General features: G+C 35.6%; 3 protein-coding genes across 3 annotated transcripts; 1 reads left to right on the forward strand and 2 right to left on the reverse strand.

The window, feature by feature from the left end:
- Positions 1–27,453: 27,453 nt before the first annotated feature.
- On the reverse strand, positions 27,454–31,426 carry LOC131643159 (uncharacterized). Its single transcript, XM_058913309.1, has 9 exons — positions 31,071–31,426; positions 30,841–30,941; positions 30,455–30,556; positions 29,163–29,267; positions 28,888–28,992; positions 28,570–28,708; positions 28,231–28,346; positions 28,088–28,144; positions 27,454–27,749 (listed from the first exon to the last, which is right to left on the reverse strand). Exons 1-9 carry the CDS (start codon positions 31,225–31,227, stop codon positions 27,666–27,668), a joined length of 966 nt encoding a protein of 321 aa, XP_058769292.1. The 5' UTR covers positions 31,228–31,426; the 3' UTR covers positions 27,454–27,665.
- Positions 31,427–52,130: 20,704 nt separating this feature from the next.
- On the forward strand, positions 52,131–52,605 carry LOC131643242 (uncharacterized). Its single transcript, XM_058913392.1, has 2 exons — positions 52,131–52,265; positions 52,360–52,605. The coding sequence occupies exons 1-2, from the start codon at positions 52,131–52,133 to the stop codon at positions 52,603–52,605; spliced, it is 381 nt and encodes a 126-aa protein (XP_058769375.1).
- Positions 52,606–53,089: 484 nt separating this feature from the next.
- Positions 53,090–55,523, reverse strand: LOC131643243 (uncharacterized). The gene is made up of 3 exons (XM_058913393.1): positions 54,492–55,523; positions 53,743–54,413; positions 53,090–53,645 (listed from the first exon to the last, which is right to left on the reverse strand). Exons 1-3 carry the CDS (start codon positions 55,521–55,523, stop codon positions 53,090–53,092), a joined length of 2,259 nt encoding a protein of 752 aa, XP_058769376.1.
- Positions 55,524–72,089: the final 16,566 nt, after the last annotated feature.

The raw sequence follows: 72,089 nt of genomic DNA on the forward strand, positions 1-72,089 counted from the left end.
GCAATTGCTGCTAGTGAGGGCGCAACTTTATGGGCTGCACCTAAAGCGAGGTTTGTAAGCTCTCTCGGGTTGGGATGTTAAGCCCATTCGAATCGCTAAGGGTGACACTGGATTTATTTATCCAACAATCTCCCCCTAGTGTCATCCGAGGGGATTCGAACCCATGACCATGCTCTGATACCACTTGTAGGATCAAGCGCTTACCACTGCGCTAAAAGCAATTGCTGTTAGTGAGGGCGCAACTTTATTTCCTTATATTATGAGCCCTCAGGGGCTGCACCTAAAGCAAGGTTTGTAAGCTCTCTCTAGGCGCCATGGTTGGGATGTTAAGCCCATTCGAATCCCTAAGGATGACTCTGGATTTATTTATCCAACAAAATACATACATAAAACCTAACTAGAAGAGAAAACACAAAGAGGAAGAGAAATGAACCGAAAATTTCAAATTTAAAGCAATATCAAATTAGAAAATTTCATTTATATTATCAAAATAACATATCAAAATAATATCAATTATATAATAACAACTGCCAAAATAAATGTTACAACAACACAAAAACATATATAAAATAAAAGTAGTTTTTAATCTTCCTGTCTTCCATGTTCATCAATTCATGGACTGGATGACAAGTTTTAGCCTCATTATTGTATTTGTTTAGTTCTTCCTGAAATATTAAAATAAATGGGATAAGATAAAATGTAACTTATAAAGAACTAAATAAGAACACCAATACTTATCATACAACAAAGAGAAATCCGCCAAATATAGCTTGATTTTTATCCTATAGACATAGTAGAAAGATGTTGAGGTGATAAGAATCGAAAAGAAAAATTTATATGCTCAGTACAACACAAATAAAACAAAAATTCTCACCGTTGTTGTGGTGAGATGAGTTAAAAATTCGTAACATGGCATGCATCCATAGATAAATTGCTTGTTTGACTACAAGGCATGATCAATACAGGTCAAGTAATATACATAAATAAAAAATCGATAGAGAGAAAGAGAGATTACATATAAGCTTCAAATGGATGGTTGGATGAATCCAATCGAAATGGACAAATGTCAAACTCAAGGAAAGCGAACCTGCTCGCGGAGTCTCTAATCTTGAGATACCTGACATCATTGTAAATCAACATACATAAATAAAAAATGGAAGGCATTGTAAATCAATGTAAAAACAAGCGGCATTATGACATCAGAGGTTTCAATAACCTTTACCAAATCATTGTAAAAAGGCCTATATGAACTATCAACTTAAAATCAAAACCCCCTTACTCTTACTCTCTGCAAATCAGAACCACACCAAATGATAGACACATATCTTCTTAGACCAACTTTGATTTCTTTGAGAGTTATTATACCACTTTTATCTGTATCCATAGCCTGAAACATTTCTCTTAAAAAAACAATTCCTCCTGAAATAGACATAAGAAATACCAGTAGTTTGGAAATAAAAGAAACAAAACCTAAATCCCAAAAACAAAACAAACACAAAAATCAAAACAAACACAATCAACAAATGATGCCATGGGCATTAAAATGAATAAACCCTAAATCCCCAATTTAAAACAAACATATTACCTTCATTGAGTTTCTTTGCACATGATATAAGTGAGAAAAATGATTTTACGATTATGAGATTCAACAGAAGACTCATAACAACCACCATAAGTTTCACTTGCTGATGACTGTACCAAGGTAGACAAAAAAATTCTAACTCGTGTGAGGAGATGCAACGGAAGGTTAAAGGACATGCGAATCTTATCTTATATATTAAAGTCGTTAAGTTTCTTAATAATTTTTTGCGTCTTATATAGAATACGGATCCTCGACAGCCTCTTTCTATGCCTATATCTCTACAGCAAACATGCGAGCCATATGATAAATCTAATGGTTAATATTCTATTTATAATTTTTCTTAAAAGCAACACTAGTAATTTAGGAATAATCAAAAGTTGTTGCACCTAAACCTCAACCTTCGGCAGGCCGTCATCATCTCATCTAAGCAATTTTAGGACGATCCACTTGGAAAATTCCAGCAACACACCGGCAACCCATTCTCATTCCCGAAACACACCGACATCTCATTCTCACCCTAAAAATCATAGCAATGTCTTTTACTTTTGCAGCCATCTCCGACACTGGAATTGAACCTAATCAACTCATCCTCTGTGGGAGGGGTTACACCATCTTCAATGAATGATGTTGGTTGGAGTCTTAACTTAAATAAGTTTTTACATTAGATACTATCAAATGCAAATACTACATCAGTAGCTATGAAATGGAATAGCTTAACCAATTCTTCATCACTTCCATATCTACTCAGTAAAATATGGAGACCTTTCGTTGGCTATCGAGTTAAGGAAGATAGAAACTGCTATATGGTCCAAAATAATTCCATTTAAGCCAAACCTAGGGGAGAAAGATATGTCTATTGGATAGTGTTTTTTTTTAATTTCATTTTAATAGCTAGTGATTGATCTCAGCTCTTATAGCTTCATGTATCTTACAACACTGTTGTCGATGAGTTATGTATTATCAAATATTATCGCTCTTATTTATTATTAATATCATCATAAATGTAAAACATAAATATAAGATATTGAGTTTACAAATAATGTGACTGTTAGATTAATCCTATGGCTCATATGTTTGCGGTAGAGACAGAAGCAGAGAAAGAGGCTGCCGAGGATCCGTATTCGACCGATCTCGTGTAATGTTCTTTACAAGATTGTTGCTAAGATGTTAGCTAATAGGTTGAAATTGGTATTGGATAAATGTGTTTCGGAGGAGCAGTCGGCTTTTGTTGAAGGGAGGTCCATTCTCGATAATGCTATGGTAGCTACGGAAATTTTGCATGTCTTGAAAAGGAAATCGAAAGGTAACAAGGCTACTTTAGCATTGAAAATTGATATTAGTAAAGCTTACGATCGAGTTGATTGGGGGTTTCTTAGAGGTATTCTTCTTCGCCTTGGCTTTGAGGAGAGATGGACCCATTGGGTGTTAATGTGTGTTACTTCGGTGCATTATTCTGTGCTTGTCAATTCAGATAGAGTTGGACCCATTATTCCAGGAAGAGGTTTGAGACAAGGAGACCCTCTGTCGCCCTATCTGTTCATCCTTGTTTCTGAAGGCCTCTCTGCTCTTATCAGGAGAGGTGTTTCTCGAGGAGATATCCATGGTGCTCAGATTTGCAGGGGGGCACCTAGTGTGTCCCACTTGCTTTTTGCTGACGATTGTTTTCTGTTTTGCAGGGCAAGTATAAGGGAGGTGACAAATCTCATGGGAATCCTTAACACGTATGCTGAAGCGACGGGTCAATTGATCAATCTTTCAAAATCTGAAGTGTTTTTCAGCAGTAATTTGAGTGTGCCAGCCCAAGATGATTTAGCGAAGGTGATGGGGGTGAGACGTGTGTTGGGTACAGGGAATTATTTGGGTTTACCTTCCATGATCGGTAGGAGCAAGAAGGCGGTGTTCTCGTTTATTAAGGATCGTATTTGGAAAAGAATTAATTCTTGGAGCGGTAGATCTTTATCTAAAGCGGGGAAAGAAGTTATGATTAAATCAGTGCTCCAGTCCATTCCCGCCTATATTATGAGTGTTTACTTGATCCCGGATGGGGTGGTGAACGATATCGAGAAAATGCTTAACTCGTTTTGGTGGGGGGGTGGTCGTAATAATAGAGGTATAAGGTGGATGGCTTGGGAGAGGTTAACTATGTTAGAACAAGATTTGTTCTGATCAATTATCTTAGTTTTGATGATAACAATAATATGAATTTTGCTTAAGATTATATGGTACTCTAATCCAATGCAATTTCCTTTTCAGGGAATATATAAAGAGTACGCATAATTCAGCGCTCAGAAGCTTTGTCTCAAAGGGTTCAGCATGCAACATCAGAACATGGTCTGGCAAGACATCAGAAGATGGTCGAAGCAGAATCAGAACATGGGTCTATGGAAGCATCAGAAGAACAAGAGAACAGAAGCACTGAAGTTCTGATGGTATCACGCTCAGAAGCACTTCAAGGTCAGAAGATCAGAAGATGCTTTGCACCAAGCTGTTTGACTCTGATGATATTCAAACGTTGTATTCACAAACATCAGATCAGAAGAAAGTACAAGTGGCAAGCTACGCTGACTGACAAAAGGAACGTTAAAAGCTACTAAAGGCTACGTCAGTAGACACAGCGTGAACAAGGCTCGAGGTAGTTGACAAAAGCGTATAACATTAAATGCGATGCTGTACGGAACACGCAAAGCATTAAATGCATTCAACGGTCATCTTCTCCAACGCCTATAAATATGAAGTTCTGATGAGAAGCAAGGTGAACGAATTCTACATCTATTCTGTGAATATCAACTTGCTGAAACGCTGTTCAAATCAAAACTCAGAATCTTCATCTTCATCAAAGCTCACTACATTGCTGTTGTAATATATTAGTGAGATTAAGCTTAAACGTTAAGAGAAATATCACAGTTTGTGATTATAGCTTTCAAGAAGCATTTGTAATACTCTTAGAATTGATTACATTAAGTTGTAAGGAACTAGAGTGATCGTGTGGATCAGAATACTCTAGGAAGTCTTAGAAGTGATCTAAGCAGGTTGTAACTAGAGTGATCGTATGGATCAGTATACTCTAGAAAAGTCTTAGAGGGTATCTAAGCAGTTGTTCCTGGAGTGATCAGTGTGTGATCAGAAGACTCTGGAAGACTTAGTTGCTAACTAAGTGGAAAACCATTGTAATCCGTGCGATTAGTGGATTAAATCCTCAGTTGAGGTAAATCATCTCTGCGGGGGTGGACTGGAGTAGTTTAGTTAACAACGAACCAGGATAAAAATAATTGTGCAATTTATTTTTATCTGTCAAGTTTTTAAAGCTACACTTATTCAAACCCCCCCTTTCTAAGTGTTTTTCTATCCTTCAATTGGCATCAGAGCGCCGGTTCTAAGGTGCAAGCACTTAACCGTGTTTAGAAAAGATTCAGGAAGAGAAAAACGCTTCAGTAAAAGATGGTTGATGAAAGTGAAAAGTCTACACCTGCATCTACATCTGGCTCTGCTGAGCAATACAACGGTAACAATGGTTATACTAGACCGCCGGTATTTGATGGTGAAAACTTTGAATACTGGAAAGATAAACTGGAAAGTTACTTTCTTGGTCTAGATGGTGATCTATGGGATCTTCTGATGGATGGTTACAAATATCCAGTAAATGCCAGAGGCGTAAAGCTGACGAGGCAAGAAATGAATGATGATCAGAAAAAGCTTTTCAGGAATCATCATAAATGCAGAACTGTTTTGCTGAATGCTATCTCTCATGCTGAGTATGAGAAGATATCTAACAGGGAAACGGCCTATGACATATATGAGTCCTTGAAAATGACTCATGAAGGAAATGCTCAAGTCAAGGAGACTAAAGCTCTAGCTTTAATCCAGAAGTATGAAGCCTTCAAGATGGAGGATGATGAAGACATTGAAAAGATGTTTTCAAGATTTCAAACTCTTACTGCTGGATTGAGAGTTCTTGACAAGGGATACACCAAGGCTGATCACGTAAAGAAGATCATCAGAAGCTTACCCAGAAGATGGGGCCCTATGGTGACTGCATTCAAGATTGCAAAGAATCTGAATGAAGTTTCTCTGGAAGAGCTTATCAGTGCCTTGAGAAGTCATGAAATAGAGCTGGACGCAAATGAGCCTCAAAAGAAAGGTAAGTCTATTGCATTAAAATCCAATATCAAGAAATGCACTAACGCTTTTCAGGCTAGAGAAGAAGATCCTGAAGAATCAGAATCTGAAGAAGAAGATGATCTGTCCTTGATCTCCAGAAGGCTAAATCAACTCTGGAAGACCAAGCAAAGGAAGTTCAGAGGCTTCAGAAGTTCAAAGAAATTTGAACGTGGAGAATCTTCTGATGACAGAAGATTTGACAAGAAGAAGGTCATGTGCTATGAATGCAATGAGCCTGGACACTTCAAGAATGAATGTCCAAATCTTCAGAAGGAAAATCCCAAGAAGAAGTTTCATAAGAAGAAAGGTCTTATGGCAACCTGGGATGAGTCAGAAGACGATTCAGACTCTGAAGATGAGCAGGATAACTGTGCGCTGATGGCGACAGAAGATGACGAATCAGAATCTACATCAGAATCAGATTCTGAAGAGGTATTTTCTGAACTTACTAGAGATGAGTTAGTTTCCGGTCTAACTGAACTTCTGGAACTCAAGTCTCAGATCAGTCTCAAATACAAAAAGCTGAAAAGCTATTTGAATTTGAAACAAAGAAACTTGAGTTGGAGAATTCTGAATTAAAAGAAAAACTTTTAAAATTATCCAATAATGTTGGATCTCCTTCTGATTCAGAAAACTCCACTCCTAGTCTAAACCATGTTCTGAAAGAATATGATTTAAGTTTCAGGAAGTTCTTATCTAGAAGTATTGGCAGAAGTCAGCTAGCTTCTATGATATATGCTGTGTCTGGAAACAAAAGAGTCGGCATTGGTTTTGAGGGTGAAACCCCATACAAACTTGAACCTGTTGATAAAATGAAATTCACATACAAGCCATTGTATGATCAGTTCAAGTATGGCCACTCCCATGATATTAGGCACACTTCACATGCTCAAAGTTTTCACATTGCACACACCAAAAAGCATGTGACACAACCTAGGAAATATCATGAAACTCACATTAAAAATTATCATGCTGTTCCTCCTATTGCTTACAATGTTAAACCCAAGTTCAATCAGAACTTGAGAAAATCTAACAAGAAAGGACCCAAAAAGATGTGGGTACCTAAGGATAAGATTATTCCTATTGCAGATATCCTTGACTGCAAAAAGGACAAAGCACAACATGTCATGGTACCTGGACTCTGGATGCTCACGACACATGACAGGAAGAAGGTCTATGTTCCAAGACCTGGTGCTTAAGTCTGGAGGAGAAGTCAAGTTTGGAGGAGATCAGAAGGGCAAGATAATTGGCTCTGGAACTATAAAGTCTGGTAACTCTCCTTCCATTTCTAATGTACTTCTTGTAGAAGGATTAACACATAACCTCTTATCTATCAGTCAATTGAGTGACAATGGTCATGATATAATCTTTAATCAAGAGTCTTGCAAGGCTGTAAATCAGAAGGATGGCTCAATCCTATTTACAGGCAAGAGGAAGAACAACATTTATAAGACAGATCTGCAAGATCTTATGAGTCAGAAGGTGACTTGTCTTATGTCTGTTTCTGAAGAGCAGTGGGTCTGGCACAGAAGATTAGGTCATGCTAGTTTGAGAAAGATTTCTCAGATTAACAAACTGAATCTTGTCAGAGGACTCCCTAATCTGAAATTCAAATCAGATGCTCTTTGTGAAGCATGTCAGAAGGGCAAGTTCTCCAAACCTGCATTCAAGTCCAAGAATGTTGTTTCTACCTCAAGGCCATTAGAACTCTTGCACATTGATCTGTTTGGCCCAGTCAAAACAGCATCTGTCAGAGGGAAGAAATATGGATTAGTCATCGTAGATGATTATAGCCGCTGGACATGGGTAAAATTCTTGAAACACAAGGATGAGACTCATTCAGTGTTCTTTGATTTCTGCATTCAGATTCAATCTGAAAAAGAGTGTAAAATCATAAAGGTTAGAAGTGATCATGGTGGTGAATTTGAGAACAGATCCTTTGAAGAATTCTTCAAAGAAAATGGTATTGCCCATGATTTCTCTTGTCCTAGAACTCCACAGCAAAATGGGGTTGTAGAACGAAAGAATAGGACTCTGCAAGAAATGGCCAGAACCATGATCAATGAAACCAATATGGCTAAGCATTTCTGGGCAGAAGCAATAAACACTGCATTCTATATTCAGAATAGAATCTCTATCAGACCTATTCTAAATAAGACTCCCTATGAATTGTGGAAGAATAGAAAGCCCAACATTTCATATTTCCATCCTTTTGGATGTGTATGCTTTATTCTGAACACTAAAGATCATCTTGGTAAGTTTGATTCCAAAGCACAAAAATGTTTCCTTCTTGGATATTCTGAACGCTCAAAAGGCTACAGAGTATATAATACTGAAACATTGATTGTAGAAGAATCAATCAATATCAGGTTTGATGATAAGCTTGGTTCTGAAAAACCAAAGCAGTTTGAAAATTTTGCAGATTGTGATATTGATATATCAGAAGTTGTTGAGCCAAGAAGCAACGCATCAGAAGCAGAGCTTCTCAGAAGCAAAGAATCTGAAGATCAAGTATCAGCTTCTCTGGAGAACCTAAGCATTTCTGAAGAACCATCTGTCAGAAGATCATCCAGACTCATCTCTGGTCATTCAGAAGATGTCATTCTTGGAAAGAAGGATGATCCAATCAGAACAAGAGCATTCCTTAAGAACAATGCAGACTGTCAATTAGGTCTTGTATCTTTGATCGAGCCAACTTCTGTTGATCATGCTCTAGAAGATCCAGACTGGATAATTGCTATGCAAGAAGAACTGAGTCAGTTTACAAGGAATGATGTTTGGGATCTTGTTCCTAGACCAGATGGATTCAATATAATCGGTACAAAATGGGTCTTCAGAAACAAGCTCAGTGAGAAAGGTGAAGTGGTAAGGAACAAAGCCAGACTGGTGGCTCAGGGTTATAGTCAGCAAGAAGGGATTGACTATACAGAAACCTTTGCACCAGTGGCCAGGTTAGAATCTATTCGTCTATTAATTTCATTTGCCACTCAACATAATATCACTCTCTATCAAATGGATGTTAAAAGTGCCTTCTTAAATGGTTATATAGATGAAGAAGTTTATGTCCATCAACCTCCTGGTTTTGAAGACTCTATGTCTCCTAATCATGTTTTTAAACTAAAGAAATCATTGTATGGATTGAAACAGGCTCCCAGAGCTTGGTATGAACGCTTAAGTTCTTTCCTTCTGGATAATGGTTTCACTAGAGGAAAAGTGGACACTACTCTCTTTTGTAAAACCTTTAAAAGGGATATTTTAATTTGTCAGATATATGTAGATGATATTATTTTTGGAACATCTAATGCTACACTTGGAAAGGAGTTTGCTGAGTCTATGCAGGCTGAGTTTGAAATGAGCATGATGGGAGAACTCAAGTATTTCCTTGGAATACAAATAAATCAAACATCAGAAGGAACGTATGTTCACCAAACCAAGTATGTGAAGGAACTTCTGAAGAAATTTAATCTTCTAGACTGCAAAGAAGCCAAAACTCCTATGCATCCAACATGCATCCTAGGTAAGGATGAGGTAAGTAAGAAGGTAGATCAGAAGTTATACAGAGGTATGATTGGATCTCTTCTATATTTGACTGCTTCTAGACCTGACATTCTGTTCAGTGTTTGTTTGTGTGCTAGATTCCAATCAGATCCTAGAGAATCTCATTTAACTGCTGTTAAGAGAATTCTAAGGTATCTGAAAGGTACTACTAATGTTGGCTTAGTTTACAGAAAATCTAAAGAATACAACTTAGTAGGATTCTGCGATGCTGACTATGCTGGAGACAGAATTGAAAGAAAGAGTACTTCAGGAAGTTGCCAATTTCTTGGAAGTCATTTGATCTCCTGGTATAGCAAGAAGCAAGCAACTATTGCTCTATCAACAACAGAAGCAGAATATGTCGCTGCTGCTGGTTGCAGTACACAGATGCTCTGGATGAAGAGTCAGTTAGAAGATTATCAGATATATGAGAGTAACATTCCTATATTCTGTGATAATACTTCTGCTATATGTTTATCTAAGAATCCTATTCTTCATTCAAAAGCTAAACATATTGAGATTAAACATCATTTCATAAGGGACTATGTTCAGAAGGGTGTTATATCTTTAAACTTTGTTGATACAGACCATCAATGGGCTGATATCTTTACAAAACCCCTGGCTGAAGATAGGTTTAAGTTCATTCTGAAGAACATCAGTATGGATTTATGCCCAGAATGAGAAGATGAGAAGTTCTCTTGTATGAGTATCTTCTGAAATGAAAGTGGATTTTCTTTTTAAATCAGAAGTTCTGATTGAAATCTTTTAGAAATTATGATTCGGTTATTACTAACGTTTCATTGTCTAAGTTGATTCAGAACCTCTTTTAAAGCAAAACAGCTGTAACGTTTTATCTCGGGATGGTAAACCTGTCGTTACTATTCATGGATAAGCGCGCGTGCAGTTGAGGGGACGTCTACTTAGGTAACTGTGCAAATCACGTCTTTTGTCATTATTATCTCTCCTCATGTCACGTAACATTAATTGCTTTTCATCATTAACTCTCTTTCAGTTTTCTTTTAAATACTCTTCAAACGTTTCTTTTCCCTCTTATATCTCTCTCTCTCTGTGCATTCCTCATCAAGTTTTTTTTCTCTCTCTCTTCCGTTTTCGTCTCTTGCTCAAACAAATTTAAAAAAAAAAAAAAAAATCCTAGCTCAAACCTAGCGTTCACCCTAAGCCTGTTGAAGATCTATGACTCAAAGGCGACAGATCTCTGCATATCTCGGGATGGCTCTCCTAATACCTCTCAAGTCAGACCTCTTCTTTGATGTTGTTATCAACTTTCACCCAAAGACAGAAGACTTTCTTGAGTTATGGGAGGAGGTTAAGAATGATATTCTTAACTTCTATGTTAAGGGAAAGCCCCGTTTGCAACATTAGCTCTCTGTCTGTGAACTGTCCCTCTCTTCCTCTTTGGTCACTTGGATCTCTCCTACAGTGGAGGTTCTAGTCTGGAAGACAAGAGTCCACAGGGATTCTTGATGGGTTGACACAGAGCGTGTCCTGCTAGGGTGCTGTTTTTAATTTTTGTAGTCATTTCCTCTTGGGATGACTTTTTATGTATTTGCTAGGAATGTTTCTCATTTTGTTAAACATAGGAACCTTTTGTAATATCTTTTGATTATCAATGAAAAGTTTCTCTGCTTTTACATTCCAGTGTTTTTATTTGTCGTTTTATTCATCTGAATCTTTTGAAATATTCTTTTTGATGTTATGACAAAAAGGGGGAGAAGATAAATGATAAATGATTTGATTAATCTATCAGTTTGCTGGGTAAATCTCCCACACATTTTCTAACAAGAACTGCAAGTTCTATATGGTTTAAGTGTTTTGCAGGTATAAAGAAGTAAAGAGAATCTTCAAAGCAAACACAAGAAGCAAAACCATGGAAACTGAAGCAAGCTGAGTGCTGTCAAGCTTCAGAAATCAGAAGCAAGAAAGAAGAATGAATCAGAAGCACTGATAATAGAATTTGATCCATATTTGTCTATTTGTTCTGACAAAATTCTATTTGCTCTGATACATTATTTTGGCCTATATGGCTCTGATACATATAATGTGTTCGAATATACATTTTATGTTCTAACTCGTTCATGCTGACTTTTGTCATTTAGTTTTTGTTCTGTAACATTTCAGGATGTAGAGATGCTCTGATGATGCTCTGGTACATTCAACAATGTTCTGATACAAATCTAGCATGAAGTAATGTTGGTAGAAATTCAAGCTCTGAAGCTATCCGAGGGAAGCAGAAATCAGAAGCTGTGAATGTTCTAAAGATCCAGAAAACTCAAGTTCTGAAGCTGTCCTAAATGGAAGCAGAAATCAGAAGCTGTGAATGTTCAGAAGATCAAAGAAATTCAAGTTCTGAAGCTGTCCTAGATGGAAGCAGAAATCAGAAGCTGTGAATGTTCAGAAGATCAAAGAAATTCAAGTTCTGAAGCTGTCCTAGATGGAAGCAGGAATCAGAAGCTGTGAGTGTTCTAGGGATCTAAGGAAATTCTAGTTCTGAAGCTGTCCTATGGAAGCAGAAGTCAGAAGCTATGAATTCTCTAAAGACAGAAGCTTATATGATCGTCTCTACCGAAATAATCAGGGAAGTCTTTTATTAAAGTTCTTCGAGTATTTATTTCAGGGGGAGATTATTTATCTCAGGGGGAGATTGTTAATCTCAGGGGGAGACATATTCATATGCTTATGCTATAGCTGTGTAATTTGTCTTTTGCCGTCTGTTCTTTCTGATCGCAAATTCATATCATTTATATATGTTTTTGTCATCATCAAAAAGGGGGAGATTGTTAGAACAAGATTTGTTCTGATCAATTATCTTAGTTTTGATGATAACAATAATATGAATTTTGCTTAAGATTATATGGTACTCTAATCCAATGCAATTTCCTTTTTAGGGAATATATAAAGAGTACGCATAATTCAGCGCTCAGAAGCTTTGTCTCAAAGGGTTCAGCATGCAACATCAGAACATGGTCTGGCAAGACATCAGAAGATGGTCGAAGCAGAATCAGAACATGGGTCTATGGAAGCATCAGAAGAACAAGAGAACAGAAGCACTGAAGTTCTGATGGTATCACGCTCACAAGCACTTCAAGGTCAGAAGATCAGAAGATGCTTTGCACCAAGCTGTTTGACTCTGATGATATTCAAACGTTGTATTCACAAACATCAGATCAGAAGAAAGTACAAGTGGCAAGCTACGCTGACTGACAAAAGGAACGTTAAAAGCTACTAAAGGCTACGTCAGTAGACACAGCGTGAACAAGGCTCGAGGTAGTTGACAAAAGCGTATAACATTAAATGCGATGCTGTACGGAACACGCAAAGCATTAAATGCATTCAACGGTCATCTTCTCCAACGCCTATAAATATGAAGTTCTGATGAGAAGCAAGGTGAACGAATTCTACATCTATTCTGTGAATATCAACTTGCTGAAACGCTGTTCAAATCAAAACTCAGAATCTTCATCTTCATCAAAGCTCACTACATTGCTGTTGTAATATATTAGTGAAATTAAGCTTAAACGTTAAGAGAAATATCACAGTTTGTGATTATAGCTTTCAAGAAGCATTTGTAATACTCTTAGAATTGATTACATTAAGTTGTAAGGAACTAGAGTGATCGTGTGGATCAGAATACTCTAGGAAGTCTTAGAAGTGATCTAAGCAGGTTGTAACTAGAGTGATCGTGTGGATCAGTATACTCTAGAAAAGTCTTAGAGGGTATCTAAGCAGTTGTTCCTGGAGTGATCAGTGTGTGATCAGAAGACTCTGGAAGACTTAGTTGCTGACTAAGTGGAAAACCATTGTAATCCGTGCGATTAGTGGATTAAATCCTCAGTTGAGGTAAATCATCTCTGCGGGGGTGGACTGGAGTAGTTTAGTTAACAACGAACCAGGATAAAAATAAATGTGCAATTTATTTTTATCTGTCAAGTTTTTAAAGCTACACTTATTCAAACCCCCCCTTTCTAAGTGTTTTTCTATCCTTCAAACTATGCGGAAGAGTGAAGGAGGTTTGGGATTTAGGGACTTCAAAGCCTTTAATATGGCTATGGTAGCAAAACAAGGTTGGAATATTATGACGAATCCTACTTCTCTTGTGGCTAGAATCTTCAAAGCAAGGTATTTTCCTCGCTCCTCTTTTTTTGATTCTAATCTTGGTCATAATCCGAGTTTTGTTTGGAGGAGTTTGTTCAAAGCTAAGGATGTTCTTAAGATTGGTAATAGGTGGAGTATAGGTGAAGGGAATAAAATTAAGGTTATGTTGGATCCTTGGGTGCGTGAGAAAGGAAGGTGGTGGGTTGGTGGCCCACAAACTCAAGAAGTGTATGAGATGTTTGTAAAAGATCTTTTGTTACCCAACGTCAAACAATGGGATGTAGGTAAGGTGTACTCTCTTTTTGATCATGCGGGGGCTGAATCCATTCTTAAAGTTCCTTTGGTGGAGGATGTTGTGGAAGATAGATTGGTTTGGCAAGAGGAGAAGAATGGTGAATATAGTGTGAAATCGGGGTACAATCTTTGGAAAGGAATGCAAAGCGGTACTATGCATCATGCTGTTGAGGGCAATTGGAAGAGTTTGTGGAACATTTCTGCGCCTCCTAGAGCTAAACATCTGTTATGGAGAATCTGTAGGGGTTGTCTCCCGACTCGTTCTAAGTTGCAACAACATCATGTTAATTGTTCATCGCTTTGTCCGTGGTGCGATTTAGAAGATGAAGATGATTGGCATGTCTTTTTCGGATGTGTTTCTACTTCCCATAGTTGGCGGGCAGCAGGTTTGTCTTCTTTAATCGACCCCCGGTTACATTCCTTCCATGATGCTAAGTCTTTGATTTTTGATGTCTGTGGCCGGGAGGATCGTAGGGAGGCGGGTAGATTTGCAGTTGTGCTTGAGGTCCTTTGGAGGAGTAGAAATAATGTGGTTTGGCAAGATTCTCGAGAAGATGCTATTAGAATTGGGTTACAAGCCTACCACAACTGGCATGATTGGTTCCTAGCCAGAGAGGAACATACAGTAGGTGAATCTATTAATAGTTCTATGACTTGGATTCCGCCTTTGATAAATCAGGTGAAATGCAATGTTGATGCAGGTTATAATAATGTTTGTGGTACTACTAATAGAAGGTGGTGCTTTAGAGATCATCTTGGGAGATTCATCAGAGCAGGTGTTTCTTGGGATGCGGGTTTGTTTTCTGTCCTGGAAGCTGAGGCCATGGCGTTGAAGGAAGCAATTCATCATGCCATCTCATCCCACTTTTCGCATGTTATCTTTGAAAGTGATAGCCAAACGGTCGTCAATTCTCTTAAAGACAAATATGTCGGCTCTTCTGAATTTAGTTTTATCATTAAGTTTATTCAGCATTTGTTACATTTATTTCCGAACTTTGAGGTAAAGTTCATTAAGCGCCAAGCGAATTCGGTTGCCCATTTGTTAGCTAAGGCGGCAAATTCTTGGTCTAGGCGTAGTTTCCTTAATATGATACCTCCTTGTATTGAACTTTGTTTGATGAATGAAAGTCGTTAAGTTTGTTTTTGTCAAACAAAAAAAAAAGTTGTTAAGTCTCTTAGTAATTTTTGGCGCCAAAATTGAGGGTATTTTTGTAACTTCCATTTTATTTGTAGATTGTTTTGTAATTTTATCTGTTACATATTTATTAATTATTCTAATTTTGCAATTTATTATCCCATTGACCAATATTTTTATTGATTATTAATTTATTACTTATTATAAAACCAACTCTCTCTTTTTATTTAAAAAATTAAATAATTTATTAAATTTTGTTAGTTGTTTAATGAAAACTAATTTTTTGTGTGTAACTTTTTAATATTTATTTAAAACTAACTACCCCACAACAAATTTATAGTTGTTATAAAATAAGGAGAAAGAAGATAAAAGGGAAGAGAGAAAGATGAGAGCAACTTTGTATTATTTTATCGGTGTATTTCTACAAAGATATTAATCCTATTTATAGGACAATATCCAAACAATGTAATAAATACAAATGGTTATAAATAATGAATAAAATTATTAGGAAATAAATATCCAATTATTCATAACACTCCTCCTTGGATGTTTGTTTTGGATATGCCTCGTTAAAACCTTTACTTGAAAAAACCCAGTGGGAAAAAATTTAGTGAAGGAAAAAGAGTACAATATCGTTTTAAAATAAATTTATTTCTCCCCCTCAACTGAATGTTCATTTCTTCACCGATGAGGATCAAACTTTTGTACTAGTTGTTTAAAAATTCTACTTGGCAGTGACTTTGTGAAAAGGTCTATAATATTATCACATGAACAAATTTGTTGGATGTTTATATCACCATTCTTCTGAATATAATGAGTGAAAAAGAACTTTGGAGAGATGTGTTTTGTTTTGTCTCCTCTAATGTAACGATCTTTCAATTGAGCGATGCATGGCGTATTATCTTCATATATGGACGTTGTATTTGTTTTTTAGAAGACAAACCACAAGTATTTTGTATGTGTTGGATTAAGGATCTCAACCAAACACACTCTCGACTTGCCTCTTGTAGTGCTAAAAATTATGCATGATTAGATGAAGTTGCTGATATTGTTTGTTTCACCGATCTCCATGAAATAGATGCACCACCACATGTAAACAAATAACCTGTTTGTGATCTACCATTGTGAGGATCTGACAAGTAACCTGCATCTGCATAACCTATTAATTCGATTTTTGATACTTTGGTATAAAACAGACCCATGTCTATTGTACCTCTAAGATAACAAAGTATATGTTTGATTCCGTTCCAATATCTTCGTGTAGGTAAAGAACTATATCTTGCTAACAGATTGACCGTAAATAATATATCATGACGTGTATAATTAGCAAGGTACATCAGTCCTCTAATCGCACTGAGATATGGTACTTCAGAACCAAGCAATTCTTCATCCTTTTCTCGAGGCCTGAAAGGATCTTTCTCTACTTCTAATGATCTAACAATTATTGGAGTAGACAACGAGTACATTTATATAAACTCAAACACGGATAACGTGTATATTTATGATACTAATATTTATTTATAGAATTAAAATAATTTTTAAATACTATGTTATTAGTTAATATTTATAAAACTAAATGATTGCGTAAATATTTTTATAAATAATGTCAATTAAGATTTATTATTTACATATGGAAAAATATATGGTTGATCCAAATATTTATATATATGGAAAAACTATATTTATGCTCCACATAAAAATAAGAATATGTTTTTTTTTAAATAATAAAATTTATTGGTTAAATAATTTTGTCTTTCAGGTTTTCATTCTTATTACATTTTAGAAACAAATGCGCGTAACACTTCAGTACACGTATGAACGCACAGGTATCCAGACCAGAACTCATGCTAACCCACATGCTATTACATTTTTTATACAATTAAAACAGTAAAAGTAAATATATTTTAAATAAAGTATGATTGCAAACACGGGAAAAACCTATTTAATTATGTTACTAATATTTATGTGTATAATTAAAAAAAATTCAAATACTATGTTATTAGTTGATATTTATACAACTAAATGATTACATAAATATTTGTATAAATAATGTCAAAATAAATTTAATATTTATTATACGGTTGATCCAAATATTTGTATACCTGAAAAATTTATATTTATCCTCCAAATATAAATAAAAATATGTCATAAATGACTTATCTTTTCCGCCCTAGTGCGATTAGACCCTTTTTTTATAAATAAAATCAATCAACCAACAAAATTTCTTTCTATCATGAACTACGAAGCTCTGATTTCTTCATTTCACTATGAGGATACATAAGTACGAGATTTTTAATTTTTGGCAAGCACAATAATAAAAAAATCAAACCCCGTTCTTTTCTTTCTTAAAACCACAAGTAGACATCACGCTAACATCCAATCATAAGACTAACTAAATGGTTCCTATTGAATACAATGGATGTGAATGGTGCTAATAGCTTCCTCTTGCATAATCAACTCTCAAACCCTAAATTTGTTGCGATGACCAATTTTTTTGTTGTTTGTGGATTTTATCAATATTTTTGTTTTCCTTTTGGAATCAATAAAGTATGGTGGCGGCTCTATTTATATTTCTAGCGTGCAATACGCTTGGGAATTTTTTTACGTCGCGACAGGAAGAAGTTGAATCGTAGCAAACCGAAGTCGTCGTCGAAACCGAATCCAAAACGCAAGCACGATGCACCCCTGTCGACCTGTCCCAATTTCCGAACACGTCTGCCACTCGCTTTGCATCGGTCACAATGGACTTCCCTCTCCTTCACAAGAACGCCCGATCGATATCTCGTCTCATCCTTTGAGCGATGCATTTGTTTTATTTTATTTGTTTTCGCTACTGTATTTTGATATGTTTCAAGAAGAAAGAAGCGGCTTATTATTTAAAGTTGGTATGTTGTTTTATTAGTGTTGATGTTGGAATAGAGAGAAAGAAATGAAAAATTGATAAAGAAGAAGTTTGTGAAGAAGAAGATGGTCACGATATCTAATTGAGTTTATTTGTTATTTAATATAAAAAATTTATTTATTTTTTCTTTTTAAAAAAAAACACATGCCACGTGTGCTAATTTAATTTGCTCTAGCATAAGGTTTAAATTAGTCAATATTTATTTTCTTTCTCTCTTTTTTTAAAAAAATGTAATAAAGAAAAATACATGAGGGGGAGGGGCGCATCCTCTATGTGAGTTTCTTTTTATTATAAATTTTTTTCATTTACTTTTTTTTATTATTTCTATATTCTTTTGACTTTTTCTTAGGAAGTTTTAATTAAGGTTAGAGTTTACTTTCGGTTTGGACCTCATGTTTTAGTATGCATCCCTGCACATGCTTCTTGCATCTCTTTTTTAAGGGCTATTTTTTTTAATTGATAATTAATAATTAAATTGAGAATTGATTTAAAGTATCCTTAATATAAATATTAAATAATTAAAATACTCTATATTTCATGTTTCAATAAAAAAATTAAATAACTTTTATTTAAATTCATTTACAAAACATTTTTCTCAAATAAACTAGACAAATAAGAATGGGTGAATGTACATTCATTTGTTCCTCGAATAATCAATTGATCGACGTATGTCATATTGATCTAACTGTCGCGTTCCGGATAAAATACAATAAACAAACCAGGATGAAAATGGACTGGGTGGATGTACATCCACATGTCCTTGAATAAACCATTGATTGGCGTACGCCATATTTATCGAATACTCGGATTCCACCAAATAATTTTCAAAATTCTAAAATCAGATGAAACTTGAATGGGTGGATGTACATCCACATGCTCCTCAAGTAAATGGGTGATTGGCGTACGCTTCATTTCTAGAATATTTGCCATCCTCCTAAAATCATCTTCAACTCATCAAACCTTTTTTTCTGCCCCTACGCAACGCAAAACTTTTCTCACAAATGAACGATATTTTTATCCATTCTAATGCAATAAAAGCAAACGCTTTATTCTACCCATGCTCGATGAAAAAGCAATGCTTAACTGCTAGAATGCGGCTTAACCATCGTCCACTAAAATCAACCAAACCATAATATTTTGCTACAAAGAACTACATAACTTTGAATTCCTCTGCGCACTGGAGGATACGTAGGGGCGGGATTCAATATCTAGTCAAGCACATTAAAAGTCATAATCATTCAGATTGTACATAAACAGTAAATAAACCTCTCGTACATAGTCATTTAGACCAGTAAGATTTCACCAAATTTGTACATATTTCATCTAGACGATTGTACATAGTCATAATCAAACATTTTTCACCATCAAATTTAATTAACATTTTTGCAAATAATTGGACAGGTTGGATATACACCCACACTTTCCTCGAGTAACCAAACCATTGACGCACACTATATCATTTGGTTATTCAATCTAAAATATTTAAAATCAACTCAAACACACTCAAAGTATCTATTACGCCCCCGGGTGTCGAAACTTTCTCAAGCCAGTCATCTTTCGCTCCCGTACAATGAAACATTTTCTAAATTAAAATTAACCAAACACATACTTATTTTTTAAACGAACTACGAAACTCTGAATTTCTCATTGTACTTTGAGAATACATAGGCACAAGCTTTTGAAATCCTGACGAGCGTAATAATAAAAAAATAACATTTTCTCTTTGTATCCTCTTTGTATTTTTTTAAAACAAACATTGCAAATATTCCCTTAGAAAACAAACTTAATCCTAGTCTATTAGAAGGTTCCCATTGAGTACAAAGGATGTTAGGGGTTCCTAACACATTCCCTTTGCAAAACCGACTCCAGAATCCTAAACTAGTTTCGATGACCATGTTTTATCCTCTTTAAGGGTGGCGACTCGGTATCTATTTCGAGCGGTTAGATGCTCGGGTATTTTTTGCCTAGTGACACATGGAGCTTAATCTTTTCTTCAAGTTTAGGGTGGGATCCTCTTATTTGTTGTTTCTCATCTTTAACACGCAGATTATACCCCTATTTTGGCATCCCTTACCACTGAGAACTTATGGATTATTAAGGCGATCCTTAGAAGTTTTAAGTTGACTTCGGGTCTTCATGTTAATTTCTTTAAGAGTAGTCTTATTGAGGTTAAAGCGGACCCTATCTTTTTGGACTCTGCGGGTGATTTCCTCAACTGTAACATTGAACCCCTTTAGTATGTTTGCTAAATAAGATACTTCACTCTTGGAAGCATAAATATGTTATTTTGGGTAGTCCAGTGGTTTTACTTAATTTAGTGCTTAATGATATCTTCATTTTCTATCCATCGTTATAAAGATGTTTGTGAAGGTTTGTAAGAAGATAATAAGGATTCAAAAAAATATTTTTACGGGGATGAGTGAAGGGAGAGGTTAAGATATTCTAGGTCAAATGGGAAACCACAAGTAAACCTAAGAGTAAATGAGGACTAGGGGTTAGGGATCTATGAGTGGTTAACTTAGCCTTATTGGCTAAATGGATATGGAAATTGATTAATGGTTCTTCTAGTCTTTAGTGTGATATTCTCGTAGCTAGATACAATGATTTAGCTGTATCTTCCATAAGGGAAGAGACTCTCGGGCTTCCGTTCAGTTTGTACTTGTAAAAAAATGTGCCTCTTCTTGAGTTCAAAAAGGATAACCCATCTGATTGGTTTGTTGATGGTATCTTAAAGAAAATGGGAGAGCCTTCAAACATTTTTTGGAAGGATCCTTGGGTTGATTCTATTTCTCTTATGATTATGTTCCTTTTCTATTTATCATTTCAAATCATCCTAACGGGTTGGTGGGAGAGATCGGCCAATGGGAAATTGGAAACCTAGTCTCGGAACTAGGTAGGGGATACCCTTTTTCTTCCATGAATTACCAATTGTTGATAATCTCATATCTATTCTCCAAGGCTTTACTCTCTCCTAATAGAGATACGTGGATTTGGATTCATACAAAAGATGATATATTCTCTATTTTCTTTGTTTACCATGCTCGGTTGGACCTTGTTAACTCTCCTTTTTGTTCTCATATGAATGAGAATATGACTTCTCCTTATTTGGATTAGTTGAGCTCCTTCTAAGATTGTGGTATTGAAAACTTTTGCAAGATAAGTTTCCCTTTACAGAAAACCTGTTTAAATGGGTTGTGGTTGTTGATACTTATGGGATCTTTTGCCTCTTGTGTAGGAGTGTTGTTGAGTCGGTGATTCATATATTTGTCACATGTGAAATTTCTCTTACTGTGTGGTATATAGTTTCCTGTGGTTAGGTTGGCAGATGGTTTTCCATATTGATCATAAGCTTCTTTTTCAATTTCCCCTTTCTTTTGGTGGTAGGACTAAGTCTATGGATGGTTTTGCTTTAATTTGGCATGATGTTATCTAGTCTAATTGTGGACCTTATCGGGTGAGGTTGTTACCTACTTATTAGACTTTTTCTTATTGTGTTCTTTTGGGCCTTCTTGCAATTGTTGTTTTTATTTTGTGCTTTTTTATTATCTTTTTGTATCTATGTTTTTTTTATCAGTCTGATACATCTTATGCGATTTGATTATCTTTCTTGTGTACCCTGGTTGTTTGCCACCTTTTTAAAATCATTTTTTTTTGCCATGAACAAAAAAAAAAAATGCTCTACACAAATTTAATAAAGAAGAGTGCCCATGATATTAAATAACTTAAATATATATAGTACTAAATATTTCTAATTTATATTTTCCCTTGCCTAGACACAAATTCATAATTAAGAATGTTAAGTCCATGACATAATTTATATATATATATATATATATATATATATATATATATATATATATATATATATATATATATATATATATATATATATATATATATATAAAAAGCTAGTATTAAATTAGTCTCTATCTTAGTTTTGGTCGGGGCTGGTTAGTAATTTCTCAATATTTTTGGTGCTCTTAGTTTTATTTGTACTCTATTTAACTCTTGATTTTTTTTTATTTTTAATATATGACTCCTAATTTACTATTAAAGTATTAGGAACAAATTTTTTTATCAAGGGAGGCTAGGGCGGGTGAAATTGTTTCTCTAGCTATAACTCTTTTTTAAAAATAGTTTGGTGTTAGAGCTAAGGGGCTGATTGTAACTGATATGAATTATAGGTTAATGAACCTATTAGTTTGAATTTAAATTTCGTTGTTGTGATCCTCTCTTATTTTCTTTCTTTTGTATTAGGGTAAAGTATACCTTATACCAGATTAACTTCTTAAAAAATATTAAAATTGTTACATTCTTGAAAATTTTTTTTTTTTTTTAATAAGCAATTTTATAAGATATCGCACTAGGGGTGCAACCCTTACAACAAAAACTCTAAAGAGAGTTAAAACAGTTTAAAGGTAATTTATACCAATCATAAAATTGTGTCCTAGAAATAGAATCACTACCACCTAACCATCTCCATTGAAAACTATTACAATGCGAGATTTATTTATTCAAATCGTGTACAACAAATAAATTTTGAATGAATTTATCTTAAGTAGGACAAATAAGTAAAAAAAACCAAGTAAAAAAAATTAGAAAAACATGCATAGGGTCGAAAATTCCAAGTACATGTATTGTTTGATTTCATTAAACATTATCGTTTTTAAAATAATCAAATTAGAGATTGTTCATCCATGAGAAGAAAATGGAGTTAAGGATTCAACGCATGAAAAATGCGATTAACATTCCAAATCAAAGAAATGATACAAATTGGTGCTATAAATTTTCGAATTCTCTTCAAAACTACTAAATCTACATTACAGATCTCTTTCCAGTTATGAGAAACAATCAATGCAGTTGTGAATGCGCTTACGAACAAAGTGTACATAGCACTAACCAGGGAAAGAATGCTGATTTCTATAACTGATGTTACAGTTAATAGCAACAATATGCATAAGATTGTAAAGATGTTCTTATTAACTGGGCGGCATGTCATAATAACAATTATCATCATTTGGAAAAGTGAAACAAGAACTAAGGGAATCACTGAAATTCCTCCAACATTATCTGTAATGAATTTACCACAGCATGATGATATCTTTAGTGCTGGAAAGATAATCAATAGAAAACATAATACCATCGAGCTCACTGCTACTATTTCCAGTATCTTTTCTTCGCTTACCACCATCCTATGTAGAGGGAATAGAGATCAACTTTTAATAATTTATTATAATGTTAAATTTCATATATTCAACTTGGAATTAATAGTTATTGTTAAGGAGATCAAATTTGTAATAAATAATAAATAAGAATTATTGTGAAAAAATAAGTTGATCCATATTCTTTTACTGTGAAAAAGTTATAGAATCTGGCCTCCATATTTTTTGGAGTTAGGGTTTGAATTTTAATATTGAACTTTAACAATTTTGACCAAAAGTGTCCATATATTTAAAAAAATTTAAAAAAATAACTATCATACAAGTAAATTAATGGTAAAAACTTTATAAAAGTGGGTGAAAAGGTATAATTTGATGGAGTAGTTAGGGAGATCAACATGATGGGACAATTCAGAATGTCAACACAATGGGGTAATTTAGATTTACACTGACTTTTTTTTGAGCAACACATATTTGTAAAAGATAAATCACATACTTATTTAAAATATGTGAGTTTTCTCGGCTCCACTTATAATTACTCAAAGTATTCTTATTCCTAATCAATTTGAAACTTTCCAAAATACTCACACTTATAATTCTTTTTCATAAATAATTAACATTTTTGCATAGATTGAAAAATATAATAAATAAACGAGAATAGTGATTTTATCAATTATTTTTATTGGTTATTGGTATATTTTAATTATCATTAATGTAAAATGAGATAAATAGTAAATTATGTATTTTTAATTAAAAAATATTATTAAAAATAAAAATGAAAATTGCATTGAAAACTAAAGGATTGGTTCCTTTGAAAATGTATAGTCTATTATTTCAAATACATTGAAATACACTATTAAATCATATAACAATAGTTGTTGAAATTCTAGATACATCCTTAACGTAATATGACACGATTCAAAAATTAATTTAATTTAATTCATCTTCTTTAAAAACCCTATTGAAAATACCTTGGATCATGCTGCGTTTCCTTCATATTCACGTGATCTTCTGTTTTTTTTCACTGTAACAATAACAATGTATACATGTGTGTTCATGAGATATATATATACATACAGTTATAGTATATAGCTTTCTTGAAAATTGCATAGAGATTAAGAGAATATTAAAGGGATGTAGCACCTTGGATTAATTGAGTAAGATTCTTCTTCCCTCACAATCACTTACTTATTCATTCATTCAATATTTATTATTATAATAGATGGCATTCATACTATTTTCATACCATTTTTCTCGAAAGATTTAGTTTTGATTTTGAAAAGGTATAGCTAGAGAATCTCTCTTCTAATTGACTCATTCATAATTTAAAATAATTTTTAATCCAAATCAGTACAGAGAAACAAAAATAGATTGGAAGGGGAAAAGTTAATTTTTAATCTGAAGCATTTTTAATTTAAAGGATCTTCGCACTCTCTCATAATCTAAAAGGTTGTGTTTAGGGGCATTTGCAGTGCGATTTGAGTGGTTTTGATGTTAAAAATCATTCGAACTGCAAGAGAAAAAAGTATGCGGATTCGATTTAGTTCGGTTGGCTTTCAAAAATAAAACCAATTCAAATTAATGTGATATGGGTTGGTTCAGTTAGTTGGGTTTTTTACAAAAAAAAATTATTGAATCATACATACACATATATACACATATAGAGAAAAATATAATTTTGTATTTAATCGGTCATACATTACCATAAAAAAATTTATAATTGTCAAAATAAATTTATATAAAAAAGTTCACAGAACAATGAAGTCGTCTATCTTGACCGAATGGGAAGTGATACAAGAGATATTTTTAAAAGTCAATGATAATATGAAACTCCACATCAAAGAACAAATGAGGAAGATGATTTATCCAAAAAACCAATAATATGAAACCATGATCTCAATCGATAAAAGCAAAATGTGCTTCCTAATAAGGTCAAACTAGCACTGAGTGACAATTCAACGATGCGGTCTCTTTTGTATTTTAAACATGTTGACAAATTGTTTCCAGGTTCTTCGACTTCAAAACCTTAAAAAAAAGTGTTTTCAAATGAGCTCGTATTAGCAAACCACCTCCTTCATCGCATTTACCTAAAACTCAATTCATCGACGAGATGTTGGTTTTTATGCAAAAACACATTAAACGGGTCGTCAGTGTTGAGGGTGACGGTAATTGCGGATTTCAAGCGGTTTCTACTTTGCTCGGTAAAAGAGAGGAAGATCATTCATTTGTTCACTAATAACTTATCAAAGAGTTAAAGGACCGTAAAGAATCATACACACGGCTATACGAGAAAAAAAAGAAAATTTTGATGCAATTCATGAATCTCTTGTTCCTTGCATTAGTGGATCAGCATCGGAGGGACCGGTGTCGGAGAAAAAATGCATGTGCTTCTTTAAAATAAGTCATCTTATCGAAAATGCGTATGAAATAGTGTGTATTGATCTAACAAGATATGGTTTCTCATAAACATTTTTGCCATTGCACACTGTCCCTCCTTAAAATCCAAAGGATTGTATTATGTGTATTGGATGACTTTCAAAAATGTGGCACTTTGCTCAAGTTTATTTGAAATCAATATTCCATATACCACTGACATCACCAGAGTGTACATCTCATTCAACAAGGGAAACTTGGTTGGACTATTTTTTAGATAGGATGCAAGAATTCACCAGATTGAGCGAGACTGAAAGAGAAACAAATAAACAAAAGTCAAAGGCAGAACCACCCATAGATATAGATTTAGACGGTGATACATGTTTCAATTCATTTTAGTTTCAATTCAACTATGTATTTATGTGGTTGGACATCTTTTGTATGTAATATTGTCTTAACATTAATGATGTCAAATATATACATTTTCAAAGATTTCAAAATATGTTTTAGTTTCGAAAATATTTCTCCATTTTCTATTCTAAAACAGGCTTTATTTTTTATCCGTACTGTTTTAAAAAAAATAAGTATAGTGAATATTCTAGAAATGCATTTTCGAACTCACCTTAATTTCACAAGTTTCACGCAACATAATAGGGTGTATACAAAAATGCATATTTGAAATGTTCCCTGTACAAGATAGAATTTTAAAGGTCCATATTGGCCTAAACATTGTATAAATATGGGTTTCTCATCTCATTTTGTTCACAAAAACACACCACACCATAATGAACGTAGATTGGAAAATCACATTTGTCTACTTCAACGACGCAAATCCCCCATTAAATTTAAGTTTACAGAGTACACCCCTTTTGGAGATCTGAAATACATGTTGGAGATGCTCCTACAATGCTCAGACAGTCGAAAAATTGTAAAGCTCGAGTACCGTTCACCATCGATTGACAATGAAGGGAAGATTCAATTCAACAACTTTGAGTTGAAGAAAAATAAAGATTTAAGGGTTATGTGCAATACATATAACGGTTACGAAGAAAGCGGTCCGATCGAGTTGATGTAAAAATTGCCAGATCGATCAAAGATATTGTGAAGATGTTAAAACATACTTAATGTTGTAATGTATTGTTCGATTTATGTTAACAATTAGTTATGCAACATTTTATTTTTTATGTATGTCATAATAATTATCAATGTTGATTTATCTTCGTTTTTGCATTTGTTTCGTTGTTGCATTTTAGGTTTCTATTTCAGTTGGTTCCAGACATACACTTCTATTAAGCATACAGAAATACATCTTCAAAATAAAATCAGCCATATAATTAGGGCGTAATTCAAACACTACTGAATTTATGTAATTGGGATGCGCTCAAAAATACATCTCCAAATTTATTGATAAATTTTTTTTTACTAGGGTGGAGAAACAATCCATAGAATGCGATAAGGAATTCCCCATATTAGATAAGGAATTTCCCATTAATATGGAGATAGAAATGAAAAGAGTAGCATGACAAAACTATAAGGGCTCTTATACCCAAATAAAGTGTCAAAGATGGAAATAGTATCAAGATTAGGGGTGGCAAAATGGACCGCCCGCCCCGCCCGCCGCCCGCCTTAAGCCCGCCAAAAAACGAGCGGAGCGGACATGCCCGCCAAGTGAAATGGACATAAAAATCACGCCCGTCCCGCCAAGATGGCGGGTTGGCGGGCGGCGGGCTTACCCACCTATTTTTATTTATATTTTTTAATAGATTAATAGTTTTTTTTTACCTTTTAATTAAATTTTTCACTTATTTTTTAAAACAATTTTTTATAAAAGCAACTTTTTAACAAATTTTAGTTAAAAAAATATCACATGGCCCGTTTTGTCACCCCTAGTCAAGATGAAACCCTTGAGAATTTTCCAATTTTGAGGTAGCTTCATGCACTTGATTAAAGAAGAAACCGAAGGAAATTTTACGCTATCTGTTTTTAGGAATATATATATTATCTTTTATTTCAAAAAAAGAATTACATTATAAATAAAACATAGAAAATAATATATTTAAGGTTTTTGAACTATTTAAGAATTTTTAAATAGTTTTTTCAACTAAAAATAGATGCAAGCACCTTCTTTAATTAATATATTGCTTAATAGTTAGTCTATAATAGTAAGGTTAAGAGAGTTTCTTAATTTACCCTTTAAAAATGCAGAGACAGAAGGTTCCTTCCAATATTGTATTTTAGCAAATTTAAATATATAGATAGAAAGATGAATTGAGAAATTTCCAAAAATTATGTCTAATATTTCTTGAGTTTCTTTTCCCACTCTCATTGTCCTTAAAAATTGTATTCCTCCATTCTTCTTTAATCCAAACACAAGTCCTCATAACTGTTTTAAACATTCACACATCAAGCTTATCAACCTTTTGATTTCCTCTTCTTTTGAGCCCATGTTGGTCCATAAATCGCCAAAAGGGTCCGGCCGAACCGCCTATCGGTTATCTGCAGTTCCAAACAATCACATACACATCTCACACTCGCAGAAATATCATCAAACTAAAGTATATCAAGTCTATAAAAGTAGGTCAAAAGAATTTTCAGTATTTTAAAACCCGAACTGAATGTTCAACCAATTGAACAGCAAACTAATAATGTCCACAATTCAGTTACTCGAGTAGTTCGATTGTGGTTTCGTCCTAGTGCGAATGGTTTAAAGCAGTTGAACCATGAACTAGTAGTCTCACTAGTTCAATATTTAAAACATCGGAAATTTCAAGAAAAAATGGATGGTTGGCATTAAGCAAAATTACAAACATGGTAGGGTTAATTACTCTAATTACCTTAACAAGATGTCCACAAGACTCCAGCATGTCGGTTTTCAAAGGATATTCGACTACCTAGATAAAAACAAGAGTTCGATTTAAACTTAGTAACCAGAAGATTATTTAGACCAAGAATAAAAAAGTATGAAAATACTGCATACGATAAAAGTGTCTTCTCCAAGAAAGGGTGATTCCGAAATCAGTCCCATTAGCACCGCATAGTCAACTTGTACGTATGGAGGAGTGACACTAATGTAATCAAATGTGCCCTTGTTTCCTGCATGTGAACAATTCAAATAGCTCAAACTTGACGAAACCGCAATTGAACCACTCAAATAACCGAATCGTAGACAATGATGATTCAAGGTTTAACTGGTGCAACTGTCCGATTCAGTTTTTAAAACATTGCTTGGATCCTTGGAATATTTATTGCATTTCCTTGAACAAGATTGTTAACAATACTACATAAAATGAAGTTAAAAGGAAAAGGATGTACATGCCTACAAATTGCTCTGCGCGTTCGAAGAATTTCTCCACGCGGACAGTGTGAATGACTGAATCATCGAGGAATCCGGTCACCTTTAAGTTTGGACGTAAAACATCTGATACAACCCAAGGATCCATCTCAACAAAATGAACCTAAAATATTTGCTTTTGTTAAAATCATATAACCAAACAAATTTAGCAAACAAATGTGTTATAAGTGGGAATATTTATAAACAAATTGTTGGAAATCTCGGTACGAATCTCCTTAAACTTGATTAAATCTATTAATTCCATTTTTTTAACCAAAGTGATTACTGAAAACTGATTATTACCTCAGAACATCCTCGGCTAAGTGCTTCAATTCCAACAGAACCGGTACCGCTATACAAGTCTAACCAGCGTCCAGGTCTCAAGGATGCAGGAGAGCCACAAGCCGCCTTTACATTAGGAAAAAAAATATATTACTTATGAAAACAGCTCATAACTTATATTGAAACAATTTGATTTTATTTTATTCGTTGTTATAGAAATAACTTATACCTAAACATTTATATGATAAGCACTTGTGGTGTAAACTAATATAAGATATAACACTTGCGACTTGTACCTGTAATATACCAAAGGCTGCACCTTTCACAACCTCCATCATGGGGCGCACATCCATGCTGTTTGGTGAGAGTAGCTTCGTTCTTCGAGCTGTTCCTCCAACAACCTATGCAGTCATATGAAATAAATGTCAGACATAAATTCATCAGTTCATCGTTTACGATAATGAATTTGTATACAATTCAAAGGGAGTATATCAATATGGTCAACCCTTGAAGGTTATAAAGCCTTGATGCAGTCCAGTTTGAGCTAAGGGTTAAAAGAGAGTTGAAGGAGTTAAAGGATTGGGGTTTCAAACCAGCGTAAGAGAAAATTCTAACGTAACAACTATTATACTAACATTTGAAAACTTAGTAACCATCTTTTCCTAATTAATTGAACCAATTGAGGAAGATGCCGACAGCAAGGTAATCATAGTCATGAAAAGCCATGTGGATAATAGTGACGGCAACACTAAAGCCCGTCAAAAAGTGGTTGAGAAACAAAGATGAATGCAGCGAAAAATTAGATAGTGTGACGAAGGAGAAAAGGCAAACTGGCAACACTAATGTCATTCATTTCATTTCACTCCATTCCATCAATTCAAATATAGCCAAAGTTCACAAGTGAGACAAGAATGAAATAAACAAGTCAGAGCGAATCCACAAATTCATCAACTGATTCAGCTCCATCTCTTTTATCTCCATCTAGTAAATGATCAAATATTCTTACTCGTCAACCTCAAAAACTACTTTGTTTCATTTTGAAAATCAAGAAGGCAAGGAAAACATGAAGATCATAAACAAGCGAGAGTGTTTTGAACTTATAATGGAAACTGAACAAACTCTAAATATGTCTCTCATCTTAAGCTTATAGATAGATATATTGGCAATTTCGCTGTCGTCTTAAACCCTCTGATTTTCAGAAGAAACAGACCCTAGTAATTCAGAATTCAACGGAAAGGTGTAAAATAGCTTGGCCAACAGGCCAGGGATTGTTTTAGCCAGGCTTCACACTATCATACTCCTGGTCGATTGGCCTATACTAACGCTCGTTAACCTCTAAGCCCAACCACTTGATTAAAATGAATATTTGGAAGTCAAGGACCAAGAAAGGCGATTAAGCTTTTCTACAAAAATTAATTAAAAAGAACTTCTCAAAAGAGTAAGGCACGCTTCACTTGGAATGCACCACTTTTTCACAACATTTTTATAACAAAGTTTAAACAACCTCACAGCAATTTATCCATAAACACCCACACAATCCTTATTTTCCTCATCAATTAGCACTTCCAAGTCCCAAAAATGAGATTACCTGAAGCAATTTATGTGTCGTACGAGGAGGCTTAGGTTCCTCAGGAGGATCCGGCACTTGCTTCCCTCCTCTTGTCTTTTGTTGATCCTTTTTCCTCTTGGACTACACAGTTGCATTCACAGCAAAGTTCATAAAACAAATGAATAAGAGACAGTTTTCACAGGCATTTATAAAATAGCACATTCTTAAACGAAATCTAGCTATTGCATCTCAAATTTTCAAAAACTCATATCTCAACTTCAATCTAGTAAGCACTTATTTGTAAATCAACAACAAAAACTCATTCAAATTACAAAGGTTAACAGTAATCCAATTCAAACAGAGCTCACAAAAGGTTAAATTGACATATGAAATTGAAATTTACAAGCATAAAAAAATGAAAAAACCTTTGGAGACGATTGAGAAAAGTACTCATCAGCATCAACGTCATAACCATACCGTTCAAGTAAGATTTTTTTATCTTCTTTCGCCAACTCATTTCCTGATTCTGCAAACAATAGAAGAAACACAAATTTCCCATTACTGTAAAACACAAAAAATGATTAAAAAATTGTTTTTTTTTTCTTCAAAATTGAATTATGTGAAGGAAGAAAAAAAACAGCAATGGTGAACTTACTTGAAGAAGCGAAGAGGGTTAATGAAGAAGAGCGTTTGGATGAGAAAGTGAGAAGAGGAAGAAGATAAGAAGGTGAAGAAGGAGAAGAAGATGAAGAAAGATTGGTTTGGGTGTTTAGAAGGAGTGGTGAATGTGTTGGAGGGGAGAAAAGAGACATTTTTTTATTTGAATTTGATGAGTTGTGAGTGTGAAATTTGGTTGGAATTGAAAGAAGAAATTGAGATTGGTGAAGGTAGTGGAAGAAGGTGAGAGAGAAAATATGAGCAAACGTAAAGGAACACGACCGTCGTGAGAAAGCAGTTGTGTTGAGTTAAGGATAAAACGACCGCCAAAGGCTGCACTGACAACATAAGCTGAACGAAAACAAGAGATATTATTTTCACTTTATTTTAGTAAAAATAAATTTTTTAATTCTTTAAGAAGATAAAAATGTTAGGAATTTGTATGGAAAAAAAATATGACTCATTTAGTAATTTAATATTAATCAAAAAGAAAAATTAACTAGACAATTTATTAGAATTTTTTTTTAAATAACCATGTATTAGAAAAAAAATTACGCAAATAACTATACTTCGGAAAAAATTACGCAAATAACCAAGTTTCAGAAAACATTGACACCAATGCGCCATGTGAGATGGCGCCACCATTGTATCAGATGAAGGGAGGCGCACAACTTTTCTGCAATAAGCCATCTCAGATGGCGTCTTGGTGCATTTTCAAATGGAAAATTGAACAAAAATATACAAGGAGGCGCCATATGAGATGGCTCTTCCTCCTAAAAGTTGAAGGGAGGCGCCATTTGACATGGCTTATTGGGACTGAGTGTGTTAGAACAAGATTTGTTCTGATCAATTATCTTAGTTTTGATGATAACAATAATATGAATTTTGCTTAAGATAAAATGGTACTCTAATCCAATGCAATTTCCCTTTCAGGAAATATATAAAGAGTATGCATAATTCAGCGCTCAGAAGCTTTGTCTCAAAGGGTTCAGCATGCAACATCAGAACATGGTCTGGCAAGACATCAGAAGATGGTCGAAGCAGAATCAGAACATGGGTCTATGGAAGCATCAGAAGAACATGAGATCAGAAGCACTGAAGTTCTGATGGTATCACGCTCAGAAGCACTTCAAGGTCAGAAGATCAGAAGATGCTATGCACCAAGCTGTTTGACTCTGATGATATTCAAACGTTGTATTCACAAACATCAGATCAGAAGGAAGTACAAGTGGCAGGCTACGCTGACTGACAAAAGGAACGTTAAAAGCTATTAAAGGCTACGTCAGTAGACACAGCGTGAACAAGGCTCGAGGTAGTTGACAAAAGCGTATAACATTAAATGCGATGCTGTACGGAACACGCAAAGCATTAAATGCACTCAACGGTCATCTTCTCCAACGCCTATAAATATGAAGTTCTGATGAGAAGCAAGGTTAACGATTCTACACAAAACAACTCATATCAACTTGCTGAAACGCTGTTAAAATCAAAGCTCAGAATCTTCATCTTCATCAAAGCTCACTACATTGCTGTTGTAATATATTAGTGAGATTAAGCTTAAACGTTAAGAGAAATATCACAGTTTGTGATTATAGCTTTTAAGAAGCAATTGTAATACTCTTAGAATTGATTACATTAAGTTGTAAGGAACTAGAGTGATCGTGTGGATCAGTATACTCTAGGAAGTCTTAGAGGTTATCTAAGCAGGTTGTAACTAGAGTGATCGTGTGGATCAGAATACTCTAGAAAAGTCTTAGAGGGTATCTAAGCAGTTGTTCCTGGAGTGATCAGTGTGTGATCAGAAGACTCTGGAAGACTTAGTTGCTGACTAAGTGGAAAACCATTGTAATCCGTGCGATTAGTGGATTAAATCCTCAGTTGAGGTAAATCATCTCTGCGGGGGTGGACTGGAGTAGTTTAGTTAACAACGAACCAGGATAAAAATAACTGTGCAATTTATTTTTATCTGTCAAGTTTTTAAAGCTACACTTATTCAAACCCCCCCTTTCTAAGTGTTTTTCTATCCTTCAATTGGCATCAGAGCGCCGGTTCTAAGGTGCAAGCACTTAACCGTGTTTAGAAAAGATTCAGGAAGAGAAACGCTTCAGTAAAAGATGGTTGATGAAACTGAAAAGTCTACACCTGCATCTACATCTGGCTCTGCTGAGCAACACAACGGTAACAATGGTTATACTAGACCGCCGGTATTTGATGGTGAAAACTTTGAATACTGGAAAGATAAACTGGAAAGTTACTTTCTTGGTCTAGATGGTGATCTATGGGATCTTCTGATGGATGGTTACAAACATCCAGTAAATGCCAGTGGCGTAAAGCTGACAAGGCAAGAAATGAATGATGATCAGAAGAAGCTTTTCAGGAATCATCATAAATGCAGAACTGTTTTGCTGAATGCTATCTCTCATGCTGAGTATGAGAAGATATCTAACAGGGAAACGGCCTATGACATATATGAGTCCTTGAAAATGACTCATGAAGGAAATGCTCAAGTCAAGGAGACTAAAGCTCTCGCTTTAATCCAGAAGTATGAAGCCTTCAAGATGGAGGATGATGAAGACATTGAAAAGATGTTTTCAAGATTTCAAACTCTTACTGCTGGATTGAGAGTTCTTGACAAGGGATACACCAAGGCTGATCACGTAAAGAAGATCATCAGAAGCTTACCCAGAAGATGGGGTCCTATGGTGACTGCATTCAAGATTGCAAAGAATCTGAATGAAGTTTCTCTGGAAGAGCTTATCAGTGCCTTGAGAAGCCATGAAATAGAGCTGGACGCAAATGAGCCTCAAAAGAAAGGTAAGTCTATTGCATTAAAATCCAATATCAAGAAATGCACTAACGCTTTTCAGGTTAGAGAAGAAGATCCTGAAGAATCAGAATCTGAAGAAGAAGATGAACTGTCCTTGATCTCCAGAAGGCTAAATCAACTCTGGAAGAACAAGCAAAGGAAGTTCAGAGGCGTCAGAAGTTCAAAGAAATTTGAACGTGGAGAATCTTCTGATGACAGAAGATTTGACAAGAAGAAGGTCATGTGCTATGAATGCAATGAGCCTGGACACTTCAAGAATGAATGTCCAAAACTTCAGAAGGAAAATCCCAAGAAGAAGTTTCATAAGAAGAAAGGTCTTATGGCAACCTGGGATGAGTCAGAAGATGATTCAGACTCTGAAGATGAGCAGGCTAACTGTGCGATGATGGCGACAGAAGATGACGGATCAGAATCTACATCAGAATCAGATTCTGAAGAGGTATTTTCTGAACTTACTAGAGATGAGTTAGTTTCCGGTCTAACAGAACTTCTGGAATTCAAGTCTCAGATTAGTCTCAAATACAAAAAGCTGAAAAAGCTATTTGAATTTGAAACAAAGAAGCTTGAGTTGGAAAATTCTGAATTAAAAGAAAAACTTTTAAAATTATCCAATAATGTTGGATCTCCTTCTGATTCAGAAAAATCCACTCCTAGTCTAAACCATATTCTGAAAGAATATGATTTAAGTTTCAGGAAGTTCTTATCTAGAAGTATTGGCAGAAGTCAGCTAGCTTCTATGATATATGCTGTGTCTGGAAACAAAAGAGTTGGCATTGGTTTTGAGGATGAAACCCCATACAAACTTGAACCTGTTGATGAAATGAAATTCACATACAAGCCATTGTATGATCAGTTCAAGTATGGCCACTCCCATGATATTAGGCACACTTCACATGCTCAAAGTTTTCACATAACACACACCAAAAAGCATGTGACACAACCTAGGAAATATCATGAAACTCACATTAAAAATTATCATGCTATTCCTCCTATTGATTACAATGTTAAACCCAAGTTCAATCAGAACTTGAGAAAATCTAACAAGAAAGGACCCAAGAAGATGTGGGTACCAAAGAAAAAGACTATTTCTTTTGCAGATTCTCTTAGCAACAAAGAAGATAAAAGTCAACATGTCAAGTCACCTGGATTCAAGTTGGTCTCAACACTTGAAGGGAAGAATAACTGTCTTCCAAGTTCTGGTACTTAAATCTGTTGAAGAAACTATGTCTGTAGGAGATCAGAAAAGATAGTTTATCAGTCTTGAAACCATTTGTCTTGTTTGTTTCTAAAGCAATGGTGTTTCGTTCTTGATTTTTCTGAATGCTCTAAATGCTACAGAATATACAATATTGAAACATTGATTGTGGACGAATCAATAAATATCTGGTTTGATGATAAACTTGTTTTTGATGAAACAAAGCAGCTTAAGAATTTCTGCAGATACAGTTTTATCTTATCAGAAGTTGCAGAACAAAGAAGTGAATCTCCAGAAGCTGTGTATATCAGAAGTAATGGATCAGAAGATCATTCAGATTTATATCAGCACACTTCAGAAGGAGTGTTTTTAGAAGAGAAACTTGATCAGATCAGAAGCAGTGATCAGAATCTGAAGGCGTAAAGTCTATTCTGAAATTTACAGCTGTCATCTATTATCTGATGGTGAACACGTGTCTGTACGGTTAGTACAAAGCGTGCAGTTGAAAAGACGCCGACCTAGGTAACTGTATTAAATCATTTCATTTACTGTGTTCTCTCTCCTAATGTCATTTCTCATTAAATGCATAATGATTTCTTTTTAAATCTTTTAAATAACCCGCTTCATCTTCATTCCCTCTTTTTCTCTCTTTCTCTCTTTTTTGTGCATTCACTTCGTTGCATTTCTCTTCAAACCCTAGTTCTTGATTTGATCTCAAAGCATTATCATCATGAACTCATCTTCTTGTTCATCAAATTCAAAAGAAAGGCTCACTTCTACACAGATCCTTTTAAGCAAATATGAGCATGCTCCATTGAAAACATGCTTAATACCCACGAAAGAACTGGAAGTTCTATGTGAATCTGCTATGGACATCAACAACCTTAAAGCTAATGGCTTTCAGTGTGATGCAAGAATCCTTGAGCAAGGATGGTCTAAATATCTTGATAGATTGGTTGGTCCAATTTATCCTGAACTTGTGAAGGATTTTTGGGTACATGCAACGGTTACTCCAACTGCCATCATTTCATTCGTGCTAGGGCATGAAGTGGTTATCACTGAGAAGCTCATCAGGAAGCTGTACAATCTTGATGATGAAGAAGGTTGGTCTGGTCTTCAACCCAATACAGTTGACTGGACTCCAGTTGAAAAACAAATCTCTACGGTTTTTGGAATTGATTCTCATAACACGGGCACCTTAAGGCCTTTTTATAAAGTATGGGCTGAGATTATTCTGGGTTCTCTTCACCATAGAAAAAGGATGCTCTCCTCCTCTTACATCAGTCCGACTCACAAGTATACTCTTTTCTGCATTGGCAAAAAGATAGAGATCAACATCTCTCATATTCTGTTTGAGAATCTGAAAATTTCTATCTTTGAGTCAAGAGAAGATGAAAGGGCGAAGTACCCTCATATTCCAAGAACAACCATTCCATTCGGAAGGATGATTTCAGACATTCTGATTGAAAGCAAAGTGGTGGACTCCATCAGAAAACTCAATGCATCCCATTTTCTTGGAGTAATTCAAGGTCCCATTTTCAATGGTGTTGATTTGTTCAGACTGGAACTCATTAAGAATGTACCTTTTGTGTGCACAAGCTTTCCTGACATTCTGTCAAGAAGAATTGCTGTTGAAGGATTCATCTCCTTGTTTCATAAAGAACTTGATCATGTTGTCAAGCTTTACTTGGAAGATTGTGTTAGGAAGCAATCAGACGTTGATCCTGCTTGGATCCGTGGCAGAGTACTCCCGTCCAAAGATGATATTCTGAAGAAGGATAAGAAGGAACGACAGGCAAGGCTAAAAAGAAAGGCACAAGAAGATGAGGCTGAGAGAGCCAAGAAGTTGAGAGTCACCTTTGATCCTGACAAGGTGGAATCTAAAGAACGAAGGGAGAAAAGGATTAGAGATTCCTTTCGCAGAACCAGATCTTCTTCTTCTGTGCAAATCTCCAGGCAGGTTTTTACTCCACCTCCTTCTGTCCCTAAACCTTCTCCCCAATCACCTCCTTCTGAACATAAAGTAAACTTCACCTTACCAAATCCTTCTCCTTCATCCTTCTCCTCTCCCATTCTAAACCCCACACCTTTAAGTATTATTCCCCCAACTCCTTCTGATAAATCTTTCTCACCAATTCCCTTTACAAATACTCCATCCTCGTCTCAATCTATCATTTCTGATATTCCATCCTCATCAATCATTCTCTCAGATATCCCTTCTTCCTCATCCACCGCACCTCCACCTTCTATATCCCATCCCTTACCTACCAGAAAATCCAAACCTTACTGTCTTCTCTACCCTGACTACAAATTCACCTTCAATCCGCCTGAACCTGAACCCTATACCTACCTGGAACTTTTCAGACATGAGGTGATTAGCAGTCTAGACCTTCTGAAGGGTGCATTTCTAAATGGTCTGGATGATGTTTCTACAAGAAATCTCTGGAGAAGATTTCGCAAGGATTTTCAAGTAGAAGCAATGGGAGTACAGAAAAGACTAGTGGCTGCTGCCCCTGGTTACCCTGGTTACCTTCTGGAGGATGATAATGGTATATACTACCATCCTCTCAGAAATTGTGTTGCTGCTGAGGAGAAGCCCTTTGTGGATGAATTGGAAGTAGCAAGACTGGCTGCTGAAATGGAAGCAAATCCATGCAGGGATATGGTTATCTGGATTCCTGATTATCCTGTTCTTCTTGGAGATTTCAAGACCCTATTTGACTTTCTGAGGGAAAACCCTTCTGAGAAAGACCCAAGCTTGGTCATTCCAGAAGTTGTTGACCCACCAGAAGTTGAAGGTCCTTCTGCTCCCAGGAATCTAGCTGCCATTCTTCAGGCACTTGAGAATGGAGACTCGGAAATTCCTGCTGCAGAATATGGAGATGCTTCTATGCAAGAAGCAGATGCTGAAGATCATGTTGCTAAAACTGTTCCTGTTGAGGAAATCCCTGCAAATGATCTATCTATGGATGCTGCAGATCAACATGTCATCCCTGTGGATAGAAGCTGTGAAGCTTCTTCTGATGAATCTTCTCGTCTTGCAAGGACTCTGGAAGAAATTCAGAAGAGACAGGATGAGCAAAGTGTTAGAACAAGATTTGTTCTGATCAATTATCTTAGTTTTGATGATAACAATAATATGAATTTTGCTTAAGATAATATGGTACTCTAATCCAATGCAATTTCCTTTTCAGGAAATATATAAAGAGTACGCATAATTCAGCGCTCAGAAGCTTTGTCTCAAAGGGTTCAGCATGCAACATCAGAACATGGTCTGGCAAGACATCAGAAGATGGTCGAAGCAGAATCAGAACATGGGTCTATGGAAGCATCAGAAGAACAAGAGAACAGAAGCACTGAAGTTCTGATGGTATCACGCTCAGAAGCACTTCAAGGTCAGAAGATCAGAAGATGCTTTGCACCAAGCTGTTTGACTCTGATGATATTCAAACGTTGTATTCACAAACATCAGATCAGAAGGAAGTACAAGTGGCAAGCTACGCTGACTGACAAAAGGAACGTTAAAAGCTATTATAGGCTACGTCAGTAGACACAGCGTGAACAAGGCTCGAGGTAGTTGACAAAAGCGTATAACATTAAATGCGATGCTGTACGGAACACGCAAAGCATTAAATGCACTCAACGGTCATCTTCTCCAACGCCTATAAATATGAAGTTCTGATGAGAAGCAAGGTTAACGATTCTGCACCAAAACAACACATATTAACTTGCTGAAACGCTGTTCAAATCAAAGCTCAGAATCTTCATCTTCATCAAAGCTCACTACATTGCTGTTGTAATATATTAGTGAGATTAAGCTTAAACGTTAAGAGAAATATCACAGTTTGTGATTATAGCTTTTAAGAAGCAATTGTAATACTCTTAGAATTGATTACATTAAGTTGTAAGGAACTAGAGTGATCGTGTGGATCAGAATACTCTAGGAAGTCTTAGAGGTTATCTAAGCAGGTTGTAACTAGAGTGATCGTGTGGATCAGTATACTCTAGAAAAGTCTTAGAGGGTATCTAAGCAGTTGTTGCTGGAGTGATCAGTGTGTGATCAGAAGACTCTGGAAGACTTAGTTGCTGACTAAGTGGAAAACCATTGTAATCCGTGCGATTAGTGGATTAAATCCTCAGTTGAGGTAAATCATCTCTGCGGGGGTGGACTGGAGTAGTTTAGTTAACAACAAACCAGGATAAAAATAACTGTGCAATTTATTTTTATCTGTCAAGTTTTTAAAGCTACACTTATTCAAACCCCCCCTTTCTAAGTGTTTTTCTATCCTTCAATTGGCATCAGAGCGCCGGTTCTAAGGTGCAAGCACTTAACCGTGTTTAGAAAAGATTCAGGAAGAGAAAAACGCTTCAGTAAAAGATGGTTGATGAAAGTGAAAAGTCTACACCTACATCTACATCTGGCTCTGCTGAGCAATACAACGGTAACAATGGTTATACTAGACCGCCGGTATTTGATGGTGAAAACTTTGAATACTGGAAAGATAAACTGGAAAGTTACTTTCTTGGTCTAGACGGTGATCTATGGGATCTTCTGATGGATGGTTACAAACATCCAGTAAATGCCAGTGGCGTAAAGCTGACAAGGCAAGAAATGAATGATGATCAGAAAAAGCTTTTCAGGAATCATCATAAATGCAGAACTGTTTTGCTGAATGCTATCTCTCATGCTGAGTATGAGAAGATATCTAACAGGGAAACGGCCTATGACATATATGAGTCCTTGAAAATGACTCATGAAGGAAATGCTCAAGTCAAGGAGACTAAAGCTCTAGCTTTAATCCAGAAGTATGAAGCCTTCAAGATGGAGGATGATGAAGACATTGAAAAGATGTTTTCAAGATTTCAAACTCTTACTGCTGGATTGAGAGTTCTTGACAAGGGATACACCAAGGCTGATCACGTAAAGAAGATCATCAGAAGCTTACCCAGAAGATGGGGTCCTATGGTGACTGCATTCAAGATTGCAAAGAATCTGAATGAAGTTTCTCTGGAAGAGCTTATCAGTGCCTTGAGGAGTCATGAAATAGAGCTGGACGCAAATGAGCCTCAAAAGAAAGGTAAGTCTATTGCATTAAAATCCAATATCAAGAAATGCACTAACGCTTTTCAGGCTAGAGAAGAAGATCCTGAAGAATCAGAATCTGAAGAAGAAGATGAACTGTCTTTGATCTCCAGAAGGCTAAATCAACTCTGGAAGACCAAGCAAAGGAAGTTCAGAGGCTTCAGAAGTTCAAAGAAATTTGAACGTGGAGAATCTTCTGATGACAGAAGATTTGACAAGAAGAAGGTCATGTGCTATGAATGCAATGAGCCTGGACACTTCAAGAATGAATGTCCAAATCTTCAGAAGGAAAATCCCAAGAAGAAGTTTCATAAGAAGAAAGGTCTTATGGCAACCTGGGATGAGTCAGAAGATGATTCAGACTCTGAAGATGAGCAGGCTAACTGTGCGCTGATGGCGACAGAAGATGACGGATCAGAATCTACATCAGAATCAGATTCTGAAGAGGTATTTTCTGAACTTACTAGAGATGAGTTAGTTTCCGGTCTAACTGAACTTCTGGAACTCAAGTCTCAGATCAGTCTCAAATACAAGAAGCTGAAAAAGCTATTTGAATTTGAGACAAAGAAGCTTGAGTTGGAGAATTCTGAATTAAAAGAAAAACTTTTAAAATTATCCAATAATGTTGGATCTCCTTCTGATTCAGAAAAATCCACTCCTAGTCTAAACCATATTCTGAAAGAATATGATTTAAGCTTCAGGAAGTTCTTATCTAGAAGTATTGGCAGAAGTCAGCTAGCTTCTATGATATATGCTGTGTCTGGAAACAAAAGAGTCGGCATTGGTTTTGAGGGTGAAACCCCATACAAACTTGAACCTGTTGATGAAATGAAATTCACATACAAGCCATTGTATGATCAGTTCAAGTATGGCCACTCCCATGATATTAGGCACACTTCACATGCTCAAAGTTTTCACATAACACACACCAAAAAGCATGTGACACAACCTAGGAAATATCATGGAACTCACATTAAGAATTATCATGATGTTCCTCCTATTGCTTACAATGTTAAACCCAAGTTCAATCAGAACTTGAGGAGAACTAACAAGAAAGGACCCAAGAAGATGTGGGTACCTAAGGATAAGATTATTCCTATTGCAGATATCCTTGACTGCAAAAAGGACAAAGCACAACATGTCATGGTACCTGGACTCTGGATGCTCACGACACATGACAGGAAGAAGGTCTATGTTCCAAGACCTGGTGCTTAAGTCTGGAGGGGAAGTCAAGTTTGGAGGAGATCAGAAGGGCAAGATAATTGGCTCTGGAACTATAAAGTCTGGTAACTCTCCTTCCATTTCTAATGTACTTCTTGTAGAAGGATTAACACATAACCTCTTATCTATCAGTCAATTGAGTGACAATGGTTATGATATAATCTTTAATCAAGAGTCTTGCAAGGCTGTAAATCAGAAGGATGGCTCAATCCTATTTACAGGCAAGAGGAAGAACAACATTTATAAGACAGATCTGCAAGATCTTATGAGTCAGAAGGTGACTTGTCTTATGTCTGTTTCTGAAGAACAGTGGGTCTGGCACAGAAGATTAGGTCATGCTAGTTTGAGAAAGATTTCTCAGATTAACAAACTGAATCTTGTCAGAGGACTCCCTAATCTGAAATTCAAATCAGATGCTCTTTGTGAAGCATGTCAGAAGGGCAAGTTCTTCAAACCTGCATTCAAGTCCAAGAATGTTGTTTCTACCTCAAGGCCATTAGAACTCTTGCACATTGATCTGTTTGGCCCAGTCAAAACAGCATCTGTCAGAGGGAAGAAATATGGATTAGTCATCGTAGATGATTATAGCCGCTGGACATGGGTAAAATTCTTGAAACACAAGGATGAGTCTCATTCAGTGTTCTTTGATTTCTGCATTCAGATTCAATCTGAAAAAGAGTGTAAAATCATAAAGGTCAGAAGTGATCATGGTGGTGAATTTGAGAACAGATCCTTTGAAGAATTCTTCAAAGAAAATGGTATTGCCCATGATTTCTCTTGTCCTAGAACTCCACAGCAAAATGGAGTTGTAGAACGAAAGAATAGGACTCTGCAAGAAATGGCCAGAACCATGATCAATGAAACCAATATGGCTAAGCATTTCTGGGCAGAAGCAATAAACACTGCATGCTATATTCAGAATAGAATCTCTATCAGACCTATTCTAAATAAGACTCCTTATGAATTGTGGAAGAATAGAAAGCCCAACATTTCATATTTCCATCCTTTTGGATGTGTATGTTTTATTCTGAACACTAAAGATCATCTTGGTAAGTTTGATTCCAAAGCTCAAAAATGTTTCCTTCTTGGATATTCTGAACGCTCAAAAGGCTACAGAGTATACAATACTGAAACATTGATTGTAGAAGAATCAATCAATATCAGGTTTGATGATAAGCTTGGTTCTGAAAAACCAAAGCAGTTTGATAATTTTGCAGATTGTGATATTGATATATCAGAAGTTGTTGAGCCAAGAAGCAACGCATCAGAAGCAGAGCTTCTCAGAAGCAAAGAATCTGAAGATCAAGTATCAGCTTCTCTGGAGAATCTAAGCATATCTGAAGAACCATCTGTCAGAAGATCATCCAGACTCATCTCTGGTCATTCAGAAGATGTCATTCTTGGAAAGAAGGATGATCCAATCAGAACAAGAGCATTCCTTAAGAACAATGCAGACTGTCAATTAGGTCTTGTATCTTTGATCGAGCCAACTTCTGTTGATCATGCTCTAGAAGATCCAGACTGGATAATTGCTATGCAAGAAGAACTGAATCAGTTTACAAGGAATGATGTTTGGGATCTTGTTCCTAGACCAGATGGATTCAATATAATCGGTACAAAATGGGTCTTCAGAAACAAGCTCAGTGAGAAAGGTGAAGTAGTAAGGAACAAAGCCAGACTGGTGGCTCAGGGTTATAGTCAGCAAGAAGGGATTGACTATACAGAAACCTTTGCACCAGTGGCCAGGTTAGAATCTATCCGTCTATTAATTTCATTTGCCACTCAACATAACATCACTCTCTATCAAATGGATGTTAAGAGTGCCTTCTTAAATGGTTATATAGATGAAGAAGTTTATGTCCATCAACCTCCTGGTTTTGAAGACTCTATGTCTCCTAATCATGTTTTTAAATTAAAGAAATCGTTATATGGATTGAAACAAGCTCCCAGAGCTTGGTATGAACGCTTAAGTTCTTTCCTTCTGGATAATGGTTTCACTAGAGGAAAAGTGGACACTACTCTCTTTTGTAAAACCTTTAAAAGGGATATTTTAATTTGTCAAATATATGTAGATGATATTATTTTTGGAACATCTAATGCTACACTTGGAAAGGAGTTTGCTGAGTCTATGCAGGCTGAGTTTGAAATGAGCATGATGGGAGAACTCAAGTATTTCCTTGGAATACAAATAAATCAAACATCAGAAGGAACGTATGTTCACCAAACCAAGTATGTGAAGGAACTTATGAAGAAGTTTAATCTTCTAGACTGCAAAGAAGCCAAAACTCCTATGCATCCAACATGCATCCTAGGTAAGGATGAGGTAAGTAAGAAGGTAGATCAGAAGTTATACAGAGGTATGATTGGATCTCTTCTATATCTGACTGCTTCTAGACCTGACATTCTGTTCAGTGTTTGTTTGTGTGCTAGATTCCAATCATATCCTAGAGAATCTCATTTAACAGCTGTTAAGAGAATTCTAAGGTATCTGAAAGGTACTACTAATGTTGGCTTAGTTTACAGAAAATCTAAAGAATACAACTTAGTAGGATTCTGCGATGCTGACTATGCTGGAGACAGAATTGAAAGAAAGAGTACTTCGGGAAGTTGCCAATTTCTTGGAAGTCATTTGATCTCCTGGTATAGCAAGAAGCAAGCAACTATTGCTCTATCAACAACAGAAGCAGAATATGTCGCTGCTGCTGGTTGCAGTACACAGATGCTCTGGATGAAGAGTCAGCTAGAAGATTATCAGATATTTGAGAGTAACATTCCTATATTCTGTGATAATACTTCTGCTATATGTTTATCTAAGAATCCCATTCTTCATTCAAAAGCTAAACATATTGAGATCAAACATCATTTCATAAGGGACTATGTTCAGAAGGGTGTTATATCTTTAAGCTTTGTTGATACAGACCATCAATGGGCTGATATCTTTACAAAACCCCTGGCTGAAGATAGGTTTAAGTTCATTCTGAAGAACATCAGTATGGATTTATGCCCAGAATGAGAAGATGAGAAGTTCTTACGTATGAGTATCTTCTGAAATGAATGATTTTTTTAAATCAGAAGTTTTGATTGAAATCTTTTAGAAATTATGATTCGGTTATTACTAACGTTTCATTGTCTAAGTTGATTCAGAACCTCTTTTAAAGCAAAAAAGCTGTAACGTTTTATCTCGGGATGGTAAACCTGTCGTTACTATTCATGGATAAGCGCGCGTGCAGTTGAAGGGACGCCGACCATAGGTAACTGTGCTAGTCACCTCATTTGTCTTTATGTCACGTAACATTAAATGCTATCCATCATTTGTTTCGTTTTACTTTCTTTTAAATATTCTTCAAACGCTTCTCCTTCCCTCTTATATTTTTTGCTATCTCTCCTCTGTCTTTGTTTTCCTTCTCTATCCTTTTGCATTCATATCAAACCCTAGCTGTTCATTATCTGCAAATCTATCATGAACTCTTCATCAAGCCCAGGAAACCATGAAAATGATCAAAACAAAAAGAGAAAAGCTGTTGAAACATCTCCTTCCAAACCCAAAAAGATAAAGATCACCTATGACCCTCTCAAGGTGAATCCATTCGAAGCAATGTTATCTGGAAACTATTCTAGACGTGTGTTTCAACCCCCTGGTGAAAGCCCTCCATCATCTCCATCTTCTTCCTCATCTTGTTTCCTTCAAGACTCAACTTCCTCCTCATCTAACCTCTCCTCTCCCTCAACCCATTCCAAAGAAATCTCTTCTTCTTCACCTGCTGAGAATGTTGTCTCTGATAAAGATTGTGGAAGATCTGCATCAGAACCAAGTCTCCCTGACCTCTCGCCTGGAAGCCCAAGAAGCAGTCAATGATGCGCTTCACTCCTTCATGGCATGCTGGCACAGATTTTGTCTTAGCTAGGGTCTTAGGCTTTGGTCTTAGTAGTTTTCTTTCCTTGTTACATCTGCCTGTTAAACATCCTCTCTTGTAATCTTTCTGTTTGATTATCAATAAAAAGTTTCCTTGTTTTACATTCCAGTGATTTTATTTGTCTCTTGCTTTGCATCTGAATCTTTTGAAATATTCTTTTTGATGTTATGACAAAAAGGGGGAGAAGATAAATGATAAATGATTTGATTAATCTATCAGTTGCTGGGTAAAGCTCCCACACATTTACTAACAAGAACTGCAAGTTCTATATGGTTTAAATGTTTTGCAGGTATAAAGAAGTGAAGAGAATCTTCAAAGCAAACACAGAAGCAAAACCATAAGGAGTGTTATTCTGTAAAAAGAATAAACTCATGGAAACTGAAGCAAGCTGAGTGCTGTCAAGCTTCAGAAATCAGAAGCAAGAAAGAAGAATGAATCAGAAGCACTGATAATAGAATTTGATCCATATTTGTCTATTTGATCTGACAAAATTCTATTTGCTCTGATACATTATTTTAGCCTATATGGCTCTGATACATATCATGTGTTCTAATATACATTTTATGTTCTGACTCGTTCATGCTGACTTTTGTCGTTTGGTTTTTGTTCTGTAACATTTCAGGATGTAGAGATGCTCAGATGATGCTCTGGTACATTCAACAATGTTCTGATACAAATCTAGCATGAAGTGATGTTGGTAGAAATTCAAAGCTCTGAAGCTATCCGAGGGAAGCAGAAATCAGAAGCTGTGAATGTTCAGAAGATCAAAGAAATTCAAGTTCTGAAGTTGTCCTAGATGGAAGCAGAAATCAGAAGCTGTGAATGTTCAGAAGATCAAAGAAATTCAAGTTCTGAAGCTGTCCTAGATGGAAGCAGGAATCAGAAGCTATGAGTGTTCTAGGGATCTAAGGAAATTCTAGTTCTGAAGCTGTCCAATGGAAGCAGAAGTCAGAAGCTATGAATTCTCTAAAGACAGAAGCTTATGTGATCGTCTCTACCGAAATAATCAGGGAAGTCTTTTATTAAAGTTCTTCGAGTATTTATTTCAGGGGGAGATTATTTATCTCAGGGGGAGATTGTTAATCTCAGGGGGAGACATATTCATATGCTTATGCTATAGCTGTGTAATTTGTCTTTTGCCGTCTGTTCTTTCTGATCGCAAATTCATATCATTTATATATGTTTTTGTCATCATCAAAAAGGGGGAGATTGTTAGAACAAGATTTGTTCTGATCAATTATCTTAGTTTTGATGATAACAATAATATGAATTTTGCTTAAGATAATATGGTACTCTAATCCAATGCAATTTCCTTTTCAGGAAATATATAAAGAGTACGCATAATTCAGCGCTCAGAAGCTTTGTCTCAAAGGGTTCAGCATGCAACATCAGAACATGGTCTGGCAAGACATCAGAAGATGGTCGAAGCAGAATCAGAACATGGGTCTATGGAAGCATCAGAAGAACAAGAGAACAGAAGCACTGAAGTTCTGATGGTATCACGCTCAGAAGCACTTCAAGGTCAGAAGATCAGAAGATGCTTTGCACCAAGCTGTTTGACTCTGATGATATTCAAACGTTGTATTCACAAACATCAGATCAGAAGGAAGTACAAGTGGCAAGCTACGCTGACTGACAAAAGGAACGTTAAAAGCTATTATAGGCTACGTCAGTAGACACAGCGTGAACAAGGCTCGAGGTAGTTGACAAAAGCGTATAACATTAAATGCGATGCTGTACGAAACACGCAAAGCATTAAATGCACTCAACGGTCATCTTCTCCAACGCCTATAAATATGAAGTTCTGATGAGAAGCAAGGTTAACGATTCTGCACCAAAACAACTCATATTAACTTGCTGAAACGCTGTTCAAATCAAAGCTCAGAATCTTCATCTTCATCAAAGCTCACTACATTGCTGTTGTAATATATTAGTGAGATTAAGCTTAAACGTTAAGAGAAATATCACAGTTTGTGATTATAGCTTTTAAGAAGCAATTGTAATACTCTTAGAATTGATTACATTAAGTTGTAAGGAACTAGAGTGATGGTGTGGATCAGAATACTCTAGGAAGTCTTAGAGGTTATCTAAGCAGGTTGTAACTAGAGTGATCGTGTGGATCAGTATACTCTAGAAAAGTCTTAGAGGGTATCTAAGCAGTTGTTCCTGGAGTGATCAGTGTGTGATCAGAAGACTCTGGAAGACTTAGTTGCTGACTAAGTGGAAAACCATTGTAATCCGTGCGATTAGTGGATTAAATCCTCAGTTGAGGTAAATCATCTCTGCGGGGGTGGACTGGAGTAGTTTAGTTAACAACGAACCAGGATAAAAATAACTGTGCAATTTATTTTTATCTGTCAAGTTTTTAAAGCTACACTTATTCAAACCCCCCCTTTCTAAGTGTTTTTCTATCCTTCACAAAGCTCACTCAATGATAAGTATAACGCTTTCATGGTGAGGCAAGAAGGACACAACAATGAGGTTAAAGAGATGCTGGCCAAGATCTTGTCAAGGCTAGGGCCATCTTAGATTGAGTCTGGGTTGTTTCTTTCTTTTCGTTGCATCTGTTTTGGTTCTGTGCATCTGATCTTACTTATCTTCATGTACTTCTGTACTTGCTGTTTGAACTTCAATGAAATCATCTTCTTCCTCTGTGTGTTTCGTTTTGTTTGTCTCTGAATCTTTTTTGTTTTTTTGTTTTTTTGATGATATGACAAAAAGGGGGAGAAATATGTGATAAATGATTTGATTTAATCAGTTGCATTTACTAACAAGAACTGCAAGTTCTATATATATGGTTTAAGTGTTTTGCAGGTATAAAGAAATAAAGAGAATCTTCAAAGCAAACACAAGAAGCAAAACCATAAGAAGTGTTATTCTGTAAAAAGAATAAGCTCATGGAAACTGAAGCAAGCTGAGTGCTGTCAAGCTTCAGGAATCAGAAGCAAGAAAGAAGAATGAATCAGAAGCACTGATAATAGAATTTGATCCATATTTGTCTATTTGCTCTGACAAAATTCTATTTGCTCTGATAACATTATTTTAGCCTATATGGCTCTGATACATATCATGTGTTCGAATATACATTTTATGTTCTGACTCGTTCATGCTGACTTTTGTCGTTTAGTTTTTGTTCTGTAACATTTCAGGATGTAGAGATGCTCTGATGATGCTCTGGTACATTCAACAATGTTCTGATACAAATCTAGCATGAAGTGATGTTGGTAGAAATTCAAGCTCTGAAGCTATCCGAGGGAAGCAGAAATCAGAAGCTGTGAATGTTCTAAAGATCCAGAAAACTCAAGTTCTGAAGCTGTCCTAAATGGAAGCAGAAATCAGAAGCTGTGAATGTTCTGAAGATCAAAGAAATTCAAGTTCTGAAGCTGTCCTAAATGGAAGCAGAAATCAGAAGCTGTGAATGTTCTGAAGATCTAAGAAATTCAAGTTCTGAAGCTGTCCTAGATGGAAGCAGGAATCAGAAGCTGTGAGTGTTCTAGGGATCTAAAGAAATTCTAGTTCTGAAGCTGTCCAATGGAAGCAGAAGTCAGAATCTATGAATTCTCTGAAGACAGAAGCTTATGTGATCGTCTCTACCGAAATAATCAGGGAAGTCTTTTATTAAAGTTCTTCGAGTATTTATTTCAGGGGGAGATTATTTATCTCAGGGGGAGATTGTTAATCTCAGGGGGAGACATATTCATATGCTTATGCTATAGCTGTGTAATTTGTCTTTTGCCGTCTGCTCTTTCTGATCGCAAATTCATATCATTTATATATGTTTTTGTCATCATCAAAAAGGGGGAGATTGTTAGAACAAGATTTGTTCTGATCAATTATCTTAGTTTTGATGATAACAATAATATGAATTTTGCTTAAGATAAAATGGTACTCTAATCCAATGCAATTTCCCTTTCAGGAAATATATAAAGAGTATGCATAATTCAGCGCTCAGAAGCTTTGTCTCAAAGGGTTCAGCATGCAACATCAGAACATGGTCTGGCAAGACATCAGAAGATGGTCGAAGCAGAATCAGAACATGGGTCTATGGAAGCATCAGAAGAACATGAGATCAGAAGCACTGAAGTTCTGATGGTATCACGCTCAGAAGCACTTCAAGGTCAGAAGATCAGAAGATGCTATGCACCAAGCTGTTTGACTCTAATGATATTCAAACGTTGTATTCACAAACATCAGATCAGAAGGAAGTACAAGTGGCAGGCTACGCTGACTGACAAAAGGAACGTTAAAAGCTATTAAAGGCTACGTCAGTAGACACAGCGTGAACAAGGCTCGAGGTAGTTGACAAAAGCGTATAACATTAAATGCGATGCTGTACGGAACACGCAAAGCATTAAATGCACTCAACGGTCATCTTCTCCAACGCCTATAAATATGAAGTTCTGATGAGAAGCAAGGTTAACGATTCTACACAAAACAACTCATATCAACTTGCTGAAACGCTGTTAAAATCAAAGCTCAGAATCTTCATCTTCATCAAAGCTCACTACATTGCTGTTGTAATATATTAGTGAGATTAAGCTTAAACGTTAAGAGAAATATCACAGTTTGTGATTATAGCTTTTAAGAAGCAATTGTAATACTCTTAGAATTGATTACATTAAGTTGTAAGGAACTAGAGTGATCGTGTGGATCAGTATACTCTAGGAAGTCTTAGAGGTTATCTAAGCAGGTTGTAACTAGAGTGATCGTGTGGATCAGAATACTCTAGAAAAGTCTTAGAGGGTATCTAAGCAGTTGTTCCTGGAGTGATCAGTGTGTGATCAGAAGACTCTGGAAGACTTAGTTGCTGACTAAGTGGAAAACCATTGTAATCCGTGCGATTAGTGGATTAAATCCTCAGTTGAGGTAAATCATCTCTGCGGGGGTGGACTGGAGTAGTTTAGTTAACAACGAACCAGGATAAAAATAACTGTGCAATTTATTTTTATCTGTCAAGTTTTTAAAGCTACACTTATTCAAACCCCCCTTTCTAAGTGTTTTTCTATCCTTCAGAGTGTGCCATGTCAGATGGCGCCTAGGACTAAAAAAAAAGGAATAAGCCATGTGAGATGGCGCCTTGGTGTTAAGGGTTTCAGAAACCTAGTTATTTGCGTAATTTTTTTCGAAACATAGTTATTTGCGTAATTTTTTTTTTAATACATGGTTATTTTAAAAAAAATCAATTTATTATTTAATTTATTTTTTCTTAATGTTTACTGGTTCCAAGAGAATAAGCTCTAGTAATCGAGAGTTTGTGCCGAGAGATCATGATACTGACTAAATATTGGTTCTACAAGGCATCGAAATTTAGTATCCAATTCAGCCCAACATAAAAGTTATTAGGATTGCCTAATCCATCAGTGTAATATATGTAATTAGGGGTGCTCGCGGTGCGGTTTGGGCGGTTTTGACGAAAAAAATCATCCGAACCGCAAGAGAAAAAATACTGCGATTTGGTTTGGTTCGGTTGACTTTTAAAAAAAATCCGAACCAAACCAAACCAAACTAATGCGGCTTGGTTCGGTTTTTTACAAATATTTTATTGGGCCATACATACACATATATATGACAACATAATTTTATATTTAGACATTCATACACTAACAAATAACAACAAAACTCGTCATATTTTGACAACAATTTTCCATGTAATATGTAAAAATTAAATTAGACAAAAGTGGAATATTAAACATAAAATAATAACATAAAACAACATATAAAATTATTATAATGAAACAAAAAAATAGAAGAGACGAAAGATTAGTGAAGGTGAAAAAGAAAAAGAAAAAGTGTTGAGAGATTAGAGAAGAAGATGTGCGATAAAAATGAAACTGAAATACGGAACATTTACATAAAAATGAGAAGGTGAAAAAATAATAATATAGGAGAGTAAAGATTATAGAAGAAGAGGGAAGATGTATGTGGCAAAGAAGGTGAAATAATGTTATTAGAGATTTGAGACGATCGGGACTGAAATTATATGTGTAAGGATGAGAAAATTGTTCGTATTCATAAGGCTAATGTATAATAGGTTTAATTTTGGGTTGGATGTGAGTTAAGTAAAATTTAGGTTGTAACATAATGCGGTTTGATTCGGTTTGGTTCGGTTTACAAAATACAAACCGCAAACCGAACCGAACCGTGCGGTTTTGTTAAAAAATGACACAAACTAATCCGAACCAAATGCGGTTTTTTGCGGTTTCGGTTTGGTTTGGTTTGGTTTGCGGTTTTCTATTGGGTTGGTTTGGTTTTGAGCATCCCTATATGTAATATGTGGTTATTTTATCTCACTATAATTAGAGTGTCTTATATAAATTGAAGGCTTAAATGCACTTTTAGTCCCCCTATTTTGTTGTTTTTAACTTTTTAGTCCCCAAACTAAAAAAGCCAAGTTTCAGGTCCCCCATTTTAATTTTTGATGAATATTTGAAGGTCCCCCATCACTTAAGTGCAATTTTAATGACATGGCAAGGAATATTTGGTCCAGTCACTTGCCACATCACTATTTTTATTTTAATTTCATTTTTTAATTATTAACTTAATTAACTTAATATGTAATATTTTCATAAAAGATTTTAATGTAATTATTATATGGATTGATTTGAACCCTTCATATTGGGTTGTCTTCTTCGTTCTTCAGCAAGGTTACACAGAACTAGGGCAAAAGCTTAATCAGAGATTCTTCATCATTCGCCTTCGCCTTCGCCCTCTTCTCTCGTTGTTTCGTTTCTACTCTTCTTCTTCTCTTCTTGTTTCGTTTCTTCCCTGCTTCTTCTCTTCTTGTTTCGTTTCGTTTTTCAGAGATGTCTCAATGCACGATGGCGAGTAGTATCGGGGCTACACGTTCATGTCAGTTTCGAAGCCAGTGCAGGTGTGGGCTTGAAGCTCCATTGATGACCTCATGGACTGATTCGAACCCAGGCAGACGTTTTTTTGGGTGTGGGATGTACAAGGTAACGTTACTTTCACTGTAACTGATAGTCTACAATTTCATCTCATGTGTAGCAGCAAAATTAATTTGTGATTCTTCATATGTTTGGTTTGCAGGTACAGGGGCGTAAAAGGTGTAGCCACTTTGTTTGGTACGACGATGAACTCTCATCAAGGGCCAAGGAAATTATCTACTCCCTGCAGAAAAAATTGGAGCATGAAAGGGCTAGATTGGATGAAGCTAATACAAGAGTAGCAGAAATGAAGACGAAGTTGAATGCAATGAACTTATTGATGAAATTTTCAGTTTCCATGACATTAGTTATGGTAGTAGGACTTGTGATGCTTAATGTAATGAAGTAGGGTTTATGTGATTTTAGGGCATTTGTGTTGTTAGTTCAGTTTCTTTGCAGCCTTGGTCTTTGATGTCAATTGTAATGGATGTTATCCCATTTGAAATCTAATGTAAACTTGTGTTTTGCCATAACATTCTGATATATAATTGAATTGGAAACTGAGAAATTCTGATATAGTTGGCTTGTAGCATATAGTTGATTTGAAACTGTAAAATTCTGATATACAAATGAATTGACAGCATATGAACATAATAAACTGAGAAATTCCACTATGAATGGACAAAGTAAACAGATGTTGCCATAACATTAAACAAGACATTGTTCTAACTTGTTCATGACAATAAACATTAAACATTGTTCTAACTTGTTCATAACAGATCTTGCCAAATAAATAACAGGATAGCTTAACAAAATAAACATCAAACACTTGTTCATGAACTTGTCAAAAAAGCTTAATCAAAATAAACATTACATAAAGGATAATCCTATAACTATTCTTGAGTAGGCTGTGTGGCAGGTGGTCCTTGTGATGATGAAGCAATGTCAGGTTCATTTGTCTTTGCCTTAGTAGCAGCAGCCTTAGTCTTTGCCTTAGCAGTAGCAGCCTTAGTCTTTGCCTTAGCAGTAGCATCCTTAGTCTTTGCCTTAGCAGTAGCAGCCTTAGTCTTTGCCTTAGCAGTAGCAGCCTTAGTCTTTGCCTTAGCAGTAGCAGCCTTAGTCTTTGCCTTAGCAGTAGCAGCCTCAGCCCTTGCCTTTTTGTTACCACCAACAGGTATGGACCTATCTGCAGCTCTTTTACCCTTGCAACTTCTAATGTTATGTCCAACAGCTCCACATTTCCTACATGAGACTGTTGACAAAGTCCTTGGCAGCACATTAGGGTTTCTTGGCTCATCATTTGACTTGTTCCTCATCTTTTTTGGGCGCCCAATAGCTCTTCTCATCAAGGGTGGGTTGACTGCAACTTCTCCAGCAATAACAGGCCACAGTTGTGGTCCATTAGTTGGATAAACTATGTTGCCATAACACTCCAAATATTTAGCAGTCCTACAAATAACAGCCATAACAAATTATTAAGTGTCCATAGTTAATTGTCCTACAAAAACAGCCATAACAAATTATTAAGTGTGCCATAATCTCTTACTTGTAATAATCATCAACATACTCTTCTGGAGATTTCTTCATTTGCCACATACATGAGATTGCATGGCTGCAAGGAATACCATTCAACATCCATTTCCTGCATGAACATGTCTTGTCTTTGAGGTTGATACAGAAAGTGTCCATCCCATTAGTAACTCCAAATATTGCCATGTCATCATCACCATGCCATGTAGGAGTCCAGCCATGAGCATTCTTCTTGTTCTTTTCAACAATTGCTTGGATATTAGGGCATATCACTCCATTGTACTTTTGCATCATTTCCTTGTGACTTGTAATCCTCTTGGTGATGTAATGTTTAATCCCCTCTAACAAGCTTATAATGGGCTTGTCCCTATGTTCCAAAATAGCCCTATTAAATGCCTCACACCAATTATTAACTTGAAGATCACACTTAACATGTGTCTTGAAGTGTGACCTAGACCAAAATCTTGCAGGTATTTCATTAATATCTTTCCAAGCATCTTCATTCAAGGCTTTAAGCCTAATCATTGCTCTCTCCCATTCTGGAATGGTAGTAGCCCTTGCTGCACTCCAAAAGACCTCCTTCAAAACTAAACCTGAAAATTTCTTCTTCCAATTTCCATATAAATGTTTCACACACAGCCTCTGCTCAACATGTTCACTTACTCCTTGGACAGCTGGTACAAGTCCCTGAAAAACCATAAACCAAAATCCACAATTAATAGACCACAGTTAACATAACTTAAATATACCTCAATTACCATTTACCTTTTGTTGATCTGAGATAAAGGCATATGACACATTGTTCACTGATTGCAAGTCTTCTAAGAGAAGATTTATAAACAATTCCCATGAATCCTTGGTCTCAGCCTCTACAACAGCATATGCAATGGGAAATATTTGGTTATTCCCATCACTCCCAACAGCTGCCATCAGTTGTCCACCATAGTCACCTTTCAAAAAGCATGCATCCAGACCTATTAAAGGTCTACAGAATTTTGCAAAAGCAGTTTTACATGCATTCAAACATACATATACTCTTTCAAATACAGGCCCATTACTTGAATCACTACACTTTAAAATAACATTGCTATTGGGGTTAGACTTCAAGAGTTCTTGTGCATAGCTCCTAAGATGTGTGAACTGATCCCTCCCAGCACCTTGTAACAATTCCATAGCTTTTCTCTTAGCTCTATATGCCTGGTCAGTTGACAGCTTCACACCCCATCTTTCAATTGATATAGCTATCAACCCTGCTGGTTTCATATTAGGAGTATGCCTAAGAATGTGGACAAACTGCTTTGCCAACCACCCAGTCTTTGATTGCCTATTATAAGCAGTCCTAGCACAAGCATGTTCTTCATATAAGGAGGTGATTTGCCAAAATTGATTTCCAGCCCTCTTACTAAATCTCAAGTGATAATTGCAGCCTTCTTCACAATTGACCACCATCCTTTTTGCATCATTTTTTTTGAAGTACACATTTTTATTGTTAACCATTGCATACTCCTTGACAGCATCCTTAATGATATCCTTGTTGTTAAACACCAGCCCTAACTTGAACCCTTTATCTCCACAGCTTTGAAAATTTGAAAAATGTTGATACTCTTCTTCATCTTCACTACCAGGTGGAGTGTATAGCTGATCTGAGTCCTCATCCACAACATTCTCAGTTGGCATTGATGATGTATCTGTAGGTAACACTGTAGTCCAATCCACTTCTATAGACTCTTCATCAGTATCAGGTGCCCAGTCATCATCATCTGTATCACCAAACATATTGTTTTCAGCATCATTCATGTTATCACCCTGACCAACAACATTGTCCTCTACACCATCACCACCCTCACCATCAGCATTTGCCTATACACCTTCATCACCCTGACCACCAACATTGTCTTCTACACCATCACCCCCCTCACCATCAGCATTTGCCTCTACACCTTCATCACCCTCATTGTCCTCTACACCAGCATTGTCCTCTACACCATCAGCATTGTCCTCTACACCATCACCACCATCACCATTTACATTTGCCTCTACACCTTCATCACCCTCACCACCAGCATTGGCACCTTCAGTATTTTCCACTCCTACATTGGTACCATCCACATCCATTTCTACACCCTCATCAACTATTTCAGGAATATCAATGCCATGCTCGACATATATATTCACAACATCAAATCCTTCAACATCCTTGATAAACCTTAGTACATCCCTGTCATTTTCTATAGCTGTCAGACCCCTGGCAAAACTGAACCTAGGGTTCACATACCAAATACACTTCAAACTTTTATATCCCACCTCATGAATCAATTTCTCTAGTTCTATGTAGGATATATAATCAACATCCCATGCCCAATTCAATTCTGTAACTATCCCATCTAGGTACCATTTAACAGGACTATGCACAAGGGAACCACGATGGTGAATCCTTAGCCTAATTCTATGAGCAATAGCTGGCCTGAATAAGACAAATTTTAGGGTTAGGTTTTTACATTAAACAACATTTCATTTTCATTCGTAGGGACCACAATCAATACATATAAAATTAGGGTTTCTAATACCTGGGACCACAGACAATATAAAACACATTGGGACCACAGACAAAGATGTTCAGATACGTACCTGAAGCAAAACTTTGCATCTTCTTTCAACTTTGATGAAAGTGGAACTGGGAACTCTTCTGACATTGCAACGAAGGTGGATGCACAATGGAGATGAACAAGGTTGAGCAGAAGTTACGCGAAGGAGATGAACAAGGATGAACAAGGTTGAGCAGAAGTTACGCGAAGGAGATGAACAAGGATGAACAAGGTTGAAGAAGAATCAGAATGAAAATGAAATGAGGAAGACGAGGAGAAACCCAGAATGCTTAAGTATATGAAGGGTTCAAATTAATCCATATAATAATTACATTAAAATCTTTTATGAAAATATTACATATTAAGTTAATTAAGTTAATAATTAAAAAATGAAATAAAAATAAAAATAGTGGTGTGTGGCAAGTGACTGGACCAAATATTCCTTGCCATGTCATTAAAATTGCACTTAAGTGATGGAGGACCTTCAAATATTCATCAAAAATTAAAATGGGGGACCTGAAACTTGGCTTTTTTAGTTTGGGGACTAAAAAGTTAAAAACACCAAAATAGGGGGACTAAAAGTGCATTTAAGCCTAAATTGAATATTAGATTTGACAAATCCAAACTCAAATCAGCTCATGTACATCCAGAATAATCAATAATGCAAAACTCACTCTCTAATAACCGGAAGTCCGAAACATTTGGTAACTAGTTATGGGCCAAAGTATCCGGTTACTCTCATTGAATTATTATTTTTCTCAATAAATTTATCATCATTTGAAAAGAAAAAAAAAAACGTTAATCAATTACGTAGCGCGCTTTGTTTGGAAAATCATACTTTTTCTGATTCGTGATTCGGTTAATCATTCTAATTTTCCTTCCACTACTGTTACTAAAGAAAAGCCGCATGTTATATTGTTGAAGTTTTCTACCAAATTTCCACATGCCAGTGTTTAGCATGATTATTGTTGTTCATGCAATTGCAAATTATATGATTAAGTCAAATAAATGTGGTGTTCTCTTTTATTAATTATTCGTGATTTGATATGTTTCATCCTTTCTATTTTATGGAGTAATACTTTATGCTACATGCAATTTTCATGTTTGAAGCAAATATTTAAGAAGAGACATAAAATTTTATTTGTTGAGTTCTTAGTAATTACTTATTTGATAGCTTTATGATTTGTTGAGAGTTTAGAATGGAGGCAAGGGATGGCATAGGAGGGGAGAGAAAGGAAAGGGAAGAGGAAGGAGAGAAACTCCTTGTCATATTTTAGAGTTAAAAAAATAAAAGAAAAGACAAAAATTATTAATTTAGGTTTATGAAGGGAAGAGGCCTAATTTGATAAATTTCCTATTTTACTTCTCCTTTTTAAAAAGATATTAATTTGACTTCTTTACTTTTTAATTTATAACTTATATAAAATTAAAATTATAAATAGAGATTTAAAAAACATGATAAAAAAAGTAATAAATTAAATTTCTGTTTTTTAAAAAATTGAATTATTTTTTATTTCATTATTGATTTTAAAAATTCAAAATATTGATAAATTTCTTTGAATAAATTTAAACTATAATTTTTTTATTTAGTAATTCAAACAATAATAAATTGTCTTAATTGAAATTAAGAAATTCATTGGTCATTGGAATAATTTTTGTAATATGAATTTTAAAATATAAAAAGCGGATTATTGTGCAAAAATATAATTTTATTTAAATAATATTAATTTTATAAAATAATAATATTTTTAAAATCAATTTAAATGATAAACACAAAAATAATACTATTTTTCTTATTTTCTTTCCATTTTTATTTCTACTTATTTTGCAAGATTCTTTTTTAATATTTTACATTTCTTTTTTATTCTCTTCTTTTACAATTTTCATTAATCTCAAATATTTTAATTTTGTTATTTATGTTTTCACATGTATTAAATAAATTGAAATTAGTTTTTTAAAAAAACAAATTTGTCATTGCTAAAAATATAGATTGGTAAAGAAACAAGTTTGTTTTGATATTTAGTCTAAGTAAATAAATATCTATATAATATATTTATGGACCATTTCGTATAATTTTTGTCAATCTACACCTCAGATGTCTCCATTTTATATTGTAAATTTGAATTATCATGTTTTCACAAGTATCACCAAAGTTGGATATAGTTACAAAAGAAGTTTCAAATCAACTTCCAAGATAACATATTCAAATATAATTTTTGCAACAACCGTCAATAATTTTGACTTCTTTCTTCCATTAACGAATAGCCTTATAAATTCAAAATGATAAACTATGAAATAGACATGAATATTTCAATGTCATAAACTACGAGAACAAATTAATTTGTGAAAATAGAAGGAGGGTGGAGTAGAAGTAGGAGTAGGGGTGGCAAAACGCCTTAATTGAGTCAAGTATTTTCAATGAATAGCCTTATAAATCCAAAATGATAAACTATGAAATAAACATGAATTTTTTAATGTCATAAACTATAAGAACAAGCTAATTTATGAAAAGAGGAGGAGGGTGTAGTAGGAGTAGGGGGTGGCAAAACGCCTTGATTGAGTTAAGTATTTTCAACGAAGAAGGAGAGAAGTAGAAACAGTGATAAAAGAGTTATAATTAGGTACTAATTAATTAGATAAACAATGTATTATAAATTTGTTTAAGTTTTGTTTAACATGTCGTAAGTTAAAAGTAATGTTTCCGTTATTCTATAATTAAACAACTAAAATATTAAACTTAAACTTGTGGTCTGTTTATCTTTATGTTTTCATTAGTATACTCATTACTTATTGTTTTTCAAAAGTAATCATTCTTATTTAAACTATTGATGAATTTATATATTTTATTTGATTATTGTGTGTAATAATTAAATAATCATGGGTTATGAGGGTGTGACTTTGAGATAGAGGTGTTGAGAGAATAAGTTGATTAGAATAATTTAGAATTACTTAAAATCATTTAATAATTAAAAAATAATAATTTATTTGATTTATTTAATTAAAACGAGAAAATAGAGAGTTTGGACTTAATTTGAGAATTAAAAGAATTAAAGGGAGTGAGGAGTAAGAATAATTGTAAGTGGGGAGAGAGAATTATTATTTTAACTAAAATACCTTAATAATATAAATTAAGAGGTAATCTAAGTTTAGAGAGTTTGTTGAACATAACTTAGAAACAAGAGTTGGAGAAAAATAGAGACAAGAGGTTAAGAAGAAAAAAGAGACTTAGAACTTAGGGAGGAAGAAGAGTATCAAAACCAAAATATTATCAATTGCTGCTAGAGAACCAAGTAAAGTGCGGGAAGTTTCTTCATAAATGGGTATTGTCTTACCCCAAAATTTTCCCATCCTATTTCTCTTTATTCAAACTCATATCAAAATACAATGCTCAAAGACACCCCTCCTAAACAATGGCTCAAGAAACTAGGGTTTGTGTTTTCATGAAGAAAATCAATGGATCAAAGGTTCCAATGCATCTCATATGGCTTATGATGTTTCAAACTATCTCCATGACAAAATTCAGGTTCTAATTCAAAGGATTGACCACTCAATTGCTCATAAAGTCAACAGTCGACTAGTTTGACCTAAAAGTCAACTGTGGTCAAAGTACAGTCAAAACTCCTGTTTTTTTGTCAACAACCTTATTTTGAAGTATCATTCACCATTTGATCAAGTATTTATCATGGTTCATCAAGAAAAGATCAGAAATCAACAAATTCAAAAGTTTCTAAATTAGGGTTTTCATAGGAGAAAGTCAACTGAACTCTGACCAGCCATAACTCCTACATGGAACATCATAAATTTTCCATCCAAATCTTATTTTGAAGGAAATTGGATTCTCTACAAATTTGTCTCTCTCAAGCCAATTCCAAAAATGCTTCATTTGAGAGATATGGATCAAAAGATTATAGGTCCTTTTTGAAAGTCAACCAAAAGCAGTTTTTTGTCAAAGCCCATATCATCAAGATCAATTTTTCAAATGGAAAAAAGCTTCCAAAGTGGATTGTAGAGGACATCTTGAGGTTTCCAAAAAGTCCTAGAACTCATCCATATCTTAAAAATTGAGGGAGATATGCCTTGTCAAAGTTGGGCAATTTCAAAGGAAAAAATGTGAAATAAAAGGCTTCAAAATGGATTTCTTTGCAAAGAGGCCCAATATTTTATGATCCAATTTTGCTATACAAGTCATATAGAAGCTTCAATCTGAAAGCCACAAAAATATGAGGGATATTTGATTTTATTTGAATTTTTATTCATTTAAATCATTGATTTAATCAATATTTGGAAGAAAAATTGAAAAGATTTGATTCTCTTTTTAATTCAATCATAATCAATCATGAAAAATCCAATATTCAGTATCAAATTCGTGCTAAAGAGATTGGATTGAGAAAGATTGAAATTAAGACCAAATTGGAAGCTTTTATAACAAATTTCAATCAAATTTTCTCCAAGTGCAAATCAAAGATTCATAAGAATTTTGTTCAATTTTTGTTACCATAATCCTTCCCCTATAAGTACCAAAGCAATTCAGATGCATAGGTTACAAATTCTCTGCCTCAAGAACCCTAAATCCGAGTCCTAAAAGTACAAGAAAATCCAAACTTCGAATTAGGAGTGACAAGCCAATTCAAGGGTTCTTATTGATCTGAGTACGTTCCTCGATCATCATTGAGGCTTTTCCAATCATCCTCTAAGTTCCCAGCCTTCAGAATCATCTACAACTACCTCACGGTTTGTACTTTCTGAAAACCCTTCGATCTAAATGATTCATGCATTCTCATTGAATTTGTATTGCATATTTGTGATTAGTAAGATGTTGTGATTGATTCTGGAGACTTAATCGTGTTTTTGTGCTGTTATGAGTAAGCCACCATGTTAGGGTTTATGGCTCCTGAATTAGGGCTTTTTAATTAAAGGAAAATTAAGCTAATTCATGGCCACTGTGGAATTCATGGTGTCTGGACGATCACAACTGTGTGGTCGCGAAAGATTTTTTTTGCGTTTTGGATGCTTTGTGTTGTCACAGGTGTAAAATATGTAGACCTTTTATAGCGCTTCAGGGAAAAACGCTATAAAAGCGTGTCCTGTAACTTTCCAAGGAAGAAGACGAGTACGTGTCTCCTCCTGACTGGCTGGTTTGCGCACGCTCTTCTTCTTTTGAACAGACGGATCAGATGCATTAAGACGTATGCGTTACCATGCTCCCTCGTCTCAGCAGCCACTAGATCTCAATCACTTCTCATCCAACGTACTGGAACATGCAGGTGTACCATGGTCCTCAGCGCTGCGCCACACAGGATCACTAGCTAAGTTATCCAAATTTTTTTATTTTTAATTATATAACATATTGTTTTATTATTTATATTATTTATATATATTGTTTTTTTCAAAATATTTTTAATACTTTTTTTTAATCGAAAATTCATTCTTAATTTCTTTTTTTCCATAAAAAAAATATTACAAATAAAATATTTATTTTAATTAATATTTTTATTTGATTTAAATTAATCTAAATTGTTTAAATTATTTAATTAATTATTAATGTTTTTTTGACTAAAAATATATATTAGGGTTAGGTGATTTAATCGAAATTTTATTTTTGCCGATTTAATTAATTAGGTTAAAAACCAATAATTAATTAATTTTGTTTTATTTATTCTATTAACCATAGCTAACTTGTGCCCAAATCAGGGTTTATCGCTCGATCAGTCATACACTAAAAAAAAATTCTTTTCTTTGTGCAGCTTTTCAGGGTTACCATCAGGGTTCTTCCGACTACGCGCCACGTCAATCAAGAAGCTAAGTCCTGATTCTTTATTTATTTAAATATTTATTTTTGCCATATAAGATATACATTAGGGCTTGCATTCGACTATTAATGAACTCCTCCTACACTTACCCTCTTTTTTTTCCTTGCCTTTATTATTTTTCAGGGTTAACCAACCGTTCAAAAGCTCGAATGTTCGGTAACCCTAAACTCATTCTGTTTTTAATTTAACTTCTTCTTTAAATTATTACTTGTGTCAGGCCTATTATGTTATGAGTTATTTTATTGCTTTTCTTCCCCTTCCCCATGGCTTATTTTGTAACTGCTCCTGGATGTATTGTATGGCCTTGAAGGCACTTAACACTGTCATATTATTATTATTGTGTGGTTAGTAATTTAGGGAGTGCAACCTCGAAATGAATTTAGAATAACTAATTACAAGATAATTATTTGAATTAATCACATGATTGTGCACCCACACACCTTTTATGGCAACCTCTCTTGTTGCCAGTTGCCTGTTGCCTGTTGCTTGTTGCCTTTTGTTTTCAGTACAGAATAGTCAAGTCCCTCGAATACGAGGACGCCTCAGCAATGTTGCCCTCAGTTCATTCAGATCATAAGTCCCAATGATGCTGCCTTCGATTCGCTTATATGATCTCGTCCCTCTAAGTTGCCTACGAAATGCTGAGGTGTCCTCCTGGTTGCCTAATAATGAGAACTATTATGATCCTTCCCTTAGACTACCTGCCCTCCTATGGCAGGGACAGTCTTATGGCGAACGATAATTGCGACGACCCTTCAACCTCCAAATAATAGGACTTCCTACCCTCTTATGGTATGGATAGCCCTGAAAGGCGAAAAGAACTTCTTTACAATGTCAAGGTAATTTGCCCCTAATGGCTTTGCTCTGGCTTAAATCTTTTTCTTACACTTTTTCATAAACCTTCAAAGAGGCTACGCTCATTTACGAGCTAAAGTCATTATTTTCTTCTTCATTATTTCTAAACTTTTGGTTTCAAAAGAGCAAAGCAATTAAGAGCCCATGGAAAACCATTGATGCAAAGGGTGCCTTATACATTCCCTTTGTATAAATTACCCCCCGAACTCAGTATTCTTTTAAAAGGTTTTTTTCTGTTTTTTTAGCCTTTCATTAATTTGGATTAAAAAAAAGTCGGTGGCGACTCTTGCTATCCGCGAGATTTCAAATAAAGTCAGTTCACTGTATTACAGGTATATTGCATAAAATGTAGAATGAGAAGTCCTTAACCTCCAATAGAGTTTTATTTATCTATTTGATTGATGATAATTCCATGGATGATGAGTACAATTATGTTTTTATGACATGGATTGCTGTGAAATTGTCTTGTGATGTTATGGTGTATTTTGTTCTACGAGCAAATTGATTTAATGATGAATTTAATGTGGAATTGGGTGTTTTAGGGTAGGAACATAATTGAATAATTCATGATGAATTAATAGATTTGTGATAATTAGTGAATAATTGATATGTTTAATCATTATAGAATGAGCAATTATATGTTTTGAATGTTATAATGAAGGTTGGAATGGAGTATGTGAGAAAGGCAAGGAGGAAGACAAATGATATTGTGAAAACTGAATTTATTTTGGAAAATTGAACTATGTCAATCGATTACATGCGTGTGAAAAGTGAAAAAAATAACTATGTTAATCGATAGATATTTTGAATTAATCGATTGAATGAAGTCCTAAAGTAAAATTTTGAAAACAATGTGCAAATAGACTGGATGTCGATCGAATAAAACCTTATGTCAATCAATTGATGCTGGCTTAATTTTGAAAATTTTCTAAACTGAACTGTGTTTTATTACCCGATGAATTATGTCGTAACTTTAGTTCCGTTGGTCCAACTGACGCGCCGTTTGAAGCGATGGAAAGCTAACGTGAAGCACTATCCTATGGTGATGGTTTAGGAATTTAATTATATATTATGAATGGATATGAAATCGTATGAATACGTTAGACATATTTTCATGTTATTATAAAGGTAAATATGCATAATTGTTTTTGTTTTTGTGGTTGTTTCAAAGAGGGAACTATGTTGGTGTATGATGTTTAAGCTTCAAAGGGGGGTATCGTGGAGGGAAAATTGGAGATCAAGCTATCAATTAAATTGACTCACAAAAAATTAAGAGTCTCCACCGAACTTTATTGTTCCTAAAAGAAGGAAAGGGAGAATATCGATAAAACTCGACAAAAAGAAAGATCTAGGTACGGGGGATGGTTATGCAAGGAAAAAGTATTAGCATCCTTCACAAATGTGAAGGATAGAAAAACACTTAGAAAGGGGGGGGATTGAATAAGTGTGACTTTAAATCTTGGACGATAAAAATAAATTGCACAATTATTTTTATCCTGGTTCGCTGTTAACGAAGCTACTCCAGTCCACCCCCGCAGAGATGATTTACCTCAACCTGAGGATTTAATCCACTAATCGCACGGATTACAATGGTTTTCCACTTAGTCCGCAACTAAGTCTTCCAGAGTCTTCTGATCACACACTGATCACTCCAGGAACAACTGCTTAGATACCCTCTAAGACTTTTCTAGAGTCTACTGATCAACACGATCACTCTAGGCTTAGTTCACTCCTAAGACTTCCCTAGAGTATTCTGATCAACACGATCACTCTAGTTACAAACTGCTCAGCCAACTGCTAAGACTTCCTAGAGTATACTGATCACACGATCACTCTAGTTCCTTACAACTTAATGTAATCTATTCAAGAGTTTACAAATGCTTCTTAAAAGCGATAATCACAACTGTGATATTTCTCTTAACGTTTAAGCTTAATCTCACTAAGATATTACAACAGCAATGTAGTGAGCTTTGATGAAGATGAAGATTCTGAGTTTAGATTTGAACAGCGTTTCAGCAAGTTAATTTGAATTGTATTTGTTCAGGATCGTTAACCTTGCTTCTCATCAGAACTTCATATTTATAGGCGTTGAGAAGATGACCGTTGAATGCATTTAATGCTTTGCGTGTTCCGTACAGCATCGCATTTAATGTTATACGCTTTTGTCAACTACCTCGAGCCTTGTTCACGCTGTGTCTACTGACGTAGCCTTTAGTAGCTTTTAACGTTCCTTTTGTCAGTCAGCGTAGTCTGCCACCTGTACTTCCTTCTGATCTGATGTTTGTGAATACGACGTTTGAATATCATCAGAGTCAAAACAGCTTGGTGCATAGCATCTTCTGATCTTCTGACCTTGAAGTGCTTCTGAGCGTGATACCATCTTCTGAGCTTCAGTGCTTCTGATCTCTTGTTCTTCTGATGCTTCCATAGACCCATGTTCTGATTCTGCTTCGACCATCTTCTGATGTCTTGCCAGACCATGTTCTGATGTTGCATGCTGAACCATTTGAGATACAACTTCTGAGCGCTGAATTATGCGTACTCTTTATATATATTTCCTGAAAGGGAAATTGCATTGGATTAGAGTACCATATTATCTTAAGCAAAATTCATATTATTGTTATCATCAAAACTAAGATAATTGATAAGAACAAATCTTGTTCTAACAATCTCCCCCTTTTTGATGATGACAAAAACATATATAAATGATATGAATTTGCGATCAGAAAGAGTAGACGGCAAAAGACAAATTACACAGCTATAGCATAAGCATATGAATATGTCTCCCCCTGAGATTAACAATCTCCCCCTGAGATAAATAATCTCCCCCTGAAATAAATACTCGAAGAACTTTGATAAAAGACTTCCCTGATTATTTCGGTAGAGACGATCATATAAGCTTCTGCCTTCAGAGAATTCATAGCTTCTGACTTCTGCTTCCATTGGACAGCTTCAGAACTTGAATTTCTTTAGATCCTTAGAACACTCACAGCTTCTGATTCCTGCTTCCATCGTGGACAGCTTCAGAACTTGAATTTCTTTGATCTTCAGAACATTCACAGCTTCTGACTTCTGCTTCCATTCAGGACAGCTTCAGAACTTGAGTTTTCTGGATCTTTTAGAACATTCACATCTTCTGATTTCTGCTTCCCTCGGATAGCTTCAGAACTTTGAATGTCTACCAACATCACTTCATGCTAGATTTGTATCAGAACATTGTTGAATGTACCAGAGCATCATCAGAGCATCTCTACATCCTGAAATGTTACAGAACAAAAACTAAACGACAAAAGTCAGCATGAACGAGTTAGAACATAAAATGTATGTTTGAACACATTATATGTATCAGAGCCATATAGGCTGAAATAATGTATCAGAGCAAATAATGTATCAGAGCCATAACATTATATGTATTAGAGCAAATAGAATTTTGTCAGAACAGGATAGACAATGATATTCAAATTCTATTATCAGTGCTTCTGATTCATTCTTCTTTCTTGCTTCTGATCTCTGAAGCTTGACAGCACTCAGCTTGCTTCAGTTTCCATGGTTTTGCTTCTTGTGTTTGCTTCTGAAGATCAACTTCACTTCTGTACCTGCAAAAAACACTCAAACCATATAGAACTTGCAGTTCTTGTTAGTGAATGTGTGGGAGCCTTTACCCAGCAACTGATAGATTAATCAAATCATTTATCATTTATCTTCTCCCCCTTTTTGTCATAACATCAAAAAGAATATTTAAAAAAAAATTCAGATGCATAAAACGACAAAAGAAAACATTTACTGGAATGTAAATCAAAGAAACTTTTTCATTGATAATCAAAAAGGTTTACAAGACAGGAATGCAGGAAAACAGATGCAACAAGAAAAGGAAACTACAAAGACCAAATCCTAAGACCCTAGCCTACGCAAAATCCGCGCCAGAACATCATGAATCCCGTCAGTGCTTGTAGCTTGCCTAGTCATGAAGGAACGAAACTCAGCATTGGCTGCTTCTTGCGCGTCCAAACGAGAAGCCAGCATAGCTTGATTCTGATGAAGAGTTTCCAAGGTCTCCATCAGGGCTGAGGTTTCACCAGAAGAAGAAGCACCAGTATTTCTGCCCAGAGGGACAGCAATCTCAGCAGGGTGATCTTCTGGAAGATCTTCAGCTTGTGCATCTCCCATTTCCTCATCTGAGTCTGACTCAGAAGGAGCCTTGGCATATTCTGGTTCAGGCAGCTCAGAAGTTCCATCTTCCAATGCTTGAAGAATAGCTGCTAGGTTTGTTGGAGGAGTAGGACTAGCAACTTCAGCACGATAAACCACTACTGGAAAGACCATGAGAGGTGCTTTTTCAGAAGGGTTCATTCTGAACCAGTTGAACAGCCACTGAACGTCTCCAGTCAGCACAGGAAACCAGAGCACAGAAGACCGGGGTTTCCACACCACGATATCTCTGCAGAGATTTTTTTTTCTTCCAACTCATCTGCAGGTATCTTCTCTTCAAGAACGCTTCTGTTCCTGATGAGACAGTGGTGGCTGCTCTCACCAACTTCCAACCGGAGACCACGAACACCAGGAGCTTCAGACATAATCCTTCTCTGAGTGTCTGTAGCCTTATCCAGAAAATCCTGACGAAAGGTATTCCAGAGGTTGTTTGTAGCATACTCATCCAGATGATTAAGGTGAGCAGCACCTAGAATCTCCAACCAGCCATTTACATCAGCATGTAAAAGCTCCAGATATGTTTGAGTGGTAGGGGTTGGAGGGTTGACAGTGAACCTTGAGTCGGGAAGAACAACACTATAGGGATTAGGTGTTCTAGTGGGAAAAGGGTATGAGAGGGATGAAGAAATATCTGATGGAGGGGTTAAAGGAGAGGAGATATCAGATGGTGAAGAAGGTGGTTCCGAGAGGATGAATGAGGAGGAAGAGGTGGTGGAGGTCTTTGAAGAGGGAGGTGATTGACGGGAACCGTCAAGGGGTTGATACACTTTGAGAGGGTCATAGGAGATCCTAACTCTTTTAGGTTTGGTTTCTGGTTCAGCAGATGCCTTTCTCTTTTGTTTCCTATCATTGTCTTGATTCCCAGAGCTTGACGATGGATTCATGATGAATTTTCAGATATTGGAAACTGCTAGGGTTTATGATATGAAAAGAGAGAGATGAAAAAGAAACCGAATGCAGAGAGAGAGAAATATGAGAGGGAAAAGAAACGTTTGAAGAGTATATAAGAAAAAACTGAAAGAGAGTAAATGATGAAAAGCATTTAATGTTACGTGACATGAGGAGAGATAATAATGACAAAAGACGTGATTTGCACAGTTACCTAAGTAGACGTCCCCTCAACTGCACGCACGCTTGTCCAGGAATAGTGAACACGTGTTTACCATCTGGATAGCCAGTTACAGCTGTTTTGCTTTTAGAGAGATTCTGAATCAACTTAGACACTGAAACGTTAGTAATAACTGAATCACAGTTTCTAATTGATTTCTATCAGAACTTCTTAAAAAAAATTTCATATCAAAGGATACTCATACGTAAGAATTTCTCATCTTCTCATTCTGAGCTTGTTTCTGAAGACCCAATTTGTGCCGATTATATTGAATCCATCTGGTCTAGGAACAAGATCCCAAACATCATTCCTTGTAAACTGATTCAGTTCTTCTTGCATAGCAATTATCCAGTCTGGATCTTCTAGAGCATGATCAACAGAAGTTGGCTCGATCAAAGATACAAGACCTAATTGACAGTCTGCATTGTTCTTAAGGAATGCTCTTGTTCTGATTGGATCATCCTTCTTTCCAAGAATGACATCTTCTGAATGACCAGAGATAAGTCTGGATGATCTTCTGACAGATGGTTCTTCAGAAATACTTAGATCCTCCAGAGAAGCTGATACTTGATCTTCTGGTTCTTTGCTTCTGAGGAGCTCTGCTTCTGATGCGTTGCTTCTTGGCTCAACAACTTCTTATATATCAATATCACAATCTGCAAAATTATCAAACTGCTTTGGTTTTTCAGAACCAAGCTTATCATCAAACCTGATATTGATTGATTCTTCTACAACCAATGTTTCAGTATTGTATACTCTGTAGACTTTTGAGCGTTCAGAATATCCAAGAAGGAAACACTTTTGAGCTTTGGAATCAAACTTACCAAGATGATCTTTAGTGTTCAGAATAAAACATACACATCCAAAAGGATGGAAATATGAAATGTTGGGCTTTCTATTCTTCCACAATTCATAAGGAGTCTTATTTAGAATAGGTCTGATAGAGATTCTATTCTGAATATAGCATGCAGTGTTTATTGCTTCTGCCCAGAAATGCTTAGCCATATTGGTTTCATTGATCATGGTTCTGGCCATTTCTTGCAGAGTCCTATTCTTTCGCTCTACAACTCCATTTTGTTGTGGAGTTCTAGGACAAGAGAAATCATGGGCAATACCATTTTCTTTGAAGAATTCTTCAAAGGATCTGTTCTCAAATTCACCACCATGATCACTTCTGACCTTTATGATTTTACACTCTTTTTCAGATTGAATCTGAATGCAGAAATCAAAGAACACTGAATGAGTCTCATCCTTGTGTTTTAAGAATTTTACCCAAGTCCAGCGGCTATAATCATCTACGATGACTAATCCATATTTCTTTCCTCTGACAGATGCTGTTTTGACTGGTCCAAACAGATCAATGTGCAAGAGTTCTAATGGCCTTGAGGTAGAAACAACATTCTTAGACTTGAATGCAGGTTTGGAGAACTTGCCCTTCTGACATGCTTCACAAAGAGCATCTGATTTGAATTTCAGATTAGGGAGTCCTCTGACCAGATTCAGTTTGTTAATCTGAGAAATCTTTCTCAAACTAGCATGACCTAATCTTCTGTGCCAGACCCACTGCTCTTCAGAAACAGACATAAGACAGGTCACCTTCTGACTCATAAGATCTTGCAGATCTGTCTTATAAATGTTGTTCTTCCTCTTGCCTGTAAATAGGATTGAGCCATCCTTCTGATTTACAGCCTTGCAAGACTTTTGATTAAAGATTATATCATAACCATTGTCACTCAATTGACTGATAGATAAGAGGTTATGAGTTAATCCCTCTACAAGAAGTACATTAGAAATGGAAGGAGAGTTACCAGACTTTATAGTTCCAGAGCCAATTATCTTGCCCTTCTGATCTCCTCCAAACTTGACTTCTCCTCCTGACTTAAGCACCAGGTCTTGGAACATAGACCTTCTTCCTTTCATGTGTCGCGAGCATCCAGAGTCCAGGTACCATGACATGTTGTGCTTTGTCCTTCTTGCAGCCAAGGATATCTGCAATAGGAATAATCTTATCCTTAGGTACCCACATTTTCTTGGGTCCTTTCTTGTTAGATCTTCTCAAGTTCTGATTGAACTTGGGTTTAACATTATAAGCAATAGGAGGAACAGCATGATAATTTTTAATGTGAGTTTCATGATATTTCCTAGGTTGTGTCACATGCTTCTTGGTGTGTGTTATGTGAAAACTTTGAGCATGTGAAGTGTGCCTAATATCATGAGAGTGGCCATACTTGAACTGATCATACAATGGCTTGTATGTAATTTTCATTTCATCAACAGGTTCAAGTTTGTATGGGGTTTCACCCTCAAAACCAATGCCAACTCTTTTGTTTCCAGATACGGCATATATCATAGAAGCTAGCTGACTTCTGCCAATACTTCTAGATAAGAACTTCCTGAAACTTAAATCATATTCTTTCAGAATATGGTTTAGACTAGGAGTGGATTTTTCTGAATCAGAAGGAGATCCAACATTATTGGATAATTTTAAAAGTTTTTCTTTTAATTCAGAATTCTCCAACTCAAGCTTCTTTGTTTCAAATTCAAATTTCTTTTTCAGCTTTTTGTATTTGAGACTAATCTGAGACTTGAGTTCCAGAAGTTCAGTTAGGCCGGAAACTAACTCATCTCTAGTAAGTTCAGAAAATACCTCTTCAGAATCTGATTCTGATGTAGATTCTGATCCGTCATCTTCTGTCGCCATCAGCGCACAGTTGGCCTGCTCATCTTCTGAATCATCTTCTGACTCATCCCAGGTTGCCATAAGACCTTTCTTCTTATGAAACTTTTTCTTGGGACTTTCCTTCTGAAGATTTGGACATTCATTCTTGTAGTGTCCAGGCTCATTGCATTCATAGCACATGACCTTCTTCTTGTCAAATCTTCTTTCATCAGAAGATTCTCCACGTTCAAATTTCCTTGAACTTCTGAAGCCTCTGAACTTCCTTTGCTTGCTCTTCCAGAGTTGATTTACTTTTCTGGAAATCATGGACAGTTCATCTTCTTCTTCAGATTCTGATTCTTCAGGATCTTCTTCTTTGGCCTGAAAAGCGTTAGTGCATTTCTTGATATTAGATTTTAATGCAATAGACTTACCTTTCTTTTGAGGCTCATTTGCATCCAGCTCAATTTCATGGCTTCTCAAGGCACTGATCAGCTCTTCCAGAGAAACTTCATTCAGATTCTTTGCAATCTTGAATGCAGTCACCATAGGACCCCATCTTCTGGGTAAGCTTCTGATGATCTTCTTCACATGATCAGCCTTGGTGTATCCTTTGTCAAGAACTCTCAATCCAGCAGTAAGAGTTTGAAATCTTGAAAACATCTTTTCAATGTCTTCATCATCCTCCATCTTGAAGGCTTCATACTTCTGGATTAAGGCTAGAGCTTTAGTCTCCTTGACTTGAGCATTTCCTTCATGAGTCATTTTCAAGGACTCATATATGTCATAGGCCGTTTCCCTGTTAGATATCTTCTCATACTCAGCATGAGAGATAGCATTCAGCAAAACAGTTCTACATTTATGATGATTCCTGAAAAGCTTCTTTTGATCATCATTCATTTCTTGCCTTGACAGCTTCACGCCACTGGCATTTACTGGATGTTTGTAACCATCCATTAGAAGATCCCATAGATCACCATCTAGACCCAGAAAGTAACTTTCCAGTTTATCTTTCCAGTATTCAAAGTTTTCACCATCAAATACCGGCGGTCTAGTATAACCATTGTTACCGTTGTATTGCTCAGCAGAGCCAGATGTAGATGCAGGTGGATTTGTCGGAGTTTCACCAGCCATCTT

Source organism: Vicia villosa, unplaced genomic scaffold, assembly GCF_029867415.1.
Source record: "Vicia villosa cultivar HV-30 ecotype Madison, WI unplaced genomic scaffold, Vvil1.0 scaffold8, whole genome shotgun sequence".
NCBI lineage: Eukaryota > Viridiplantae > Streptophyta > Magnoliopsida > Fabales > Fabaceae > Vicia > Vicia villosa.

Bases quoted from the DNA above. Each gene is read 5' to 3' on its own strand.
- LOC131643159 (XM_058913309.1), bottom strand. From the start codon at position 31,227: ATGTCTCTTTTCTCCCCTCCAACACATTCACCACTCCTTCTAAACACC. The intron at 30,942-31,070 runs GTAAGTTCACCA...TATTGTTTGCAG, and splicing joins AACCCTCTTCGCTTCTTCAA to AATCAGGAAATGAGTTGGCG. The intron at 28,347-28,569 runs GCATGTACATCC...GTTCACATGCAG, and splicing joins ACGCGCAGAGCAATTTGTAG to GAAACAAGGGCACATTTGAT.
- LOC131643242 (XM_058913392.1), top strand. From the start codon at position 52,131: ATGGCGAGTAGTATCGGGGCTACACGTTCATGTCAGTTTCGAAGCCAG. The intron at 52,266-52,359 runs GTAACGTTACTT...TTTGGTTTGCAG, and splicing joins TTGGGTGTGGGATGTACAAG to GTACAGGGGCGTAAAAGGTG.
- LOC131643243 (XM_058913393.1), bottom strand. From the start codon at position 55,523: ATGAATGATGCTGAAAACAATATGTTTGGTGATACAGATGATGATGAC. The intron at 54,414-54,491 runs GTAAATGGTAAT...ATGGTTTTTCAG, and splicing joins TTATCTCAGATCAACAAAAG to GGACTTGTACCAGCTGTCCA. The intron at 53,646-53,742 runs GTAAGAGATTAT...TGTTATTTGTAG, and splicing joins TATGTTGATGATTATTACAA to GACTGCTAAATATTTGGAGT.